Here is a 72,089-nt window from a genome sequence, read left to right on the forward strand (position 1 = left end):
ACTCCAGGAATTTGACTTTGAGATAAAAGATAAGAAAGGAGTAGAGAACGTAGTGGCTGATCACCTTTCCAAATTGGGTTAGATGATTCCACTGAGGAGATGCATATCCAGGACACTTTCCCTGATGAACAATTATTTGCAATCTTCAAATTGCCTTGGTATGCGGATATAGTGAACTATCTTGTGACGAGAAAAATGCCATATCATTAGAAGTGACAAGATAGGAAGTATTTTGAAACCGAGGTTAGGAACTTCTTCTGGAATAACTCATATTTATATAAATATGGGATTGATCAAATTTTTAAACGTTGTGTCCCTGAGAATGAAGTTTAGAGTGTTATTTCCTTTTGCCACAAGGAAGCATGTGGCGGCCATTTTTCTGCTAAGAAAACCACTACAAAAATCTTGTAGTGTGGTTTCTACCGGCCCACCATGTTTAAAGACACCCATGCTTTCTGTATTGCTTATGATAGATGTCAAATATTAGGAAGAGTGTCTCAGCGCAACATGATGCCTTTATCCCCTATTTTACCATTAGAGATTTTTGATTATTGGGGTAATGATTTTATGGGCCCATTTCCATCTTCTTTTGAATTTCTTTATATATTGGTTGGTGTGGATTATGTTTCCAAGTGGATTGATGCAGTTCCAATTAGGACAAATGACAACAAAGTGGAAATGAGCCCTCAGAAGGAAATATTTTCCTTGAGCCAGAATATTCGGATTGATGCTCCTAGTTTGACAAAGCATTTGTGTAGGATTTGTATAATATTTATTTTTTTAGTGTTAGAATTTTAATTTTTTTTAATTCATGGTAGGTACTATCCATCCTTTCTTTTATTTTTATTATTCTCATATTTTCTGCATTACATGTATCATTACATTGGGGACAATGTAGATTTTAGGTTGGGGTGTGAATGTCATCCATGTGAGTTTATATTTTAGGAATAGTAGAGTCTTTGATTTTTTATTTTTTATTTAGGTTTATTCTTTGATTTTTTTAGGTTTATGGAAAAAATTTTCAAAAATTTTAATTTTTTTTAAAAATATACAAGAATGTGAACATGATATTATACGAATTCTAAAGGCAAAGTTAATATTTAGTCTAGGTTGATAGTAGTCAGAATTCTGATGACTAAAAATTATAGACTTAAGTTCAATTATTTAATCACTAATTTAGAGCGAGTTATAATTTGATGTATTGAATTCACAATACACCCTTGCTAACTAAGTGATGAATATGATATGTGCACTAGAATAACAAATTTTGATTCAAACAAGCTTGAATGAACTAGTACCATTGACATATGCTTAAACAGAGAATATTAAAAAAAAAAAGTGAAAAAAAGTGCTGGAAAAGGAAAATTTTATTATAGAACACGAATTTAATGACCATAACAATTGTGTCAATAATCTAGAGTAAGGATACCTAAGTATCCAGTGTTGTTACCATTACAATTACGATACCTTAGGTTATGAAGCAAAGCTAGTAGGAATTTTCATCTAAGGGTGGTCTATAATAATGAGGATATCATGATAAAAGAAGAAAGGGCATGAAGGAAATGAGATAATTAGAGATTTCATATTCTTGGGATGACTGAAAGGAGTTAGGATAGGAAACATGCATATTTTTCAAAGTTAGAGTACTAGTGTCATCGAGCACCTAAGTACATTGGATCATAACTATTTTAAATTTTGATTAGGTCTCTGAACTCAAGGATGTAATGGATTAGGAAATTGAGATTCTACCTAACTTCAGACTTAGGATAAGTGTTGCTTTGTTTTGGAATTCATATGATGAATGGAGGCATAATTGTATAAATTTTTGAATTTTGAACTATTTTTCATGTTTTCAATGTTTGTGGGTAACATTTCTGGAAACCCTCACAAGACTATAACTCGTCCGCTAGGGGAAACCTAGGGATTTAAAGGCTTGTTGCATATGCTAAATGCAATCGAGATTAACTGCGAAAGTGGTGTAGTTAGAATTTTTGTTTTCATTTTAATTTTATTTCTAGGATTAGTTTTTATTCTTATTTTATTTGAAAATTTTCTTTCCTTATTTTGCTCAGGACTAGCAAAACGCTGGTTGGGGGGGGGGGGGGGGGGTATTTAGACTCAAATATTGCATATTTTCTCCCATTTATATCTTGATTTTATAAACATGATATGACTAAATGTTATGTTTTATGCATGTATGTTTTATTTCCAAACCGTTCATCTGTGTGGGACCCACACGTGATGCATGTCTTATATCCACACCGTCCAGTGGTCTGGACGGTGGGGACCACCATGATATATGTGTTTATATTCAGGCCATCCGTCCAGGGGCTTGGACAACAGCCTGATCATGAGGCATGTGTTAAATCCATACCGTCCGTCCATTTTGCTGGTGGATCACATATGTGCACCCCACCATGAGGTATGGGTTTTATCCAAGCTGTCCCATTGTAGGACTCCACCGTGATGTATCTGTTGTATCGGAACCATCCATCTGTGGACTTATCATGAGGTATGTGTTATATCCCACTGTCCATCTATGTGGACCTAGCATCATAGCTGCTGTAATGCCGTCAGCAAGTTCTGTGGGCCTAATCCTGAGGCATGTGTTATATCCAGACCGTCCATATGTACGGACGTCAGCAAGTTCTATGGGTCTGATCCTGAGGTGTGTGTTATATCCCAACCATCCATCCTCTTTACAAGCTTGTCGTAAGGGTCGAGGAGAAAAATAAGACAGATCTGCCTGTCAGGTGGACCACACAGCAAAAATCAGTGGAGGATTGAACATGCACCATTGAAACCGTTTGGGGTCACAGAAGTTCTGGATCAATATGATTTTTTTTTTCACTTAACTCAAGCCTTTGTGACCTTATGAACAGATTGAATGGAAAATAAATGTTATGGTGGCCCTGTGAATTGCTAACGGTGAAATCATTATCTCCACTACTATTTGTGGTATGGTCTAGATGAACTTTCGATATGATTCATTTTTGGGTAATGCTCTATAATAATCTCTAAAAATAGATGTATGGTGTAGATATAATAAAATGAAAATATAATGTGTGGGTCCCACCTTGATGTGATGTATATTGGGTCCAGATATGAGGCCCATTGTGATGTGTTTGAGGCCCATGGGTTGTGGCCCATTGTGATGTATTCGAGCCCCATGGGATGTGGCCCATTGTGATATATTTGAGGCCCATGGGATGTGGCCTAATGCGATGTATATGAGGCCCTTGTATAAGGCCCAATGTGATGCATGTGAGGTCCATGAGTGAGGCCCAAAGTGATGTATATGAGGACCGATGTGATGTGTGATTCCACCATGATGTATGTAATGATGTTTATGATGGGCCATGCCTTGGGGGCAATGATGGTTTGATGTATACATTGTAAGAGCAACGATGGTTAAATGTCCACATTGTAACTCTCCCTAGGGCCCATTGTTAGGCTCATTCTCACCTCCCCTTAGTGGGTTAACCCAAATCGTTGGGCCCCCATGAACGTTAAGCCCATTCTTGATATGAGTAGGCCATCTAGGCCCATCCTTGATATGAGGAGAGTACACCATCATCATATAACATGCTTAGTATAGCCTAACAATCAATGCCCATGTGCATTATATATATGCTTGATATGAGGAGTGATTGATTATAGCACATGCCATTGGGCGGATTGTTATGGGACGCGCAGTATGCATAAGATTATTGCGTGACTGGATAATATGATTTCTATACGCCCTAGCGATATTAGGGCCATAGCCTCCACAAGTATATCGTAGATGGCAGGATTGGACACCGAAAATATTGTTACTAGCATCAGGGCGCCATAGATGTCCCTGGGTGAAAATCTCGAAACCCGATGGTACCAGAGGATGACTTCAATGTCGAGACCGAGTGGATACATGAGTGCAAGAGGGTTGTATACCAGTAGGCTACGTCTCCCACTATGTCATGGTTGGTTGGAAGGGGGTGTGGCCTTTTCCACCGAGGGTAGGAAACATAACTAGGCTGAGTTTGACCAGCTCATAAATGGGTCCACTATTGACGTGCCGGGCCGATATTGGTAGGCGGATAGTGAGGTCTCTTCCACTTGCATAGTTACGCATCGAGTCGGCGGTGATATGGTGTATAGTGTACTATATCTCGGTGATATATATTCTAAAATTGAGCTATATTGATATGTCAATTTAGATGAGGATTGATATGCTTGAGTTGCATCTCGCATATGACATTAGCTACGTAGGACTCACATCGCATGGGCTTAGTATGGGCGATAGCATTCATGCCTTGCATCGCATAACCTTAGTATGCCTGATGGCATTTATGGACTTACCAACATTTCTGTATTACTCTGATATTGCATACTTGCATTTTTACTATGCATACACACTTATGCGACCCTCTAAGCTTTCTATAAGCTTATGCACGATCGATGCGTGCAGGTGACGTTAGGCTGTAGCTGAGCAGGAACAGGAGCATACTACAGAGCTTTTAGAGCTTTGTCATTATTATTATTATTGTATTTCCCTTTATGCATATTGTACTCAAGTTTTGATCATAGTGGATTTTGGTGATGGTTTTCATGTTATTGTTCTTGAGTTATGCTTATAGTTATGCTTATTATGAAACAAACTCATGTTCAAAATCCTCATAAGATCCCAGGATCGAAACCTGGTATATGGGTGCCGAGAGCCGAGAATGGGGTACTACGGAGGCTGTCAGCGCTGGATTTGGTGATTGAGAATTTTGTGAGCCCAGTTTCCGAGTTTGGGGCGTGACAGAAGTTGGTATTAGAGCATAACTTTAGAGTAACTTAGGACAACATCATATATCTTCTATGACTTTAGGACAATTAGGTCCCGAGTGCGTAACCTTCTGATTTAGTTCCCTAACATCCATGTCTTCGAGAGTTCTTAAGGTTGATAAGCGCCTTTGTTCGTCCTTATAGGACATGCCACCCAGGAGAGCGACCTAAGCGACTCTTGCTCTACCACTTGCGACTCCCACTCCACCACAAGAGATCTCTGCTCCCCAGCCTGAGGATGTCTCTCCTCTACCTGAGATCGGTGTGGATCCGACCGTACCTGTGAGTGCCACCCAGCTACAGCAGATGTTGCAGGTAGTAATAGCCGCCCTCTAGGGGCAGGGCAGGCACCCCGCTGTTACGATAGCCCAGGCAAAGTAGGAGCGTTCGAGCTCCCTTCTTCGAGACTTTCGTTAGCTCAATTCCCCGTGCTTCCAGGGCGAGCCAAACCCTACAGTAGCTGAGAGATGGCTCTCTGAGGTGGAGAAGATTTTTGATACGATGGTATGTACGACCTAACAGTGAGTCCGGTTACCTGTATTTCTTCTCTAGGGTGAGGCCGAGCACTGGTGGACCTCCGTTACCCATGCTGCAGGGCCTAATTTCTTCTGGACATGGTAGGATTTTATAGACCGATTTGACCAGCAGTATTTTCCTGACCACATTTGACAACAGCATGCGCGAGAGTTTGAGACTTTGATGCAGGGGGATATGAAGGTGGCTCAGTGTGCGACTCGGTTTGTAGCGCTGTCAAGGTTCATGCCGTATTTGGTTGATGATGAGGGGTGGAAGGCCCGCCGTTTTAAGAAAAACTTGCATTACGGTCTTCGAGGCTGCGGTGTTGGTCATGAGCTCTAACTTTCGAGGAGGTAGTACGGAGGGACCAGATTTATGAGGCTGAGTTGGCCGGTGTGCAGAGTGATCGTGATCAAAGGAGAGTTTGGAAGAGGCAGGCCCCCTCCGGTAGCTCCCACCAGCATCGACAGTTACAGAGGCACAGGAGCTACCCATCCACCAGAGCAGTAGCAGCACTAGCGACACCTCCAGTGCCACCCCATAGGCCATTTATAGGGACCTAATTTGGATGTGGTGGGATAGGGCACTGTAGGCATGAGTGCCCCTGCCCCCACCAGCAGTAGCCGAGAGCACCTCAGCAGCCTTCATTGCAGCAGCAGCAACCGTTGCCACCTCCCCCGTAGAGGCCCCAGCTACAGCCAAGACAATAGTATAGGCCGCTGCAGCGACAGCAGCAACAACAAGGACCGTAGAGGGGACAAACACCTCCCAATCGACTCATGCTAGGTTCTATGCGGCTCATCAGGACTCTCAGTCCTCCGGAGGAGTCGTTGAGGGTATACTTCTAGTCTCTACATGCATCGCCTGAGTTTTGTCTGATTCTGATGCTTCACACTCGTTCATGTCTGAGGATTTGTGTCATTCGACTGGATTGCCAATAGAGTCTACTAATGAGGGGTCGATTATATTGACGCCCTTGGAGAAGACTACAGTGTTAGGCTGCTTCTATTCATCTTGCTCCATGTTAATGGGAGAGATTTTCTTACTTATCGACTTGTTTGTACTACCGATGTCAAATTTCAACGTTATCCTAGGCATGGATTAGCTTACTGAGTACCACGCCATCTTGGACTGCTCCGTGAGGATAGTTACGTTCTGTATACCCGGCTTGCCTCAGTTTTAGTTCATTACTGAGCCTAGAGGAGAGCTGCTGTCTTGTTTGATGTCATGTGCAGTAGAGGCACCCGTAACAGTGAGCATTGATCAATTGCCAATTGTTTGTGATTTCCTTGACATATTTCAGGAGATTCCAAGGTTGCCGCCACGCAGACATTGAGTTTTAGATTGATCTTGTGCTCGGTACCGCGCCTATCTCAAAGACCACATATCGTATGGCACTGTTGAAGTTGCAAAAGCTGCAGCGGCAGTTGGATGAGTTGCATGAGTTAGGTTTCATTCATTTGAACAGTTCACCGTGGGGAGCGCCGGTACTATTCGTTAGGAAGAAGGATGGCTCGTTGAGGCTTTGCGTAGATTGTTGCGAGCTCAACCGGGTCACGATCAAGAACAACTATCTGCTCCTGAGGATAAATGATTTATTTGATCAGCTGCAGGGTACACAGTTCTTTTCGAAGATTGACCTGTGGTCCGGTTACCATCAGATTCGAGTATGAGAGGAGGACATCCTGAAAACAACTTTTAGGATGCTATATGGTCACTTTGAGTTTCAGGTCATGTCCTTCGGACTGACTAATGTGCCTGCGGTCTTCATGCAGTTAATAAATGAGGTTTTTCGGCCCTATCTTGATCAGTTTGTTGTGGTCTTCATCGACAACATTCTGATCTATTCGAGGACTCGCGAGGATCATGAGCAGCATCTATAGATTGCATTGCAGACCTTCCGTGTCCACCAGCTGTATGCGAAGCTGGAGAAGTGTGAGTTTTGGTAAGAGGAGGTGAAGTTCCTCGGTCACATGGTGACGAGGGAGGGTGTCGCAGTGGATCCTTCGAAGGTTGATATAGTGTATCATTGGGGCTAGCCCATGAATGCGTCTGAGATCTGCAGTTTTCTTAGTTTGGCGGGATATTATCGACGCTTTATCAAGGGATTCTCTCGTATCGAAGCACCGTTGACCAGGTTGACCCAGAACGACATAAAGTTTGTCTGGAGTGACACTTGTGAGAGAGCATTTTTGGAGCTGGAGGATCGTCTCATGTCCGCTCCTGTCCCCACTCTTCCCTGTGGGAGTGAAGGATTTGTTGTATTTACTGATGCTTCACATATGGGTTTGGGTGTTGTCTTGATGCAGCATGGGAAGTCGGTAGCTTATATATCTCGCTAGCTTAAGGTCCATGAGTTGAACTACCCCACGGATGATTTGGAGCTGGTAGCAGTTGTCTTCACACTGAAGGTGTGGAAGCACTATCTTTATGGGGTTAGGTTCGATCTCTTGTCCGACCACAAGAGCTTGAAGTATCTATTATCTCAGTCTGAGCTGAACATGAGGCAGAGACTTTGGATGGAGCTCCTGAAAGACTATGATTTTGATCTTCAATACCACCCAGACAATGTGAATGTGGTGGCAGATGCCCTTATCCGTCAATCACGGGGCCTAGTGGTGCATATAATGATTCAAGAGTGGAAGATGCTTGAGGATGTTGAAGCATATGACTTCGAGATCGGTCTGTAGTCTTTTATCGTACAGTTATCAAGCCTGACGATTCAACCCTCTCTTGTTACAAGGGTGATTGAGGCTCAGTAGACAGATGAGTCATTACGGAGTTATAGAGCAGAGGTGGCATCTTAATTTAGTCAGATTGACAAATTGGTTCTGATGGTGGACTTCGCTTCAGAGGCTGGTTATGTGTCACGGATATTCTAGAGTTGCGCAGAGATCTTATGATCGAGACACATCGATTGAGGTTTTCTATCCGCCCTGACTAGACGAAGATTTACCATGATATGAGGCGACAGTATTTTTGGTCGGGGATAAAGCGCCAGATCGCCAGTTTTGTGGCCAAGTGTGAACATGCCAGCGTGTCAAGGTTGATCATCAGAGACCTCTTGGTCCATTGTAGCTGCTGAGCATCCCGACATGGAAGTGGGAACACGTGTCAACAGATTTTGTTATGGGCTTATCCAGACTCAGCGCAGTCGTGACGCCATCTGGGTTGTCATGGAACGTCTGAAGAAGTCGACACATTTTCTCGCGATTCGTTGCACTTGGCCCTTAGATCGGTTTACTAGGATATTCATTGAGGAGATTGTGAGACTGCATGGCTTCTAGTTTCTGTCATTTCTGACCGAGACCCGAGGTTCACGTCTAAGTTTTGGAAGAGCTTTCAGAGAGCGATGGGGTCTGTTTTGCAGCTTAGCACCATGTATCATCCGCAGACCAATGGGCAGACCGAGAGGGTCAATCAGATCCTTGAGGATATGCTTCGGGCTTGCGTGATTGACTTCGGGGGTAGCTGGGATGAGCATTTATGATTAGCTGAATTAGCATACAGCAACAGCTATCAGGTAACCATTGGCATGTCTCCTTTTGAGGCACTATATGACAGGCTATGTAAATCCCCCAGTTGTTGGGCTGAGGTTGGAGTGCAGCGTCTCCTAGGTCCCCAGCTTATGCAGAAGACATCTGAGGTCATCAATATCATCAGGCAGAGGATGCACACAGCCTAGAGTCGGCAAAAGTGTTTAGTTGATCGTTGGTGTCGTCCCTTGGAGTTTGTAATAGGGGACAGTGTATCTCAAAGTCTTGCCCATGAAGGGCGTAGTTCGATTTGGTGTGAAGGGCAAGCTCGCCCAGATATTCATTGGACCTTTCGAAATCACTGGGCATGTTGGCACCATGGCCTATCGGCTTGCCTTGCCATTTCAGTTGTCTGGTGTCCACAACATTTTTCATGTTTCTATGTTAAGGAAGCGTGGGTCAGACATCATTTCTATTATTGATTGGCAGCTGCTAGAGCTTCGTGAGGACGCTTCTTACATTGAACGGCTAGTTCGTATCCTTGATTAGAAGGAGTAGGTCTTCCGAACCAAGGTCATTCCCTTGGTGAAGGTCTAGTAGGGTGACTATTCTGTTGATGAGGCATCTTGGGAATGCTACGCCGAGATTCGAGAGCGTTATCTCCATCTCTTTGATGATTGATTATATGTTATATCTTGTATGTTGTTTTCGATTTTATGTGATGATGTTATGTTTTCTCTTTTCTTATGAGTCATGTTTAGTTGCGATGATTGTGTAAATTTTAGGAATGAATTTTTTATTAGGGGGAAGCTGTAAGGCCTGTAACCTAGTCTGTACCATTCCTTAGGATCTCGCGGTCCTCCTAGCCAAATTTTGGTGACCCGAGATGCGTATATAGCATTTACGCACGACCCTAAGTCGCATCCTGTCAACTCGAGTCGACTTGACTCGAAACTTTTGCCCTAGCGACCGTGTCGTCACCGCGGTTCAAATGCGCGACTTGTACACTAATGCGATACCCATGCCAGGAGTTGTGGGCCCGTATATATTTCAAAGAAATACCGTGTATTTATAAATTTTGAGAGAATTTCTACCACCCATCACATCAATCCATCATGCACAAGTTAAGTACACATCCCATCACAACCCATACCCTACTCATCCCTCTCTCACCCAAAAGTTAACAACACCCATACCTTTCCATCCATCTCTTACATAACACCACTCCACCCATCACTCACACATCACTCACTCATCCCTTTTCATCCCATCACCTCTCTCTCTCTCTCTCTCTCTCTCTCATTCTCTACCCATTCCCCAAGCAATCCCAAGAGTGTGGACATCCAAGCTTTCTAAGGAGAGAAAATAGAGAACCCCAAGTGTGGCTCACTCCCTACCACCCAATCTCTCATCCTAGCCATCCATAATCATCCTCTATCAAAATCAAATCCAAGGAGTTAAGGAAGCCAAGGGATCAAGAAGGAGTGCAATCAGTGGGTGATCTAGGATTTCTACCATGGATTTGAGGACTTGAGGGCCCACATTCGGTGGGACCCATTTGATTTATGCATTGTACGAAAAGGAGGGCTCATAGTGACGGAGTCCCTCCCCTCCACATGTCTCTCTCTCTCTCTCTCTCTCTCTCTTGTTTGTGGCCCACCCTGATGCAAGTATTTTATCTACGTTGCCACTCGTGGGGCCCCCATTACTGACCGTCCGGATGGCCCACCTAGCTGTCCGTCTGGATAGGCCTGGTTGAAGGGAAATCATAAATATCAGCTTTATCCCGAAGCTATGGTGGGCCACATGTGTGGACCCACCAATGATGCATGTGTTTCATCCATGTTGGTGGGGCCCTACCATGAGATGTGTGTTATATCTAGGCCATCTATCTGCTGGATAGCTGCTGTATTGACATTAACAAGTTTTGTGGGCCCTGATCATGAGGTATGTTTTATATCCAAACCGTTCATCCGCGTGGGACCCACATATGATGCATATGTCTTATATCTACATCATCCAGTGGTCTGGATGGTGGGGACCACCATGATATATGTGTTTTATATCTATGCCATCCGTCCAGGGGCCTGGACAACAGCCTAATCATGAGGCATGTGTTAAATCCATACCGTCCGTCCATTTTGCTGGTGGGCCACACGTGTCGACTCCACCTGAGGTATGGGTTTTATCCAAGTAGTCCCACTGCGGGACTCCACCGTGATGTACATGTTGTATCCAAACCGTCCATCTGTGGACTGATCATGAGGTATGTGTTATATCCCACCATCCATCTATGTGGACCTAGCATCATAGCTACTGTAATGCCGTCAGCAAGTTCTGTGGGCCTGATCCTGGGGCATATGATATATCCAGACCGTTTATATGTACGGACGTCAGTAAGTTCTATGGGTCTGATCCTGAGGTGTGTGTTATATCCCAACTGTCTATCGTCTTTGTAAGCTCGTCTTAAGGGTTGAGAAGAAAAATAAGACAAGTTTGCCTATCAGGTGGACCACACTACAAAAACCAATGGAGGATTGAACATCCACCATTGAAACCGTTTGGGGTCACAGAAGTTCTTGATCAATATAAAATTTATTTTTCCTCTTAACTCAGGCTTTTGTGACCTTATGAACAGATTGGATGGAAAATAAACGTTATGGTGGCCCTGTGAATTGCTAACGGTGAAATTATCTCCACTACAATTTGTGGTATGGTCCAGATGAACTTTTGATATGATTCATTTTTGGATAATGCTCTATAATAATCTCTAAAAATAGATGTATGGTGTAGATAGAATAAAATGAAAATATAGTGTATGGGTCCCACCTTTATGTGATGTATATTGGGCCCAAATATGAGGCCCATTGTGATGTGATTGAGGCGCATGGGTTGTGGCCCATTGTGATGTATTCGAGGCCTATGTGACATGGCCCATTGTGATATATTTGAGGCCCATGGGATGTGGCCCAATGCGATGTATATGAGGCCCTTGTATGAGGCCCAATGTGATGCATGTGAGGTCCTTGAGTGAGGCCCGAAGTGATGTATATGAGGACCGATGTGATGTGTGATTCTATCATGATGTATGTAATGATGTTTATGATGGGCCATGCCTTGGGGGCAATAATGGTTTGATGTCCACAATGTAAAAGCAATGATGGTTAAATGTCCACATTGTAACTCTCCCTAGGGCCCATTATTAGGCCCATTCTCACTTCACCTTAGTGGGCTAACCCAAACCGTTGGGCCCCCATGATCGTTAGGCCCATTCTTGATATAAGTAGGTTGTCTAGGCCCATCCTTGTATGAGGAGAGTACACCCTTATCATATAACATGCTTAGTATAGCTTCACAATATATGTCCATGCACATCATATATATGCTTGATATGAGGAGTGATTGATCATAGCACATGCGATTGGGCAGATTATTATGGGACTCTCTGATAGGAGGAGTTGTTCACATGAGTGTGCGGTACGCGTAGGATTGTTGCATGACTGGATAGTATGATTCATGCATATTGTATTTGTGTGATATGATTTCTGTACGCCCTAGCGACATCAGGGTTATAGCCTCCACAAGCATATGATGGATAGCAGGGTTGGACATTGGAAATATTGCTACTAGCATCGGGGTGCCATAGATGTCCTTGGGTGAAAATTTCTAAATTCGATGGTACCAGAGGATGACTCCAACGTCGAGACCGAGTGGATACATGAGCGCAAGAGGGTTGTATACCGGTAGGCTGTGTCTCCCACTGTGTCGTGGTCAGTTGGAAGGGTGTGTGACCTTACTCGCCGGAGGGTAGGGGGTATAACTAAGCTAAGTTTGACCAGCTCATAAATAGGTCTGCTATCGACATGCCGGGACGATATTGGTAGGCGGATAGTGAGGTCTCTTCCTCTTGCATGGTTACGCGTCCAGTGGGTGATAATCTGTATATAGTATACTAGACCTCGATGATATATATTTCAGAATTGAGCTGTATTGATATGTGCATTCAGATGAGGATTGGTATGCTTGAGTTGCATCTCGCATATGACATCGGCCATATAAGCCTCGCATCGCATGGCCTTGGTATGACCGATAGCATTTATGCCTTACATCGCATAACTTGGTACGGTTGATGGCATTCATGGACTTACCACCATTTTTGCATTACTCTGATATTGCATACTTACATTTCTACCATGTGCACATACTTACACCACCCTCTAAACTATCTATAAGCTTATGCACGATTGATGCGTGCAGGTGACATTAGGCTGTAGTTGAGCAGGAGCAGGAGCGTGCCGCAGAGCTTCTGAAAATTTGTCATTATTATCATTGTGTTTCCCTTTATGCGTATTGTACTCAAGTTTTACTAATAGTGAATTTTTGTGATGGTGTTCTCGTTATTGTTTATGGGTTATGCTTATAGTTATGCTTATTACGAATCAAATTCATGTTCAAAATCTTCCTTGTAAGATCTCAGGATCGAAACCTAGTATATGGTCACTGAGAGCTGAGAATGGGGTACTATGGAGGCTGTCGGCGCTGGATTCGGTGATCGAAAATTTTGTGAGCCTGGTTTTCGAGTTTGCGACATGACACTGCACCTAAAATTTCAGATTTCAGTGCCACCAAACCAATTTCGGTGCCGCCGAAATCGTGCAAAGCGTAACGCGGTGTTTATGAGAATTGTGTAAATAGAGTCGGTTTTGTAGAAGTTGGAGAGCTTTCTAGTTTTTTAAAGAAAAGTTTCAAGTTTATAGTTATACTTTTTGTTTTTCTTTACAAGTTTTTTTTAGATCTTTATTTGTTTATGTACTTTCTTTTTATTTTCTTTGTATTTCTATATTTAATTATGTCTTTCTAGTTCTCTCTATCCCAAGATAGAAGGGAAGCACATGGGTTAATGATTCTTAGGTTATGATTGATTTATTTGTTTTTAATGATGAGATGAATGATGTATGCATGTAATCAATGATCTATCTAGGTTTAAGTTTTTGATCCATCATGTAAGATCCATATGGTGGATGCTTAGGCTTAATCAAGATCATTAGATTTCTTAGATGAGAGATATTTTGAACCTGTTACATTGTTTGATTCATTACCTCATGAATATTGAATGCTTATAATCATTGGCGCTTGAGAATATATATTAATGGTGCAAATCCATGATTCTCTAATCTCTTATGTCATTTATTAAAAGATTTGAACTAATTTATTTTCCAATTAGGCCGACCATAGTGCTTGGATCTTAATTGTGTTATTAAAATCATAATCACTTATGGATTATTAACTTATGTGTGGAACTTTTAAAAGTGGGTGTTGCTTTTAAATTCTATTTAAAAACAAAATGTTCAAAATCATTGCATCCATTAATTATAATTCTTATAGGTCACTTTCCCTTACTTAGTTTTGTATTTGATTTGTCATTCTCCTAAACCAACTCCCTGTGGGATCGAACCTGTATTCACAGGATACTACTTATGAACCTTTGCACTTGGAGGCAAGCAATCACAAAGCTTCCTGTAACTATGAATGATGAAGAGTGAGAAGAACTTGATCAGAGGGGGATTACCTTAATTTAATTACACTTGTTCGACAATGTCTTTTATAATATCCTTGATCAGATGACCACCGTAGGGCTTTGGACGGAATTGGAAAGTTTGTACATGATGAAATATCTAAGTAATCATTTATATATGAAGAAACAATTATATAAGCTGAAGATGGCGGAAGAGTTGGATCTTAGTGCACACATTAGAATGTTCAATTAATTACTTTACAAGTTGACAAGTGTGGAGCTAAAGGTGAGGGAGGAAAATAAAGCCCTATTCCTGTTGACATCTCTCCCGAAATCTTACGAGTATCTGGTGGATACTTTGTATAATGGTAAGGAAACCTTGGACATCGAGAACGTTATCTCAATCTTTCATTCGAAGCAGTTGATAAAGAAAAGTGGTGGTGAATGATCTTTTATAGATGCATTATTTGTCCTGGGCGAGCATTCTAACCACGAGAAGGAGATGCCTCGATCTAAATCTAAGTCGAAGGGTAAATGGAAGTGTTGGAATTGTTGAAAGTTGGGACATATAAAGGATTGTTAGAACTCCTTTAGAAGGGATAGATAAACTAGATGATTCGCTGAGGGATACCAACATAATAGAATCCAGAGGAGGCGGGTGGTTGTGACGTATTGACCACATCTAAATCTGGGTATCTTAGTAATGAGTAGATTTTGGATTTGGGGGTTTCATATGACATGACCTCTTATTGGAGTTGGTTCATTAGTTATAATGAGTACAAATGTGGCCGTGTGTTTATGGGCAATGACTTTTCCTTTAAGGTTGTTAGTATTGGATCAGTGACTAGCAAGATGTCTGATGGAATGTAACGTATCCTGACAAATGTGAGATAGTTCTTGATCTAAGGAAGAATCTGATATATCTAGGAGCTCTCAAGGCACTTGGGTACAAGTCCACTGTATTTGATCGTGTCCTAAAAGTTTCAAAGGGGACACTCATAGTTATGAAAGCACAACAGAGTAGTAACCTCTATAAGTTGATTGAAAATATCATACCGAGTGGAGCTACGACATCTGTAGCAAAATCGCATACATGCCTAGGCCACATGAGTGAGCACAGTATGAAGTTACTTTCTTATCGTTGTCTATTTTCTATATTTAAAAGTGTTGATTTTAATATATGTGAGCATTGCATATATGGTAAGCAATCACGGTTGTCTTTTAATTCTGGAAAACATGTAAGTAAATGTGTGCTTGATTATGTGCATTTGAGTATATGGGGGCCCTTTCCTATGGTTTTTGAGAGAGGATCGCCATTCTTTGTCACATTCATTGACGAATTCTCCAAAAAGGTGTATGTTAATTTTCTAAAATATAAGTCTGATGTTTATGCCACCTTCAAGATGTGGAAGGCGATGATAGAAAAACATTCAAGGCGGAAGTTGAAAGTGTTAAGGACAAATAACGGTGGGGAATTCACTTCTAGGGAATTCTATTAGTTTTGCAAAAATGAGGGGATAGAGATGCACAATATAGTAAGGCATATACTAAAGCCGAGTAGAACGTATAAACCAGACTCTCCTGGAAAGAGCCTAAAGTATGTTGAGTTATGCTGCATTAGGTAAGGAACTGTGGACTGAGGCTATCAATACAACTTATTATTTAGTGAATTTATCCCCATTTATGACCATGGATTGTAAAATTCTAGAAGAAGTGTGGAATAGTCATAATGTAGATCACTCAGGGTTGTGATGCTTACTCTCATGTACCTTCAGTTAAGAGAGATAAGCTAAACCAAATGGTGAAAGAGTGTACTTTTGTGGACTATGATGATGGTGTGAAGGGATATAGACAGTATGGTGAGACATAAGTAGAAGACGAGCCATAAGAAGAGGTACACGAATAAGTGGAGTAAACACATGTGAGGAGAAATTCACCAAGAGATTGCAAATTACCAGCGAGATATAGAGATGACTTGAATATTGTATTTTTTCCTCATTACGGATGAGAGAGATTCGTCTACCTTTTAGGAAGCATTAAAAGATATAGATGTTAAGAAGTTAATGGTGACAATGCTAGATGAGATGGATTCTTTATATAAGAATGAGATGTGAAAGTTGATGGAGCTTTTCGTTGAGTGTAAAGTGATCAGATGCAAGTGGATCTATTTAAAGAAATAAGATAGATACAAGGCCAGACTGATAGCGAAGGGTTATGTGCAGAAGGAGGGTGTCAACTTCAGCGAGATTTTCGCACTTATAGTTAAGTAGGTATGTATCAGATTTGTGTTGGCGCTAGTTACCTAATACAATATAAAACTGGAACAAATAGATGCGAAGATTGCTTTCCTATATAGAAAATTGGAGGAATAGATTTAAATGAAAAAACCGAAGGGGCTCGAGGTACATGGACTAGAGAATAAGGTTTGTATGTTGAGGATATTGTTGGACAACCTGAAATAGTCACCTAGGCAGTGGTATAAGAAATTTGATTCTTTCATCGTAAATCAATGATTTACTAGGAGTAAATTTGATTATGGTGTCTACTTGAGATTACTAAGTGGTGGGGAATTCATCATATTGGTATTGTATGTTGATAATATGCTTATTGCCAGTAATAACATGTCTGAGATAAACATATTGAAGGCTCAATTATTTAGGACATTCAAGATGAAAGATTTAGGGGTTGCATATAGGATTCTCGACATTAATATACACAGAGATATGGAGAGGAGCAAGCTACAATTGTCTCAGAAAAAGTATCTTGAGATAGATAAGGCTAAACTAGTTAGCACACCTCATGCGGCTCACTTTCAGCTTTCTTCAGAGAAATGTCCTACTATAGATGAAGAAAAATAGTTTATGTCTTGTGTGCCCTACTTGAGTGTAATTGGCAATTTGATGTATAATATGGTCTTTACGAGATTGGATATTTCACATGTAGTGGGTGTTGTGAGCAGATATATGTTAAACCCCAGTAAAGAACATTAAGAGATAATGAAATGGGCACTTTAGTAACTATGGGATACAAGAGACTATGTCTTGACATTCAAAAAATCAGATGATAAACTTGTAAGCTATGTGGATTTTGATTATATCAGAAACATGGATAATAGAAGGTTGACTTCTGGTTACTTGTTCGTGCTAGCGGGTGAAGTGATCAATTAGATGTCGAAGCTTCAATTTGTGGTTGGTCTTTCCACAACCGAAGCTGACTATATGGCAGTGATAGAGGCATTCAAAGAAAGCGTTTGGTTTAGAGGAATGATGAATGAGTTGTATCTTCAGTAGGAGGTTGTGCTTGTGAATTGTGACAGTGAAAACGCTATAAATTTAGTGAAGAACTCGGTTTACCATTCTAAAACTAAAAAAATTGATGTTCGTCATTATTTTATGTGACATGTGCTTGAGGAAGGTGGTGTTACTCTTTAGAAGATCCACATGAGCATGAATCCGATAAATATGCTTAAGAAGGTGGTTCTTACAAAGAAGTTCAGATTTTATTATACTTCTTTAGAATTGACAAAGGTTTAATGAAGACAGAGTGTGCACAAAAAGCAATGATAGTGTTGATACTATGGTGGGGAAGATTAGAGCGGTGGTAGCAGCATGAAGATTAAAACCATGGTAGAGATTGTTGAAATTGGTGTCCTAATATATGTTGGAATAGGAGATTTCGATCAGTCGATAATACCCCGATTATATGAATTTGCTCATTAGACAATTTTTAGTAGTTTCAATTGATGGACCATTTAGGTTCGATCGATCAGAAAAATTTGAAAAATTCAATATAATTCTCTCAACACTTTTGAGCATGTTCGATTGATCGAAAATAGAGGCTTGATTGATTAGGGTTGCTCAATCAATGTTAATCAATCAAAGCTTATATTGACGATGCACATGATTTTGCATAATTGCGCGATTTGTTTCCTATTCCACGTATAACACCATATATGTAAGGCCCGTATCCTAATCTGTACCGTTCCTTAGACTTTCATGATCCTCCTAGTCGAATTTTGGTGACCCGCGACTTGTAATCTATGTTTGCACGTGACCCTAAGTCGCATTCCGTATATTTGAGTTGACTCGACTTGAGACTTGTACCCTAGCGACCATGCCGTTACCATGGTTCTAACGCCGCGTCTTGCGCATCGATGCGATGCCCAGGCCATGAGTTGTGGGCCCGCATTTATTTTGAGGAAAACGCCACGCATTGTAAATTTCAAGAGAATCTCTACCATCCATCACATCAATCAATCAAAGTACAACCTATATCTAGCACATCCCTCTCTCACCAACAAGGCATGGCAACCCATACGTCTCTCATCCAAAGTCAACTCTCTCTCTCTCTCTCTCTCTCTCTCTCTCTCTTCACCCATCCCTTCCTTACACCCATCACCCATCACCTCTCTCTTACAACACCTTTCTCTCATTTCTCAATTCATTTCCCAAGCAACCCAAAGAAGGTAACAAAGATTTTTAAGAGAGAAAAAGAGAGAACTCCAAGTGTGACCCACTCCCTACCACCCAATTTCCCATCTTAGCCATCCATACTTCATCATACTCCATCAAAATCAAAGCCAAGGAGCTAAGGAAGCTAAGGGATTGATCAAGGAGTGCAATAAATGGGTGATTTTAGGATATCCACCATTGATTTTCATTTGAGGGGCCCACTTGTGATGGGACCCATTTTGATGTATGTGTTGTAAACAAAGAGGGGCCCATAGTGGTGGGGTCCCTCCAGTACACCGTCTCTCTCTCTCTCTCTCTCTCTCTCTCTCTCTCTCTCTCTCTCTCGCTCCTGTTTGTAGCCCACCCTGATGCAAGTATTTTATCTACACCGATAGCTTGTGGGGCCCGCCTTACTGACCGTCCAGACAGCCCACCTGGCTATCTGTCTGGATAGGCCTGGTTGAAGGGAAATCATAAATATCAGCTTTATCCCAAAGCTGTGGTGGGCCACACGTGTGGACCCACCAATGATGCATGCGTTTCATCCATGCTGGTGGGGCCCTACCATGCGATGTGTGTTATATCTAGGCCGTCCATCTGTCCAGCAGCTGGACAACTGCTATACTGACGTTAACAAGTTTTGTGGGCCTTGATCATGAGGTATGTTTTATATCCAAACCGTTCATCCGTGTGGGACCCACACATGATGCATATGCCTTATATCTACACCGTCCAGTGGTTTGGACGGTGGGGACCACCATGATATATGTGTTTTATATCCAGGCTGTCCATCCAGGGGCTTGGACAACAGCCTGATCATGAGGCATGTGTTAAATCCATACCGTCTGTCCATTTTGCTGGTGAGCCACACATGTGGACCCCACCATGAGGTATGGGTTTTATCTAAGCCGTCCTACTGCGGGACTCCACCGTGATGTACCTATTGTATCCAAACCGTCCATCTGTGGATTGATTATGAGGTATGTGTTACATCCCACTGTCCATCTATGGGGACCCCAACATCTATATAGCTGATGGATTAACGCCAGCAAGCTTTGAGGATCCCATATGAGGTATGTGTTTTATCCCAACCGTCCATCAGCTATACAGCTACTGGATTAATGCTAGCAAGTTCAGTGGGTCCTACAGGATACATGTATTTTATCAACCCGTCCATCTGTTTTACATTTAGGCCGTCCATCTACTGGATGAGCAGCCTATGGCTGCTGTATTGTCGTCAGCAGTTCTGTGGGCCCTGACCATGAGGTTTGTGTCTTAATCCAGACCGTTCATCTCCCAGCTATATAGCTACTGGATTGAACGTCTATCAGGTGGACCACACTGCAAAAATCAGTGGAGGATTGAACGTCCACCATTGAAATCGTTTGGGGTCATAGAAGTTCTAAATCAATATGAAATTTGTTTTTCCTCTTAATTCAGGCCTTTGTGACCTTATGAACAGATTGGATGGAAAATAAACGTTATGGTGGGCCCTGTGAATTTTAAATAGTGAAAATCATTATCTCTACTGCTAATTGTGGTATCGTCAAGATGATCTTTCAATCATTATCTTCACTGCTATTTATGATGAGGCCCATGAGTGAGGCCCAATGTGATGGATGTGAGGCCCAGATGGTGAGGCTCGATGTGATGTATGAGAGGCCCATGGATGTGGCCCATTGTGATGTATTCGAGGCCCATGGGACGTGGCCTATTGTGATATATTTGAGGCCTATGGGATGTGGCCCAATGTGATGTATATGAGGCCCTTATATGAGGCCCAATGTGATGCATGTGAGGCCCATGAGTGAGGCCCGAAGTGATGTATACAAGGACTGATGTGATGTGTGATTCCACCATGATGTATGTAAAAATGTTTATGATGGGCCATGCCTTGGGAGTAATGATGGTTTGATGTTCACATTGTAAGAGCAATGATGGTTAAATGTCCACATTGTAAATCTCCCTAGGGTCCATTGTTAGGCCCATTCTCACCTCCCCTTAGTGGGCTAACCAAAACTGTTGGGCCCCCATGATCGTTAGGCCTATCCTTGATATGATGAGAGTACATCATCATCATATAACATACTTAGTATAGCTTCACGATCCATGCCCATGCGCATTATATGCATGCTTGATATGAGGAGTGATTGATCATAACGCATGCCATTAGGCGGATTATTATGAGACTCTCTGATAGGATGAGTTGCCCACATGAGCGTACGGTACCCACAAGATTTAGGATTTCCGTACGCCCTAGCAACATCAGGGCCATAACCTCCATAAGCATATCGTGGATGGCAGGATTGGACACCGAAAATACTATTACTAGCATTGAGGCGTCGTAGATGTCCTTGGGTGAAAATTTCTAAACCCGATGGTACTAGAGGATGACTCTAACATCGAGACCAAGTGGATATATGAGCGCACGAGGGTCATATACCAGTAGGCCGTGTCTCCCACTATGTCATGGTCGGTTGGAAGGGAGTGTGGCCTTATCCGCCCGAGAGTATGGAGCAATGCTAGGCTGAGTTTGACCAGCTCGTAAATGGGTCCGCTATCAACGGGCCGGGCCGATATTGGTAAGCGGATAGTGAGGTCTCTTCTAGTTACATGGTTGCGCGTTCAGTGGGCGACAATCTGGTGTAGAGTGTACTAGACCCCGGTGATTATGTAGAAAAAACTGTACTGATATATGATGTGGATTGGAATGCTTGAGCTGCATCTTACTCATGGCATTGGCTATGTAGGCCTTGCATTATATAGCCTTAGTATGGCCGATAGCATTCATGCCTCGCATCGCTTGGCCTTGGTATGGCCGATAGCATTCATGCCTTGCATCGCATAGCCTTGGTACTGCTGATGGGATTCATGGACTTACCAACATTTCTGCATTACTCTGATATTGCATACTTGCATTTCCACGGTACGCACAAACTTTCATTACCCTCTAAGCTTTATATAAGCTTATACACGATTAATGCATGCAAGTGACGTTAGGCCGTAGCTGAGCAGGAGTAGGAGTGTGCTGCAAAGCTTCTGGAGTTTTGTTATTATTATCATAGTATTTCCCTTTATGCGCATTGTACTTAAAGTTTTTTATCATACTGGATTTTATGATATCATTCTGGTTATTGTTCGTGGGTTATGCTTATAGTTATGCTTATTACGAATCAAATTCATGTTCAAAATCCTCATTGTAGGATCTCAGGATTGAAACCTATTATATGGGTGCCAGGAGCCGAGAATGGGGAACTACGGAGGTTGTTGGCGCCGGATTCGGCGATCGAGAATTTTGTGAGCCTGGTTTTCGAGTTTGGGGCGTGACAATATACATGTGTGTAATGTGAGTTAAGGTAATCTTTAGTGATTGAGGACTTGTTCTAAAGGAGAGATAGGGTTTCGAAAAGGGTTTTCATGTCTGAAAGTTTATTATATCTCTTGTAATTCGTTTTCATATTAGATTACTTATCACCTTGTGCCCTAGTTTTTTCTGGTCAGAATGTTTCCATGTAAAATTACATGTTCTCTATGATTGATTGCTTTGTTTGTGTTTATTTTCCATTTGTATGATTCAAATTTAGAATTGGCTTTTGCAGCTCTCAACAAAATCATATAAGTTGATTCGCGGAAGAGTCTAGTAAGAGTCTAATAAGAGTAGAAACCATATTTAGGATTCCCAAATGAAAGGGGAATTGGGTCATCCACGGAAAGGTCCATCATATGCTCCACTTATTGCAACTGACAAATGGAGGAGAATCTGCTCATGGCTATGATTGGATCTTCCCACTAATATCTTTCTTTAATTAAAAAATAAAATAAAAGATAATGGCAGTGTGTTAGTAGATAGAAGCACATGATAAAAGACAAATGCCATAAAAAATAGGAGCAACTCAAAAGTTTAGTGGCTAGCAAGAATAATTAATACAGTTGAAGAGCAGGTAAGCAGCTGCACTGCCATTGGGACCCCTCTCTCCGACAAGTAGGGCTGGAGTTGTTGGCCACCCACCAACCCACATCACAAAGTAAGCTAACCCATCATCTACTTACTACCTTTGGTCTTTCCCACCTCGTAGATATGATTCCCACCGTTCCTTTCACGCCAAATACATCGAAAAAAATAATCCACAGTACATCGCATTACCTTTAGAAATTGACTACGAATAGAAGAAAAGAAAACTCCATTTGGAAATTCTTGGCAGTATCACTTCTAAAACTGGAGAAAAATTACCGGGGACCCAAACTCAAGGTAGCTGAAGCCCCCAACATTTTGTATATCTGGCCCATGGTTTGACGATCCAGATCATTGATCGGATGAGCCCCACTACTCTTATGGGATGCACACTCTTCCACTATGGACCGGACAGGACTCACTGTTTTGAAGGTCCCGATCACTCATTTGAAGGTTCTGATCACCTCCCAGCTGCCACGTCGGACACGGATTGGCTGATAAGCCTTTTGCAGGAACTAATGGGAGGGGAAGCTAGGTGGGGCCTCTGTGATGTTTGTGAGAAATCCACCCGGTTCATCCGTTTTACCAGATCATGTTAGGAAATAGGCCTAAAAACGAGGCTGATCCAAAACTCATGTGAGCTGAACGTCCACAGTTTAAACATTCGTGGGGCCAAAGAAGTTTTGGATCAGGCTAATATTTTAGCTTTTCAGTTCATCACGGTAGTAATGAACTTACGAACGGTATGGATGGCATACAAATGTTATGATGGACTCCAGGGAGGTTTCAACAGTAGGCATTTAGCTACCTACTTTTTCCTCCCATGCGGCTCACTTTGAGCTTTGGATCTTACTAATTTTTGAGCCCCTCTCATAACATGATATGAAAAAACAGATCGTCGGGGTGGATTTATCAAAAACATCACGATGGCCCCATCTAGCTTCCTGTCATGGGAAGTTCCCGGCTTTTACAGGCAATCCGCGTAGAAAAATGCTCACATGCAACAACTTGGACAATAAGTTACCGTACACCCACTAGATGACTTAAAATTTACTATGTACGTACGAAATCCAATCCGTCTAATAGTTTGGACCCACTTTGAGAATCACCTTTCAAAAATATCAGCGCCATCCATTAATCTGGTTGCTACACCATATAAAATAATATATAGCCGTTGATAAGTAACGAAATAATAACATGGCCTTCTTAATGAGCAGATGAAGCTGATTTTTTTTTTTTTTTTTAAAATAAAGGTAATTTCAATGATAGGTTAGTCTATTGGACATGGATTTATCAAGTGGGTGGACGGTAACTTATCATCCAACCAGTTGGATGTGAGAATATTCAAATAGCTAGTGCACCCCAATACTACCTTAATAATATTAATTAATTATAATAATAGTAGTAATAGTTGTAGAATAGGCGTGAATTACTGCAGAATAATCCTCTGATACTTGGTTGTAGGAGGAGAGCTATCTGTACCATGGCAGTTGAACAGGGACCTCTTGCTGTTGTGGTTGTGGTTGTTGTTGTTGTTGTTGTTATCATAATCAATATTGATTGAGAGCTGCTGAAGATTGTTGGTGGTGTTGTCTTTGTTGGTGTTGGTGGTGTTGAGTGCTGTGCCAGGGATTGTAACGGGAGGGATTTCAAGGGTGTCGAGTGGAGGTGGAGGGTGGCGCCACTGAGGCAAGGGACCTGCAAGGAGAAGCGTTTGAAGGAGTGGGCCAGCCTTCATCACTGCCTGTAGCAGCTTCCCCTTCTCTGGCAGAGGAAGTAACCCTGCCGTAGTCGCTGTAGCTTCTGAATCTAAGATGCTGAAAGGCTGTATCAATGACGGCTCGGAGACAATGCTTTCTTCGCACTCGGACGATGATATACCCGCATTCGAATCTCCTCTTGGGACTTGTCCATCATCTTGCTGATGCTGCTGCAGCTGTTGCTGCTGCTGCTGCTGCTGCTGCTGCTGTTGAAGTCGGAGGAGGAGGGTTTGGTACTTGTCATTGGCTTCGTCTTTCTCTCTAGTGGCTGTCACCAACAGATCCTTGAGTTGCTTCAGCTCATCATCCTTTCTTCTTATTTCTTCCTTGGCTGCAAGTCGCGTAGTTTCCAATTCCAGTGTCGTGCATAAGAGAGAATGCCTCAATTCTTCAATGCTCTTGAAAACCAACACCAACATCACCATTAAAATGAGAAAAGAAAATGAGAAAAAGAGGAGGGGGAGAATCACCAGAACAAGAACAAGAAAGAGGAATGTAGTTTTCAGAGAGAGAGCGGGGGAGAATTACCTTTCCTTGGTAATAATAAGCTAAGTTGAGAGGTGGAATCCTGTGATTCTCCATGGCAGAGGATTTTTTGTGTACTGAGAGAGAGAGAGAGAAGGGGATTTGGGATGAAAGGAAAGTTGGGACAGAGGGTTTTCACTTTCTGACGATTATTGTTTTTCTTGCTTTCTTTCGTCTCTTTCTTACTTTATTTGGTTGGACGAGGAGCAAAAGACAAAGCAAAGACCCAGACTCCACCTCCACGGGCTAGACTTTTTTTTTTTTTTTTTTCGTTTCTTCGCTGCAAGTGGTTAATGAACCGTAGACGTAGGAAATATGTTCTTCGATCTACACCGCCCAGATCGTGGGCCTCGTTGTCTCGAATCAATTAGTAGAGGTTTTTTTTTTTTTTTTTTTTATTTTATAATACTCTGGCAGCGTGATGGTTGATGGACAAGCACGCGGAAATTTTACACTGCATATGTTACCGAGGATTCGTACGATGACGCATTTTCTGAAGGGGAGGTATTTCATACTGGGGGATGGTCTAAATCCAATCACCTGTATATGGCGTCCGCAGTTTCTCAGTAATTTTTAGGGATTCTTGCAACAAGATTCTTCTGGAATTCAGCTTTTACCAAATGCGGTTCCTTTCAGATGAAAATTACATTACTGCCCTTATGTTTTCTCTTTGCAAAGTGCGGACTTCAGAATCGGGGGGCTCATGTGGCAGGAAGCGGATTGCCCAGTAACTCAGTACGCTTAAACTCTGTGGGGTCCGCCCTTATTTATATATTTTATCCTCTCCTTCCATCCATTTTGGTAGATAATTTTAGAGCTTGATCTCAAAAATGAAGCATATCCAAATATTAGATGGACCACACCACTGGAAACAGTGTGAATTGAACATTTACCGTTGAAAATTTCTCGAGGGCCAATAAAGTTTTGGATCAAGATTATATTTGTGTTTTCCATTCATCCATGTTTTTGTGATCTTATGAACAGGTTAGATGATAAATAAACATCACTGTGGGGCCTAGCATGGTTTCAACAGTGAAATCATTATTCCCCACTGTTTTCTGTTGTATGGTCCACTTGAGCTTTTTACATGATTCAATTTTGGTCTCAAGTCCTTGAACCAGATGGAAAAACAGATGGACAGCGTGGATTAACCATATACATTCACTGTGGGCCCAACAAAATTTACTCAGTAGGATAAAAGCTTACTGAGTTACTCAGTACGCAGTCCGATTTCCATGTGGCCTGGGTTTGACATCCCACTTATGCACACCAACATAATTATTAGGCCCGCAAAAAACATAAAAAAGAATTAAAAAAAATAAAAAAATAAAAAAAATAAGAAAGCTCATCTAATCATAAAGTAGGCCAATCCACAAAAAACATAATATAACACCACTCAACGTATTCAAATTCAAGTGTAGTCCATTTGAGCATTTTAGCAGCCTGATTTTTGGTTGGTACGATGTGATCACTATGGTGGGGCCCATATGTTGGATGGATTGAATGTTAGTGAACCCCAGTAAGTTTCAACTTAAAAGAAAAAGATATAAGAGGTTATTTTTGTAATTTCATTCCTAAAAAATCACCTCCCTCTCCGTTCTAATAATCCCTAAAATAATCACGTCCCTCTCATTTCTGAAGTTTCAATCACACTCCGCCAGAGTATCAAAGTATTTATCTTTGTTGAATTGTTTGGTTGGATATTTGGTCCTTCTCAATTGTTAAATTTTTTTTTTATGTCCATCAATCGTACAAAACTTTTGATTCATGATTATCCATCTAAATTGGGTCCCATAATTTGGATGATTTAATTTTAGAATGTGAAATGAGTTAGACTGGCCGCTGTGGTGTTTCAGGATCTAGTGTGCATACCCCACCCACTGGGGCCCACATGATGAGATGGTCCGATTAGTTGAATGGTGGGATTGTATTGTCACTACCATAAATAGGCTATTGTACCGTAATAACCCTTAATTTTTTAATGTAGAGCGGGTTGTGGATAATTTCATGGCCAAGATGGATTATAAAAGACCCGGTCAGATTCAGAGATAATCCAGTCTGTCAGAACTTAAAATGGATGTATCTCGCAAATTGGAATGAGTTATCAAACCTAAAATATTTGATTTTGGGGTAGGACGAGCCACTTTTGCCACCCAACCCTGATACGCCAAGTTATGTAAGCCAAATTTGTGAAATACCATCATATCGACTACTGTTTCCCTGTTTTAATTCTATTTTTACTATAAATAGTAAGTTTTAGTTTGATTATAACTCTTCATCAAATGGGCTTTAGGAGCTATGCGCAACATGAAAAGTGCGTACAATAATTAGAAGATAACGTGTGAAGCCAAATAGGACACTATTTTTGGTCAAAAACCCTGCGCACTAGTAGACATCATAATTGATATAAATTGTAAGTTTTCTATTTACAGTAAGTCGCGATTTCTAAGAGAGAGAGAGAGAGAGAGAGAGAGAGAGAGAGAGAGAGAGAGAGAGAGAGAGAGAGAGAGAGAGAGAGAGAGAGAGAGAGAGAGGAGAGAGAGAGAGAGAGAGAGAGAGAGAGAGAGAGAGAGAGAGAGAGAGAGAGAGAGAGATTGTGGAGCTCGGGCGCAAGAGAGAAAGAGAGAGGAGCACGATGAGTTGGGTAATGTAACGACCTTGGAAATTTTTGTGCTAATCTTTCCTTAGTAGTTGTTTTTGGGGTAATTAGCGCTATACTCGATTGCTTGTGAAATTCGCATCAATCACTTTAAATTGTATCTGCATGACTCAAAACTTGTAGATTAGTTAGCGCTACGTTACTCTGAAATCTGGGATCCATCGGTAAATCCAGTTGTTCTAGAAAATTTTTGGAAGATTTGGATCGGACCTGAACCGCGCGTTGAAAGTCCGATAGCGGTGGTCTTAGGTTGTTGCAGTCACCATGTTAGGCTTGACCATCACCTCGAAAATCAAGTCCATGTGATGTTCTGGGTCGATTTGATTGAGTTCGGAGTGAAGAGTGTGAGAACGGTTGGATATTTATTAAGTTTTTATGAAATCTGAGTCGTGTCGCTTGCGCGACGATTTTAAGCATTCTGACCGTTGGATTCTGTCCCAATTTCACTCTCTGATTAGGGAAGGTGGCCCAGGCATATCCTAGTGCTTGTGGACCTAATCGAGATTCCGTGACCGTTGAAAGAGCCGGTCGGTACGAAAACTCAGCCTGACCTAGATCCATGGTCAATGAGCTTAAGTCCGACCTTTCGTGGTTATAGGCCCACCAGAAGTGCTTTGTTGGATCGCGACAGTCGGGTTTTGGCTCTACTTTAAGTATACCTTGACCCTAGGGTTATTTTCATCAATTTGAGGCCTATTTATAGTCCTTAAACCCTAGCTCTCTTTTCCATACGAATTTTCTCTAACCCTAGCTTGGAAAGAGAGTGGAAAAGAGAGAGAAAGTGAGAGAGATAAGTTGGTGAATCATCTTGGATTCTTCTTTGTTCTCCTTCATCCTTGAACCTTTACTTTGAATCGTTATTCTGACGGTTCTGAGTTCATTTTGGGGTAAGTTAACCTAACCCTAACCTGTGTTAGAGCTTAGATTAGTCTTGGTGTTGTTGTATCTCATTTCTATCATTGTTTTAGGGTATTCTATCACCGTTGACGAAGACAACTCGTCTAAATCAGTTCGGTGTTTCTTTCCTTGCTTAAGGTGCATACTTTAAGTGTATAGGTTATGGTTTTCAAGGCTTTCAATGCCAGTTAGTGATTTATTCTTGTTATGGATGAGATTTCACATGCCAAATGTTGTGTTTACGTTGCTTTCCTGATATGCATGCGTTATATTGGAATTTGTGTATTCTATGTGTATGTGTAAAGTACCGTATACATATAAAATATGCAACTGTGTTTGCCATGATTATTTGTCATGTATGTATGCTAGATGTATGTATGACAACTCCTTGGTAAAAGGAATTGTCTAAATGCATGTATTTCAACATACGTCATGTATGTTGTTCCATGCGTGTAACTTATTACACTAATTGCGGGCGTTGAGAAGTGATTCTCAACACTCCTATTGATGTGCATGATTTCCTTTATGCAAGTTACATTCCATGTTATTTAAATTATGCTTACATTTATGTTAAGTTGATATTCTTCAAATGTGCATGTACCATGATTTGAGTTGTTGTTCCTTTACTGTTTTACATTCAATATGAACATCTGTAGTAGTGTAATGTGTTTGGGACTATGCATTAGTCTAGGAAATCGGTAATCGACCCTATGTTCGTGGTTGAGATTGCTTTCGCCACGTAGGACGCATGAGACGAACCCGAGTCGTATTAGAGTTGTCGGCAGTGGTTTGGCCACGCGGAGTGTTTGCGCACTCTATGTCGTTCTACTCAACGTGCGCTCGCGCTAGTCAAGTTCGTCAAGTAACCCGATTGTCCGTTGTATGTTCACCATGTATGGACGCTACTGCTTGAATCTAGGGTACCGAACTTACCACTGAAATCCTAATAACCATGGTACCTTGATCCGCTAAGACTCATGAGCCGGACATGGTGGTATGGGACACCATGGTCGAGCTGTTGGACTACGCTGGGGTGACAAGCCTCCCCGTAGTGACCAGTGAGCAACTAACTCGTGAGTCGATTATGGTGGTATGGGACACTATATTCGTGCTGTCGGCCTACATTGATTGGTGACGAGCCCTTTGTAGTGACCTCGAGCATACCTGGATACCGCAATAAGGTGACGAGTTGAACTGTGGTAGTAAAGGTATGAAAGGCGTGCATTGATTGGTGATGCGCCCTTTGCTACGACCTCAAACATATGATCGTATGAGATGTCTAGGATTGACGACCCTAGTATGGATCACTGTGTGGATGGTGATATGAGGAAGGTATCTTAGCTTCCCAATCCTGCTGTATGTAAAAGGACTAATAACAACTTGGTAATCATATCCATGCACCGCATTTGCATATGCTTTGTAGATGTGGCGCACTTTGAGACGATGTCATGCGTAACGTAAGATGAAGACGCTGAGGGTGTACGCGTGAGGGCACGCATCATTTTGCATACATCCCTGCATTAACAAGAGTACTTAGGATTTATTTAATTTTTCTGCTTTATCATTACTGTTTGATTGAACTGATAACATGTTAACCAGTGCCTTATTGTTCCACTGATTTGATCACTCACTCCCACGTTCTGGGGCGGGGTTAAACACCCACCAGACTCTATCTTAGGTTCTGATGTTGCAGATGTTGATGCGACTTCTGAGGCAGAGTGGGAGATGGATGACGATGAGGCTGCCTTCTCTTATATGCAGTTTTCAGATGGGTTCTAGCGACCCTTGGTCTGATGTGCGGGATGCTAGGATTATTTTTGGGAACTTAAATGATATAACTTGATACTTATAATTTTGTTAAATAACACGTTCATACGACCTGGCTTGTATATGTACTTCAGGGATTTACACTTGTACACATATTTTTCTATAAGTCTTCCGCTTGCTTTATTCACTTATCCCTGAATCATATCTGTGTTTTGGCTTAATCTATTCCATGTTTTATGCACTAATACAGTCAACATACATCTATCATGAAATATGTTGCATAAGTGATGTTTTGGAACTCGGGAGCTGAGTTATGCTCGACCCCCGAATTTCAGGGCGTTACAAGTTGGTATCAGAGCTTGATCTGGATTAAACCGGACCTGGGTTATGGTCACACACTGCACGTTGTCGCCACTTTAGTGTATTTGGGTGCGCGTCTATCATCGATTTGGTGTTTGTGCTCCGTAGCTTCTATCGGCGAAAGTTTCTTGAAGAACGTTCGCCGAGATCGAGTCTGTACTCTTACCTGATCACACACAGTGATCCGAAACCTTTCCTAGACCATCTATTAATAAGTTTAGATGGTCTATCTTCCCTCTTTCACCTTTAAACCTTCAAGAAATGTCTATTTGAATCAGATTTCTGCTAGAATGGCCCGATAGGCGTTAAATCATGCAAGGGGCCAATTGGGGCATTTTCTGTGGGGCCCAGGGGGGAACCACATCATTCAGACCATGGGGGACAAGGAGGGCCTCACCAAAACGGCGAGGCATCGTCGAAATGTCCAGAGACCGGTGATGCCATCGCCAGTTCGATGAGGGATCGTCGGCCAGCGGGCTAGGCCGGGCGGGCCGGTGCGGGCCGACGCATCCTAGGCCTAGTGTGGCCCACCCCTCCACGATTTTCCCTTTAAACCCTTTTCTTTTACTTATTTTCTTCACAAATACCTCTCCCAAGCTTTCCCTTTCTTGAAAACCCTCTCTAAATCCTTCCAAATCTCTCCCAAATCTTCTTCTTCTTCCATTTTTCGTGCAAACCCATCACCCCATCTCCAAATCCTCCCTCCCATTGCTGATTTCTCTTTCTTTCCTTCTCATTTGAGCTATTGTATCCCCTTTTTGGCTATTAGGTGTGTGGAATCTTCATCATCTTCCTATTTCTCTCTTTTTGTCATTTCTCATGGCCCTCTTTGAGATTGTGACGGCCATCTTTTCCATTTCTTCCCTTCTTTCCTTGATGGGGAAGAAGAGAGTGCCCGTGGATGAAGCCGGGCCGAGCCGCCCAACCCGTTCACGGAGGCCGAGAGGAGCCGCCGCGAGCACGTCCGCCACTCGTGAATTCAAGACGAAGCGGGACCTTGATCCTCGAGCTCCCGTTAGTAGGACCTTATTGGTGGAATTGTCGCATGGAGCCTATAAAGGCCGTAGAGTCCTTTTTGAGGCTCATGTTGATCCGCGGCTCTTTAGTGAGTTTATGTTGTTGGAGCGCCTAGAAGGGGCTGGTTGGGGTCCCTTGTTCGAAGGCGAGTATCGCGCGAATGCTAGCACTGTTCGAGCCTTTTATGCCAACATTCTGGATCCTTCGCTGGAGCCTTTGCAGTTTAAGATTCCTTGTGGTAGCGGTCGTGTGGGTATCGTTGATGTTGCTTTGATATCCCGCCTCCTGAAGGTGCCACTTGGTGAAGTGCATGCCAGTGAGAAGAATGTGAATAGTGTGGGCGAGAGGGATCGTCGCACCCGATCCTTGTGTGGTCGTCTGGTTGAATGGCAGCCGAATAGGAGTCTTCTGGCTACCTACATGACGGACGACTTTCGTTTGCTTCACCACATCTTTACGTTCAATGTATATCCAAGGTGGAGCAACCGCAGTGAGTGTACGCGCCTGATGGTGGATTTCCTATATCAGGTGGGGCAGGAAACGAAGTTGTGTGTGCCGACGTATGTCCTGCGCCAGATTATTCTCATCGATCGTTCGAGTAGGAGGACCGAGTCGCTTCCATTTGGCAGCCTCATTTGCAAGCTTGCTCATGAGTTTGGCTATAGGCTTGGAGCTGAGAAGCCGGTTCCTGTTCGTCATATCAATTTGAGGACTCTTAAGCTGATGGAGGTTGGTTCTGGTCGGCATGCCTCAGAGAGTGAGGCTGAGTCTGAGAGCGGTGATGAAGAGAGTTATGTTGAAGGTGGTGCGGAGATTGAGGAAGAATCAAAGCAGGACGAGGAAGGAGATGAGGCACAGGATTCGAGTGATAGCTCTCCTCCTGTGGCGCCAAAGCAGGGCGCAGAGCAGACTACCAGAGATGCCCGTTTTATACGGCTTGAAGAAGGGCAGGCTGTTTTATGCTAGGATCTTGTTGATCTTCGAGGCCTTGTTAAACATAAGTTTAAGAAGGTGACTCGAACTCTGAAGTCTATCCTGTGTTGCTTGCAGGATAAGGGTGCTCCGCCTCCATCTCCTGATTCCGACGAGTAGCTGTCGTTGTAGCCATCTTTTGCTTTGTTTGTTATTTTCTTTCTCTGTGTAGCCGTTGTTGGCTTGTAGTTAGGTTGTTGTAGTTGTTGGAGTTGTCTGTAGTTGTTTGTGGTTGTTGTAGTTGCTGTGGTTGTTTGAAGTGTTAGATGTTGTTGTTTTCATCCTTTCCTAGTCGTGATTCATGTATTGCTACACTACTTGTATTGCGATGATTTTGATTAATGGAATGCATGTTGGTTGCCTTTGGAGTTATGCTGTGTTGTTGTGTGGATGGATTATGTGACGTAGAATCTGACATGTTGCATCCTCTATTGAATGTAGGGATGCCTCCTAAGGGTTCGAAGACTTCGGCCAGTCTCTCTTTGATTGAGTCGCTTGCTGGGGTTCCTCCCTTGAGCGATAGCCAGTCAGATCCACAGGCGGGTCCATCTCGAGCCGGTGTTGGGTCGACACCTATGGCTCCTCCAGTCACACCCTCGGTTCCTGAGCCCAGCCGTGCACATTCGTCTGCTTCACCTGTGGATAGGTTTGAGCAGATGATGCTGTTGATGCAGCAGCAGCAGATTCAGTAGCAGCAGCACCAGCAGCAGCAGCACCACCAGCAGTAGGAGTTCCTCTCTTCCATGGCTGGCATCTTTGCTCAGTCAGTGGGGGCGACTCCACCTGTTTCACCTATGCCTCCATCTGGGAGCGCCAGTGCCAGCGGCACTTTCGAGCGATTCCAGCGCTTGCGACCTCCTACTTTTGCGGGTTCTCATAGACCTGAGGAGGTCGAGTATTGGATAGACCGTATCTCTAAGATGCTGAGACCGCTGCACTGCTTTGAGGTTGAGCAGGTTGAGCTTGCCACCTTCATGTTTGAGAAGGAGGCCAGTCTGTGGTGGGACAGTGTTCTTCGCACTGTCGAGGAAGGCTTTGAGTGGTCGTGACAGGCATTTGAGGCGCGCTTCCACGAGAAGTATTTCCCGGTTACGTACCGACATGAGAAGGAGAGTGAGTTCCTTCACCTCCGCCAGGGAGGGTTGTCGGTGACGGAGTATGAGAACCGGTTTACTGAGTTGGGGCGGTATGTTCCTCTGATCCTGGGTGATCAGCCGATGAGGATGCGGCGTTTCTCTCAGGGATTGAGACATGAGATCCGATCGAAGATTTGCTGTGCTAGCATTTCTTCGTATGCGGAGCTGGTGAACATGTCCTTGCGAGCAGAGCAGGACGGAGATAGAGCGTCCTGCATACGAGCACCGATGGTTCCTAGGCCGTGACTGGACTTTCAGGGTGCATCTTTCCTCAGTAAGAGGTCGCGAGTAGATTCTCCTCCGAGGCGTTCAGCGCCGCCCGCTCAGCAGATGAGAGTTGATCTTCGATGTTTCTACTGTGGGAAGATAGGGCACTTGGACCGTTTTTGCTTCTCCCGTATGCGAGCCGGTGGTTTTACTCCACCGCAGAGGGTTAGCCGTCCGATGTCTCAGGTTATTTGTCCTCCACCTCTTCGATCAGCGCCAGCTCATCCATCCTTTAGACTTGCAGTTCCTAGCTTCAGGCCACCTCAGCGGCCCATGGTTCCTCCACCGAATCGTCAGCAGCAGGCTCAAGTTCATGCGCTTTCAGTTGAAGCGCCTATGTCTGACTTAGTGCCGAGGTCCTTCGAGGTGACAACGCACATTGAAGGTATTCCAGTTTCTGTGTTAGTGGATACAGGGTCCACTACTTCTCTTATATCTTATACGGCAGTTAGGCGTTTGGGTTTGAGATCTGTTCCTATGCAAGGAGTGACGCTTACTACTGCTACGGGGATTTCCTCTGCTTTGGGCAAGCGTTGTATGGAATGTTTGGTCGATCTGAGAAGTGGATCGATCCATGTTGATTTGCTAATCGCACCGCTTTATCGCTAGGATGTTATTATTGGTATGGATTGGCTCACGAGGATGTGAGATGAGATTGATTGTGAAGCTAGATCAGTGACGATCCATGGACCTGAGGGCGAAACTTTTACTTTCCCAGTTCAGGTCAGTTATCCTCTTCGTATTGATTTTTATTCTTCTCTGTTGGAGAGTTCGGCCGAATCGGCGTTAGTTAGTACGCCGGTAGTTCGGGAATTTGAAGACGTGTTTGAGTCAATTCCTAGATTACCTCCTCGGCGTGAGATTGATTTTGCTATTGATCTTATGCCTGGTGGGGCGCCCATTTCTTTACCCACCTATCGTATGCCTCCGAGTGAAATGGAGGAGTTGAGGAAGCAGATAGATGGCTTGTTGGAATTGGATTTTATTCGGCCTAGTGTGTCTCCTTGGGGAGCACCTGTTTTGTTTGTGAAGAAGAAGGATGGTTCCTTGCGATTTTGTATTGATTATCACAGGTTGAATTTGGTAACTGTGAAGAATAAGTACCCATTGCCCAGGATTGATGATCTGTTTGATCAGTTGAAGGGGGCACGATACTTTTTGAAGGTTGATCTGCAGTCAGGGTATCATCAGTTGCGCGTCAAGGATGGAGACGTGCAGAAGACCGCTTTCAGGACTAGCTTCGGTCATTATGAGTTCCTTGTGATGTTGTTCGGTCTGACGAACGTACCGGCCGTGTTCATGGATCTGATGAACAGGGTGTTTCGGCCATTCCTGTTCCGATTCGTCATTGTCTTCATCGATGACATCTTGATTTATTCGGCGAGCCGGGCAGAGCACGAGGAGCACTTAAGAGCGGTTTTGGATACTCTTAGGAAGAATCAGCTTTTCGCATAGTTCAAGAAGTGTAATTTCTGGAAAGAGGAAGTCAAGTTCCTGGGACATGTGATGTCCAAGGAAGGAATAGCTGTCGACCTTGCCAAGGTAGCTGCAGTGCAGGACTGGAAGTTGCCTGGTTCATTTACTGAGGTGAAGAGTTTTCTGGGTCTTGCAGGCTATTATCGACGCTTTGTTCAGGACTTCTCGAAATTTGCCAGACCGTTGTCGCAGTTGACACGGAAAGATTTGAAGTTTGCTTGGAGTGAGCAGGCGGAGTTAGCTTTTCAGGAGCTGAAGGACAAGTTGACGTCCGCCCCCGTACTAGTATTGCCAGAGCAAGGGGTTAAGTATATTATATATACTGACGCCTCTCGCGTTGGCCTGGGTTGTGTCCTTATGCAGAAGGACAGGGTGATTGCTTATGCTTCGCGTCAGTTGAGGAAACACGAAGAGAATTACCCTACGCACGACCTGGAATTAGCAGCTGTCATCTTCGCATTAAAGCTTTGGAGACATTACCTCTATGGTGAGGAGTTCGAGCTCTTTTGCAACCACAAGAGCCTTAAGTATATTTTCATGCAGCGTGATTTGAATATGAGGCAGCGCAGATGGATGGAAACATTGAAGGACTTCAAGTTCGATATTTCTTACCATCTGGGCAAGGCGAACCTTGTGGCAGACGCATTGAGTCACAAGAAGGCTATTGAGTTTGCGGCTCCGCTGATGATAACAGAGTGGGATATGTTGGAGTTCGTGCGTGATTTTGAGCAAAAGCTTACGGTGGTTGAGCCGTATGAGGTTATCGCACACATTCGTGTACAACCCCTTATCGATGAGAGGATCGTTGCAGCTCAGGTAGATGATGAGCTTTTGGTGAAGATGAGGCAGCGGGTTGATACAGATGAGAACTCCGACTGGAGTGTTAGTTCTGATGGGGGCCTACGTTTTCGTGGCCGGTTATGTGTTCCTGACATCCCTGACTTGAGACGGGAGGTTTTCGAGTTAGCCCATAGTTCTAAACTTGTGATGCATCCAAGTAGCACGAAGATGTATCAGGATATGAAGAGGTCTTATTGGTGGGACAATATGAAGGTCCAGATTGCTGAATTTGTTTTTCGTTGTCTCACATGCCAGCAGGTCAAGGCAGAGCATCGCCGACCTCCTGGGTTGTTGCAGCCCATGCCCATAGCTGAATGGAAGTGGGATTTCATCTCTATGGATTTCATTTCTGGGTTGCCGAGGATGAGGAAGGGATATGACTCTATCTGGGTGATCGTCGACCGATTAACGAAGTCGGCGCATTTCTTACCATCAGAGTCACTTACTCTGCAGACGAGTTGGCTAGGTTGTATATCAAGGAGATAGTGCGTCTGCATGGAGTTCCCTTGGAGATTGTGTCTGATAGAGACACGCATTTTACCTCTATCTTCTGGACTCGTATCCAGGAAGCAATGGGTGTGAAACTGAAGTTCAGCACCACGTTTCATCCGCAAACAGATGGGCAGACGGAGCGCGTGAATCAAGTCTTAGAAGATATGTTGCGAGCTTGTGTTTTGGATTTCAAGGACAGTTGGGATGATTGTCTTCAGTATGTAGAGTTCGCGTATAATAATAGTTTCCAGGCAAGTATCGGCATGGCTCCCTATGAGGCGTTGTATGGTCGCCCGTGCAGAGCACCACATTGCTGGGCAGAGATTGGTGAGCGTAGTTTGCTTTGCCCGGAGTTGGTGCAGGTGACTTCAGAGAAGGTTGACATCATTCGACGTCGACTTTTGACAGCGCAGAGCAGGTAGAAGAGTTATGCTGATACGAGTCGTCGACCGCTTGAGTTTGAGGTAGGAGACTATGTTTTTCTGAAGGTCTCTCCTATGAAGGGCATTCTGCGGTTCGGTAAGAAGGGAAAGCTGACGCCGAGATTTATTGGTCCATTTCAAGTTCTAGATCGAGTGGGAGTGGTAGCATGCCGCCTTACTTTGCCCACACCTCTTGCGGGTGTGCATAATGTATTTCATGTTTCTATGCTAAAGAAGTACGTTCCTGATCCTTCGTATATTATCAGTTGGGAGCAAGTGCAGTTGAGTGAGGATGCCACTTATGTACTGCGACCGACGCGTATTCTCGACAGGAAGGAGCAGGTATTGCGTAGCAAGGTTATCCCTCTTGTGAAGGTGTTATGGACGCATCATGGTGTGGAAGAGGCTACTTGGGAATCTAAAGCTGAGGTCAGAAAGACCTACCCTCTGATGCTTGAGGAATTTATGAAGGTATGAATTTCAAGAACGAAATTTTCTTTAAGGGGGGTAGATTGTAACGGCCTTGGAAATTTTTGTGCTAATCTTTCCTTAGTAGTTGTTTTTGGGGTAATTAGCGCTATACTCGATTGCTTGTGAAATTCGCATCAATCACTTTAAATTGTATTTGCATGGCTCAAAACTTATAGATTAGTTAGCGCTACGTTACTCTGAAATCTGGGATCTATCGCTAAATCCAGTTGTTCTGGAGAATTTTTGGAAGATCTGGATCGGACCTGGACCGCGTCGAAAGTCCGATAGCGGTGATCTTAGGCTGTTGCGGTCACCATGTTGGGCTTGACCATCACCTCGAAAATCAAGTCCATGTGATGTTCTGGGTCGATTTGATTGAGTTCGGAGTGAAGAGTGTGAGAACGGTTGGATATTTATTAAGTTTTTATGAAATCTGAGTTATGTCGCTTGCACGACGATTTTAAGCATTCTGACTGTTGGATTTTGACCAGGGAAGGTGGCCCAGGCATATCCTAGTGCTTGTGGACCTGATCGAGATTCCATGACCGTTGAATTGAGTGTGGTCTGCCACGACTGATCTGAAGAGCCGGTCGGTACGAAAACTCAGCCTGACCTAGATCCATAGTCAATGAGCTTAAGTCCGACCTTTCGTGGTTATAGGCCCACCAGAAGTGCTTCGTTGGATCGTGAGAGTCGGGTTTTGGCTATACTTTAAGTATACCTTGACCCTAGGGTTATTTTCATCAATTTGAGGCCTATTTATAGTCCTTAAACCCTAGCTCTCTTTTCCATACGAATTTTCTCTAACCCTAGCTTGGAAAGAGAGTGGAAAAGAGAGAGAAAGTGAGAGAGATAAGTTGGTGAATCATCTTGGATTCTTCTTTGTTCTCCTTCATCCTTGAACCTTCACTTTGAATCGTTATTCTGACGGTTCTGAGTTCATTTTGGGGTAAGTTAACCTAACCCTAACCTGTGTTAGAGCTTAGATTAGTCTTGGTGTTGTTGTATCTCATTTCTATCCTTGTTTTAGGGTATTCTATCGCCGTTGACGAAGACAACTCGTCTAAATCAGTTCGGTGTTTCTTTCCTTACTTAAGGTGCGGACTTTAAGTGTATAGGTTATGGTTTTTAAGACTTTCAATGCCAGTTAGTGATTTATTCTTGTTATGGATGAGATTTCACATGCCAAATGTTGTGTTTACGTTGCTTTCCTGATATGTATGCGTTATATTGGGATTTGTGTATTTTATGTGTATGTGTAAAGTACCGTATACGTATAAAATATGCAACTGTGTTTGCCATGATTATTTGTCATGTATGTATACTAGATGTATGTATGACAACTCCTTGGTAAAAGGAATTGTCTAAATGCATGTATTTCAACATACGTCATGTATGTTGTTCCATGTATGCTAAGTGTTTGTAGAAATGCATGAATGATCTAAAGTGTAACTTATTACACTAATTGCGGGCGTTGAGAAGTGATTCTCAACACTCCTATTGATGTGCATGATTTCCTTTATGCAAGTTACATTCCATGTTATTTAAATTCAAGCATTTCATATGCTTACATTTATGTTAAGTTGATATTCTTCAAATGTGCATGTACCATGATTTGAGTTGTTGTTCCTTTACTGTTTTATATTCAATATGAACATCTGTAGTAGTGTAATGTGTTTGGGACTATGCATTAGTCCAGGAAATCGGTAATCGACCCTATGTTCGTGGTTGAGATTACTTTCGCCACGTAGGACGTATGAGATGAACCCGAGTCATATTAGAGTTGTCGGCAGTGGTTTGGCCACGCGGAGTGTTTGCGCACTCTATGTCGTTCTACTCAACGTGTGCTTGCGCTAGTCAAGTTCGTCCAGTAGCCCGATTGTCCATTGTATGTTCACCATGTATGGACGCTACTGCTTGAATCTAGGGTACCGAACTTACCACTGAAATCCTAATAACCATGGTACCTTGATCCGCTATGACTCATGAGCCGAACATGGTGGTATGGGATACCGTGGTCGAGCTGTCAGCCTACGCTGGGGTGACAAGCCTCCCCGTAGTGACCAGTGAGCAACTAACTCGTGAGCCGATTATGGTGGTATGGGACACTATATTCGTGCTGTCGGCCTACATTGATTGGTGACGAGCCCTTTGTAGTGACCTTGGGCATACCTGGATACCGTAATGAGGTGACGAGCCGAACTGTGGTAGTAAAAGTATGAAAGGCATGCATTGATTGGTGACGAGCTCTTTGCTACAACCTCAAACATATGATCATATGAGATGTCTAGGATTGACTACCCTAGTATGGATCACTGTGTGGATGGTGATATGAGGATGGTATCTTAGCTTCCCAATCCTGCTGTATGTAAAAGGACTAATAACAACTTGGTAATCATATCCATGCATCGCATTTGCATGTGCTTTATAGATGTGGCGCACTTTAAGGCGATGTCATGCGTAACGTAAGATGAAGACGCTGAGGGTATACGCGTGAGGGCACGCATCATTTTGCATACATCCCTGCATTAACAAGAGTACTTAGGATTTATTTAATTGTTCTGCTTTATCATTACTGTTTGATTGAACTGATCACATGTTAACCAGTGCCTTATTGTTCCACTGAGTTGATCACTCACTCCCACGTTCTGGGGCGGTGTTAAACACCCACCAGACTCTATCTTAGGTTCTGATGTTGCAGATGTTGATGTGACTTCTGAGGCAGAGCGGGAGATGGATGACGATGAGGCTGCCTTCTCTTATATGCAGTTTTCAGACGGGTTCTAGCGAGCCTTGGTCTGATGCGCAGGATGCTAGGATTATTTTTGGGAACTTAAATGATGTAACTTGATACTTATAATTTTGTTAAATAACACGTTCATACGACCTGGCTTGTATATGTACTTCAGGGATTTACACTTGTACACATATTTTTCTATAAGTCTTCCGCTTGCTTTATTCACTTATCCCTGAATCATATCTGTGTTTTGGCTTAATCTATTCAATGTTTTATACACTAATACAGTCAACATACATCCATCATGAAATATGTTGCATAAGTGATGTTTTGGAACTCGGGAGCTGAGTTATGCTCGACCCCCGAATTTCAGGGCATTACAGGTAAGGAAGGAAAAGGATAAGAAAGGGACTGATAGGTAAGGTTGGGTTTAAGTTTTAATATATATATATATATATATATATATATATATATATATAATATTCGAGTCGAGCTCGAGCTCGAGCTTTAAGCCAACCTAAGTTTGAGTCGAGTCGAGTCAAGCTCCACTATTCTCTAGCTCGGCTTATTTTCAAAATGAGTTGGGTCATAAGAAGCTTGTCTCACTTCGAGTCGAGCTAGATCGAGTTAAGAAGAGCGAGCTTTTCAAGCTACCTTGGCTTGTGTACAACCCTACACCCAGTAGGGCATCAAGGCGATTTCTCTGCCTCTTCCTATCTCCCTGATGAGTAGTCTGGATCTGTCTGATACTAATCTATTATCAGATAGATCATGTCCTTCTTCGGGTCCCTTTTGTGTTCTTTTCATTTTAATCGAGGCATGACTTCGAGCCCAATCGGGTTGATGTGTCTATTTCTCCCAATCTAGGTTGGGTTCTCTTGGACATTGGTCCAATCTTCAAATCTTTACAATCTTCTCGAATGTTACAACCACTCTTAAAATCTTTGGGGAGTCTCCTACTTTGAAAGGATATTGAGAGACAGCCTCACCGAGAATTTCATAGCCAATTTTGTAATAGATCTATTTTTTTGGTGGGCCTCTAATAAATGTAATGGGTATGTTGCATCATTAATGTGCATGGTAAACATGACCATGTGGCATGTGCTAATTCGTCTTAAGTAGGTATAAAGGTTCATGCATTTGCATTTATAACTGAATGCATATTACTGAAGGAAGTTGTAACGCCTAGGATTTCAAGGGTCGAGCAAAGCTCAACTCTCGAGATCCAATGCATCACTTATGCAATGTAGATAATGATGTTTAAATGTTGTCCATATTAGTGCATTAAACATGAGCGGGATTACACCAAAACAGCATATCATATTCCAGAGTTAATATAATTAAGCAAGCGAAAGACTGAGATAAATATAGAAAGCATATACGTGTTTTATAACCTCTAGAGTATGAGTATAGTACCGGGCTGAATATAAACATGTATTGTTTCAAAATTTACAAAATCTCAAAATGTACATGTCTGACTAATCCATATAATTCCTGTGATCCTGTCGATCAGCGCATGGTCTGTGTAGACCCACCTGATAGCTGTACATAGGAGAACTCCTCCTCCTCTCCAAAGAAGTCCATCTCAGATGTATAGACTCCGACATCACCTACATCTACAATAGAGTCTAGTTGGTATTTTAAAACACCGTCCCAAAGTGGGAGTGAGTGATCAACTCAATGGTACTATAAGGCAAAGGTTAACATGTTATCAATTCAGTCAAGCAGTAATGATAAAACAGTACAACAGTTATGTCCTAAGTACTCTTGTTAATGCAGGGATGGTATGCTGTAATGATGCATGCACTCGCACGAAGCTCTCTCATAAGTGACTTCGTCAACCATTCGCGCATGACAAACTCCCTATACGTGTCCTTCATCACTAAAGAACATGCAATGCGGTGCATGGTTGTGTTAGCTAAGTACTTAATTAGGCTTATTCATACAATAGATATGGGAAGGTAAGGCACCTCTCTTTATATCACTAACCCCAAACGGAGATCCATCTAGGGTCGTCAATCATAGTTAATCACATACGATAGGCAAGTTGTAGGGCATCATCCCTAATGAAAGCAGTGAATAGGCAAGTTCAAGAGCTTATACTCGAGGTCGCTACGGGGAGGCTCGTCACCTCAGTGTAAGCCAACAGATCGAATACAGTGTCCCATACCACCGTATTCGGATCATGAGTTTGAGTTGCTCACTGGTCACTACGGCTAGGCTCGTCACCCCAGCATAGGTTGACAGCTCAACCACGGTGTCCCATACCACCATGCCCAGCTCATGAGTTTTAGCGGATCATGGTACCATAGTTGAAACAGGTTTTACATTGGTAAGTGGAACCTTAGATTCAGGCAGTAGTGTCCATACATGGTAAACACACAATAGGCCAATCGGGTTATTTGACAAGTTCAATTGGTATGATCGCACGGTGAATTAATCAACATGGAGCATATAAGCACTCCACGTGGCCTAACCACTGTTGACAATCGTCGTACAGCTTGGATTCATCGAACGTATCCAATGTGGCGAGGCTAATTTGGCCACTCAATCGGGAACCATTACCGATTGCCTGGACTACATTGTAGTCCCAATCATACTCAAATGTAGCATGTAGATACATGTGGCAATCATATAAGCATTTAACAGACATTCCTAATACGAATCTCATTCGAGCATTTCATCGAACACATTGCACATATTATCAAATATTTCATTTCATCCATAAACTGCATAATCGGAATTTAGGTTACATGAGGGAAACTATACATATAGATAAGGTAATTGAGAATCATATCTCAATACCCTTAATAATAACAATTCACCAACAATTTTCTCATTCAGACATTTTATCATACACTTAGACTATACATTACCACGTACATAGAGTAAATTAGTTACGGCATATATTATGGCAAATCCTTTCACAAGGAGATTGTCATACACACAACAAACATGATTCTAGGTTAATAGTCAGGGCAAGCACAAATCATAATTTCAAGTTCATTCAAACATTTCAACAAACACATAGAATGCATATTTGTCCAACATAGTTCATATGTGTAAAATATATGAAAAATGTCGTAACTAAGATCATATGGCAGTAATCAAGTCAGACAAATCATTGCTGACATTGAAAGCCTTGAAAACCATAACCTAAATATTTATAGTTCGCACCTTCCATCAGAATCCTCGTTTTGAACGAGGTTTGAATCTTACGTTCCCGTATATAGAACAACGAGTACCTAAATCACGAAATAGGTTAGCTATTTCGTCGATTACTCTATTTGGATTATGAAATAAATATTAGGGTTAGGATTTCTTACCCAAATTGTAGTTGAAATGATTCACGTAGCGATAGTGGGGAGGTGAATCAGCACGTGGAATAGTGGGAGTGAATCCCGGCTACGATCTCCCGAACTCCGTCTCTTCTCCTTACTCTTTTCTCTTCTTTTCTCTCTTCTCTTTCCTAGGGTTAGAGAAATTCGTATGGAATGGGAATGGGGTGGTTTAAGGGCATTATATAGGCCCAGAACTGATGTCAATGGCCCCAGGGCCATGGTATACTTAGGTTATAGCCAAAGGGTGTCTGTTTCGGACAGACGGGACACATCTGGAGGTCCATTACCTGTCTATGTCACAGAGTAAGTTCTCTGAGATGGATCTAGGCCAGGATGCAATTCAGCGCGTTTGGATAGGCCAATCAACCGTGACGGACCTGTATCAGATCAACGATCGTTGTCACTCGATCAGGGCCACAAGTATACTGATATATTCAGAAAAATTTTCCTAATCCATGGGTGCCGTTTAGTCAGAAACTGATGGTCTAAAATCTTTAATTTTGCCTACAAGCCAATGGCCCAATTTACTTAAGTTCTGGTTCATTTTCTAAAGATATTTACATTTTTCACACACTTTGCTCAGGGCTCAAGTTGTGCATTTCTGGATACTATCTGGGCTTGATTCCCATGATGGTTGTCAAACCCAATAAGACAGCCATAACCCTATAGTTTCGCGGTCATCGGACTTTCGACGTGCGGTCCAGGTCTGATTCGGAGTTTCAATGTGCTCCCAAGAGCAATCGGCTTTTGGAATTTCTCCTAGGTTTTTAAGTAGTGTTGAGTTAGTGATTTTAGCATGTTTGGGTCTTGCCATTCGTATAAATTGTGGTTCAAGCTAATCCACCAATTAATTCAGTTTAGTACTTAAATACTTTTCGTCTAATTTCTATAGAATGCGGTCCTTAAGGATTTCTGTCTAAGGTGGTACTCGAGCCTTTGTACAGATTTTTTCGAGATGTTACAGAAGCTTAAATAACAATACTCTCGAATGAGAGTAGGTTTTGTGCCAGTTGTGGTCACGAGATGTCAACATGTGGTGGCCTTTGATTGGTCCATGTCAAGGCACAAAAAATGGGTGCCCCCTGCATCCCTTTATATTAAGGGATGTGATGGGACATTTGACATTCAAGTTTCGGTGGCTGTTTCGACTGTGACACATGACAACACAGGGTTTTTGCTTGACCATCACGCAGTTTGATGTAGACACTGGATCTCACTTGGTATGATTGCCAACTTCTATTACGAACCTGAATCACAATGTTTCATTATGCTTATATACAATTATGTTTCCATCACAATCGGTACTCTTTGGTCCTTCAATCGTCAACATCTTTTCTTTCCTCCAATTTTCTTGTGTCATGACCTCTTCTTCATGAGCCTATTCTTCATTACCTTGTGGACTCCTTTTGCCCGGACACTCTAACTCCTTATGGTTTCTTATCTGCCATAGGCCTCATGCTTGGCCGTTCTTTTGCTTACACTAATGACCTTAAACCCATCTTTATTTCTTCCCTCTATACCCTAAGGAACAACTCTTGCTCCTGGGTTGTTCTTCATCATGGAGTTAGTGGCCAACTACCGGTTCAAAATTTTGACTTGGCTCTACCCGACTCTAGATTGGATAGTTTGGTTGGAAAGGGTCCAAGTTGCATTCGATCATCCTTGGTAGCAAATCGGGATCTTTGATTATATCCACCTTGCTCACTTTCCATACAATCCCCTTAGTTGGCTGCAAATTTTTTATTTTATTTTTGGGGTCAGTCAACCAACACCTTTCACTTTCCATGTGGGTTTATGAGCTTGACTACTCTTGATATTTGTGCCCTTACTGGACTACCTACCAAAGGTAAGTATGTTGAATCATCTAGTTCTTAGTCTTCTAGTGAGTTCAACAATTAGAACACTGGCAGGACTCCATACATCACATTTATTTAGCCTAAACTGGGTGAGGGCCCAATTACCCATTAGGAGCACTGCTCTTTTCTCATCTTGTGGCTTTGTCATTTCGTCTTTTATGTGAAGGCTAGGAAAATGACCAAGTAGTATAGTGTCTTGGCTGAAGCATTAGCTCTTGGCTATTAACTCACGCTTGCTCCGTATGTACTCTCCCATTTATACCGATCTCTTCTCTTGCTTGCCAATGAGAACCTTCACGGCTATAGAGAGCCATTGTGGCTCCTTCAAATGTGGTTATGTAAGTATTTTCACTTTATCCTTCCTGTCATTGTCGAAACTCCTCCAACTCATTTTCCTACTTGCGATTACCATCGATTAGCACATTTCCACATCGTAGAGCATACTTTTCATGAATGTCTGGAGTTCTTTCTTGTCGAGTTGCGTGCATTTCCTGATGGGTGTTTCTTCCTATTCCTTGAGATGTCTCATTGGCTAACTTGGTTTCGTCATACACGACATGGTCTTATTAAGAATGAGGGTGTTCATCTTGTGTATGACTTGTGGTCCCATCTCCCAATCACTTGGGATCTTCTAAATAGTGGTGCCTTCCTAGTTCATGGCCTAAATACGAAGTTCGGAGTGGAGTTTTATCTGTCCTTCTTATGCGCTCAACAATTTGGACTTGTTAAGTCTTCCGCTTCCTCCATGTATTTTCTCAAATAACATATCCCCACTATTGCAGATGAAATTTCATTCTGCTGAGGAGATGGAGCTTATTCAGGCTAACTTTGAGAACACAATTCTTTACATTTCTTTTTGTTTTGGTCTTTATTTTTTGCTTGCACACTATCTCTCAGTTTCGAAATTGGTGGAGAGCATACTATAAGAGATATCCTTAATCAATCATGGTTGAGTTCAACTACTTGTTTCCCCCAATTCCTCATTCATTGAGACCAGCCGCTTCCTCTACTCGGTGTTCCATTCCTCAGTTGGTTGTCCGAGGACATAGTTCATCTGTCATGATAGTTTAAAGTTCTGCCTCATGCAAGCTTCTATGGATTCGGGGGTAGGTCGACCGTCTCAAACCTCTTCATCAGTTTCTCAGGGCCCAATCGGCCAAGGCGTCCATTCTCCAAGCAGTGTGGCTCCCCAGATGACTCCTGGTCTACCAAAGTAAACTGATAAGTTGAAACAACCAATTAGGATGCCTTCTTCTTGTCCTGGTAAGGGTACTAGGATGTCTTCTTCTTGTCCTGGTAAAGGTACTACTAGAGTAGTCTGTCCTCCAATTGGTTTTTCTATCGGACGATGACCAACTATTTATGATGCCAGTCAAGAACTCATCAAGCAACCACTCCCTCCTTTCACACTATCATGAGGTGATGTTGCTAATCCTTTGCCCAATAAAGGTAATTTTATCACCAATTCCCCTTCCTTGAATTCCACATTTATTGTTTCATTGCTCTTCTGCCTTTGTTTTTAAACAAGGTGAAGAACAATGGGTGGATAAGAAGGGATTCCTCTGGCAAAACAGCAACATGCCTCTCCATTTGAGCTACCATCATTCAACATGTCTTCTCGGTTGTTGGGTTGAACAAATCCTTGGAACATTATCCAATTCTTTGGAAGAGTATCACATCATGATTGGTAAGTAATTCTCTTATCTTTTCGGCGGTCTCTTCCGAAGAGGATGGAACTCTGAGAAAGATGTCCATGGGCTCAAAGGTTACTGCTACTCCTCCCTCTGAGTTGGTTCATGCTTCTGGGGATGCTAAAAAATGTCCCATTGGAATCCTACTAGCTTGGTTAGTTTGACTCCAAGCTTTAGTGAAGCGACGACTACTTTACCTATTGAGAATTTTGGTGACAAGCGTGAACCGTTAACTCTTTCCCCTAGCCAATAAATTTTATCAGAGCCCATGTTGAATTCTAAGACTACATCTCTAGGACTAGTCATGAGGGTTGTCTTGCTGATGCTTTTATAACGACCCCACAGCCTCCCGGGGCCCCTCGGAAGTGGATGTAGGTGAGCCTCTATATCCACATCATGTCCCTGATGGTAGTGTCTCTGCTCTCATTGATGCTAGCTTTAATTTCCAGGATTTAGGACACGATATGAATAACTCCTTCATAACATGTTTGGAGACGGCCGCTAGGACTGTTGGAGAAATATACTCGTCTCCAGGCATTGAAATCTTCGATCATTTGGAAGAGGTAATTCTATCCAGGTGGATCCTTGTCAATATTGAGGATGTTTTAAGTTGGATTTTTTGGACCATTTTCTTAAACTTGACCTTCCCGAGTAGCTTCATTTACTTGCAGACATCCTCAAGGAACTCTAAGAGCAGGTTAACACTGAGGATGAGTAGGCACCTCAACTAGGGCATGCCCAAGCGATTGTTTCGAGGGTCTTGGATTATCGTGCTGCCCAGGAATCATATACAAAAAGGGGTCTCTCATTTTCACAAGCAGAAGGAATCAACAATTGCTTCCTTATAGCTAAGGGAGGACTTTAAGGCTGAGAGGCAACTCCATGATAGGCTAATTGCCAAAATTATGAAGACCTATAGCCAGATTCCCCTTATGAATACCAAGATCGAATAGTTATTACGAAAAATCGCAGTCATGAACACTGAGGTTATGAGCATTGGGAGACGTCATGATAAGGCTGAAGAAGAGTGGGGGGAGTGTGAGCATAGGCAAGCCCAAATGTTAAAGAATGCGTTAGCCGCAATACAACATCTGGATGAGATCAAGCGGCATGTTCTGAAGTGTGAAGCACAAATGAGAGAAGCTTTAGCCAAGATAAGAGAAGCTCGGTGGTGCTTCACCAATCACAAAGAAGTCGGCTTTAAACTTTGACCAGACCGTTCTTTTTTCATACTTATAAATTTTGGGCTATGTATTAAATAGAGGTAGACTTAGTCATGTGTAACGGCTATTTTCCTTTTGCAGGGTCGTCCTAATCATCAACCACTTTGTTGTATGAGTGTTTGAACACCTTTATTTATTAAAAGAAATTTAAAAAGTTGCAACCCGACTGTTCCTAGTCTGTCATACATTATTATATTGGAAATAAAGCCTAAAATATGAGATGCCCTATAGTTAGGCTTTCGGGCCATCCTGTTGGCCTCTTTTGCTCTTAAATTCTAACTAAATCCTTAGGTAGTTTCCACAGTCGGTGTCTTCAACCTTTCCTGTTTCTAGCTAGACTTCTACACAGGGCTTCTTGTAACACCCTGTACTTTTCAGTACCCGGGTGTTTCCATAAAAATCTAAATCATTTTACATGTGTGTGTGGGAATACACGTAACTTACCTTACATGTCATCATCCAATGACTCTCAATCTGTCCATATCAATCATCTAGTACAACCTTCATTCGTATAGTAAGCCATCCATTTGATTGATTTTTTAAGATAGAACCCACATTAACAGGGAAACCAAATTACATATTTTCATCTCTCGATAGATAAATCTAATCATTCATCTTAGATTTAAAAGTCTAAACCACGAGATTCACCATTCATCAGATTCACAACATCTTGTCAATTGCTCTAACATTTGATTTTACCTAATCCAACCACCAAGTTATAAAATCAACCCTTAGGTTGCACCCAGACAATCCTAGAAACCATTAAAACTATCCAGTATGGACTAGGGAAGGCCACAACCTTAAATCATCTAAAATTTGGATTAAATTCTCCAGATCCACCGTTAATAAGCCTACAACACTCAAGTTCGTAGCTCATTGATTAATCATCCTTTTCCTAGCTTCTGGTAACTATATATACCGCTGAAACCCACTCAAATAGGCCTTAGAACTCTTTTAACCGTTGATATTCAAAGATAGAGTGATCTGACCATAAGTAAAGACAAAACAAGAAGTATGGCCCACCTAAGTTATGGATCTACTTCATCCTAGGCTAGGGACCAAACTTGAGATGCGGAACCTATTAGTCGGGGTGGATCAAGCTTGGGAATCCATCAGAATGACGGACTAGTAGGAATCACTAAATTGATTATGAAATCACTTGGAATGGCCCATCTGAGTTATGGATCTGCCTCATCTATGGATTGTCCCCTAACTTAGATGGTTGAACCTGGTGATAAGTATAGATTCCACAAAATAAATCTATGGACCCCATTGATCATGTAGAAGATCTGACCCGTCCTTTAGGTCCATATCATATCATTGGTCGATATCACACCAAGTGACCACCTAATTCAGAAATCCCTAAAACCATTGATAATCGAAATTAAAAGAATCTGGCTGTCAGGTTGATGTAAACCAACACTTAAAGACTATAATTCCCTCGATATGGCCCACTCGAGTCATGGATTGGCCTCATCTGTGATCTGGGGTTGTAATGGGACCCTGTAAAGTGTATGGACGGAGTATATTACACATCTTATTGATATGGACCCCACCTCGAGCTGCATGTGCATTCAGTGGGAAAACACCCCCGGTGCGCCATATTGCACAACCAGTCAAAACGGGTTTGACCCAAAGATTTCTCGCGAGAGGAGGAATCTCTCCTTCCTTTCGTTTTCAGCCAGCGACGCATGATGTCCAATTACAACGTAGGTGGCCCACCATCTTAGATTAGATAGGAGATCTGAACTGTCCATTTTGTTCAGAGCAATGGGCTAACGAAACCACAACAATGCTCCTGTATTGGGACACCCATGCACATGCACAATCTCAGGCGCAATCCTACCTGCGTGTGACTGTTTTGGCAAAAACGGAAAGGTTCCATTTCTAGGTGTCATATTGACAACCCATGTGAGCGATGCTAGGCTAATCCTAACCCTCCAATCAAGCGAATCTCAACCATCTGATGCCTTTCACATGAATTAGGGCTTCCCATAGAAAACCGACGATAAGGCCTGGTTTTCGTTGGTTGTTTTCTAGAAAACCAGATACTGAGATTAGATCCCAGCCTTTTAGTCTCATCCGATGGCTTTAGGCGAATTAGGGATTGATATAGAGAAGAATGGGAGCAAACGTAGCGCTTCCTCCTCCCATTCTTGCGGCTGCGCTTGGAAGCTAGCCAACTCCTTCAAGCTTCAAAACCACCGATGAAATGACATTGAAGCTTCGATTTATGGAGTCCACAAGCTCCTATGGACCAATACCAAGTGTCTAGCAGAAGCGGAATGGAGAAAGACTCATTAGTTGGTAATTTGCCATTGGAGCATGATCTCCTTCCCCGTCATCACTTGTAGCCGTGACGCATTGGGTTGTAGTCTACGTGGGTTTGATTTCTATTTAATCAGAGGAAGTTAACTAGAGAAAGAGAAAGAAGAAAGAAAAGGAGAAGGAGAGAGTGACTGAGAGGAGGGAAAGATGAGAGAGAGAGAGAGAGAGAGAGAGAGAGAGAGAGAGATGGGTTGCGGCCAAGTCAAGTCGAGGTGGAGTCCATTGCTGGATGTCCTAGCATACGAAGAGAAAGGAAAGGGGAGATGTAGGAAGAGAAGAACGAGAGAGAGGGAGAGGGAGAGAGAGAGAGAGAGAGAGAGAGAGAGAGAGAGAGAGAGAGTAGCAGAGAGAAAAATGAAAAGGAGCGAAGCTGTGAGGGGCCTGCTGCTATTCGGTTGAGACCGAGTCGAGTCAGTTGAAATCGAGTCTTACTAGGTTGAGTATGGTTTGAGTCTGGTCTAAGCCATGTTGAGGTTCCGGTTAGAGAAGAAGAAGGGGAAAGGAAAAGAAAGAAGAAGGGGAAAGGAAAAGATGGAAGAAGGAAAATGAAAGGAAGGGTGAGGATTCGAGTAGTGGTGCCGCACCACGTTGAGTCAGACTGAGCTAACCCATTTGAAACTCACTAAGGTGCTGCTCCTTGTTACCTCAACTCACTGTCGAGTCAGGGCGAGTCATGGTTGAGCTGGGAAGAAGAAAGAAAAGAAAAGAGGGAAAGAAAAGGGAGAATGTGGAGGGAGAAGAAGAAGATAGAGGAAGGACCGAGTCAAATCGGTTGGGATCAAGTCCAACTGGGTTGGGTAATGCTTGGGCCTGGTCCAGGCCTTGCTAAGGTCGAGTTGGGTCAACTCAGTTGAGTCGAGTCAGGTTGAGTCGCGGAGCGAGTCGACAGTTCGAATGGAGGTCGAGTTTAACTACCGAGTCAGCCAAGAGTTTGACCCTATGGGCGCACTCACCTTCTAGCGATGACGTAAGCAGTTCAAAACATAAGGTAATGACTTTTCCCCTTAAGCTTTCCATTTCTGAATTATTTTAAGTAATAGTCTTTATTAGAATCACAGATGTTATCTCATAGCATGCGATCTTTTATCAATTTTTGATGCATGGCTTAAACTTGAATTATATTGACAGTTGTGCACTATGATTTCATACAATAACTACTTACATGATGGTTTTCATTTGAACTTCAATTGATAGTTCTTTTCTTGACTTATTACGATTATTATGAATCAACTTATGTCTGGCATGCCATAATTATATGCTTTATCATACATTGTTGTGAGTCGCTTATGGATCTCTATTCACTACACTTAATGGTGGGTGATCCCCCTTATGTATGTGAACCCATGCGTAGGATGTCACAAGATAGAGTGTGCTAAAGAATGGACCCTCGATTGGAGGTTATATAGGACACGAAACATTTATGTGGGATTTACCATCCATAGGTCATACGGCTTTTTTTTTTTTTGGGTTAGCTTGTTAGTACACACCCATGTCAGTACACACACTCCATGTTAGCCACACCCGCTAGGGATTGAGTAACTTGAAAATGATCGCTTTAACTGCTCTGATTTAACTTTACCTGACCCCTTTGCCACCTTGATTTAATATTTTGAGCATCCTTTTACTGTTGCGATTTAATACCACTCTCATGTTTTAATGGTTGTCTTGTATAGCTTCGATGGCCTATGACCATATGATAATAATCCTTAATTATCGAATTTGATTGGCCACTGGTCAATGGGCATCCATTAAGCATCCTAAGATGGAAAAATCTCATGAGCCAGGGATGGTCGTCATAAGACACTATGCTCGAGCTGTCAGCCTATGCTGGGTGATGAGCCCCCCGTAGTGACTATTGAGTTACTTAAATTGGTTGATTATAATTAGAATAATAATGGTTTGGCTAATCATGCATTCATATTATATTGGTGATGACGGGTGGCTAATTTTGGATGATGCAGCATATGCCCTTAGGCTTAGTAGGGTATCATTTTGCTAGCTCCTAGACCATCGACTATTAGCCTATTTTGATGACTTGACACCATGCTGTATGAGGTATGCTACGCTGGTGACCAGTCTTATACATGGGTGACAAGCCCAAGTCCGACTGGATGAACATTCGTGATTGCATGAGTGACGAGCTGAAGTTTGACTGGATGAGCATCCCCATGTCGATGTGTATTCACGCATCCATGCATTTAAAAAGACTGCATCATGTATTATTTTGATTTCTTTGTTGTTTTTAACTATGCTTAGCTAAGGCGGCGGTATATAATCTTGAGGAAAATTCACACTGAGTTAGCCGCTCATCCATCAAATATATAACCGTACAGGTAGTATAGGTAGCTTAAGAAATTTTCAGGTTCAGACTGATGAGGAGTCGGGTACAAGCGCCAGGGAGGCACGACTGTATTATTACGAGAAGCTGCGCGGTCTTGCGACTCAAATTTACATACATTCTATTACTTCTCATGTATTAAATCATGTAAATCCTGTATTTGTTAATTTCAGAGACATTGGTTTGTATAAATCATTATGGGCAGCCTCTTGTATATGCTAAATGTAATTGCAAATTTTTCTTTATGTTGATTTGTCCATTCTACGCAAAACTGCTAACTTTGAAAGATAAAGAATATATATATATATATATATATATATATATATATATATGGAATTTGGCTCTCCATAGGTTAACACTTGGGTTATTGGGAAATGAGTTATATACTTGGGTCCTGAAAACACAGGGCGTTACACTTCTTTAATGGACTCTATCTTAAGCCCCCCTAAGGCAATGCTCTGGGGGTAATACCCTCTTTGCAAGTTTACCGGTCATGAGATAAAGGTAGAAATTTGCTAGTGAGATTGCTTTGCCTTATAGTTCCTCTTGGAAGTCCTCTTTCTTTGAAGGTGTCTCTTTTTAGTATTGGACAACTCCTTTGTTGGTTGTTCATCTTGGTTCATTCCTTAGAAGCTACTTGTTTGGTCAGGGTTGATGATGTCTAGAATGTGTCGAACACATTGAAGTTATTCTTAGTCTTGACAGACCCATATTGGGTTATTTCGCAGCTTCCCTTTGGTTAACCATGAACTGATACCACCATTAAACTTTGATCTGACTAGATAACCTTCAATTGGTCATTGTTGGGGCCTGAGTGCCAGCAGCTCATCTGTCATGCCCCAAACTTGGAAACCGGGCTCACAAAATTTCTGATCGCCGAATTCGGTGCCGACAGCCTCCGTAGTATCCTATTCTCGGCTCCCAGCGTCCATACGCCAGATTCCGATCCTAGGATTCTACAAGGAGGATTTTTCAACGTACTTTTATCTCATAATAAGTATAACCACAAGTTTACCCAAATCACAAAAGCAACATCATCATCACATATCCACTAATATAAGAAATTGAATACAATGCTGAAAGGGAAATACATATATCGAAATCAAAGCTCCAGAAGTTAGCTACATGTACCAAAATCCACGCTGTTGCAACCTAATGCCACTTACACGCATCTATCATGCATAAGCTTATAGAAAGCTTAGAGGGTGGTGAAAGTGTGTGCGCAAGATAAGTGCCAAGCACACAAATATAACGCCATAATAATATAATGTCAGAAATATTGGCAAGATCATCAAATCATAAGATATTAGAGTAAGCGAAAACATACTAGTAAGTCCGAGAGTACCATCAGCTATACCAATGCTATGCGATGCAAGGCATGAATGCTAATAGCCATATCAATGCAGAAACATGGCAACCCAAAATGCTAAATGCTGTGGATGCAATGCAATATGTGGTGCGAATGAAATGACCAAGCTAGAGTGAAGTTGAGATGATAGTACATAGTATCACAGGCTATGGGGTCCATTACAATAGACTTATATTTAAACCAGTCCCATACTTAAATTTGGATAGCCAGATTCAATGTAGTAGACTCCTGATCACAGGTTAGTCGCGCGCCCCACCGAAATCCTTGCCATTACGAAGGTACACAATAATTAGTTGCGCACCACTAGCCCAAGTAGATAGTGAACGAATGGTTAAAATGTTAAGTATGCAACTCCTTCTCAATAAGTCTACATATCAATACTGTACATCTCTGGGATCATCACCGGGATCTAGTACACTCCAAGCTAGCTACCGCCCCAGTCGGCCACGCAGCCTAGCGAGTGGAAAAGAGCTCATTACCCTCCTGCCAGTAGTATACCAATGCCTACCCGGCTTGTTGATAGCAGATCCATTTAGGAGTTGGTCAAACTCAGCCTAGCGTATAGCCCCCTCACTCAGGGGGATAAGGTCACACCCCCTCCCAACCGACCACGACACATGGGAGACGCTGCTTACTAGTATTCTGCACTTGAGCGCTCATGTATCCACTCAGTTTAGACGTTGGGGTGTCTCCTGGCTACGGAGGTTGAGGGACTTTCACTCATGGATAGCCAAAGTGCCCAGATACTCGAACTAAACATTTTTGGTGTCCCATCTAGCCATCCACGACATGCCTGTGGACGCTACGGCCCTGATGTCACTAGGGCGTATAATAGTCGCAATATACAATGCAAGATACATGAGTCATACAAACCATTCATACATCAATCCTGCGCATATCGTGCACTCATGTGAGACAACTTCCGCCTATCAGGGAGTCTTATAACAACCTGCCCAATGACATATGCAATGGTCAACCATATCTCATAATAAACATGTAGATGATGCATATGGGCATATACATGATGTTATGCTGTCACATACTCATAATTGGTATGACAATCAGCACCGATAATCGGTATCGATAATCAGTCTATACAATCGGCCTGTTAATCGGTCTCGGCAATCAGAATCGGCCTCAACAATCGAAATCGGTCTCGATAATTAGAATTGGCCTCGATAATCAGAATCTGCCTCAACAATTGGAATCGACCTCAATGATTGAAATCGGTAATTGGCCTAACAAAGGGCCTAAGGGAAGGTCACAATGTGGACATTTAAGCATCATTGCTCCCAAGGAGTGGCCCACATAGAGCCAAACGTATCGCGGGCCCATGGCCTCATACAAAGGCTTAATATACATCGTGATGAGCCTCATTACATCACAATAGGCTTAATCATATGGGCCAAAAATATATTGCAATGGGCCATGACATATGGGCTGGAAATACATCACAATGGGCCACGACCTATGGGCTTCAAATACGCAACAGATTGGCCCCATCACATGGGCCATAAATACATTACATCAGGCCTTGCCCATGGGCCTCGAATACGTCACGATGGGCCATAACCCATTGGCTTCAAATACACAATAGGTGGGCCCTACACATGGGCCTCAATACATCATAAGTGGGCCTCAAATATACATCACATGTGGGATTTCCATGTGAACGGTATGGATATACACACAACTCAAGGTGGGCCCCACTTGTCCGGCATATGGATGGAGTGAATATAGAATAGATACATCAAGGTGGGCCTGCATGAAACACATACATCACGGTGGGCCTGCAGATAAACGGCCTGCATGAAACACATACATCACGGTGGGCCTACATGACAGCACCGTCTAAACATCGTCCATGTAAATCAGCATTGTCCAAATGTTGGACATGCAAATCAGCACCGTCCAAACATCGTCCATGTAAATCAGCACTGTCCAAACATTGGACATGCAAATCAGCACCATCCAAACATTGCCAGCACCGTCCAAACATTTTCTACCACCGTCCAGACAGTCTGGACGGTGTGGATGAAACAAATACATCATTGTGGGGTGTCCACCGTCCAAATAATGGACGGTGTGGGATATCACATATATCATGGTGGCATCCACAGGACTTGTTGACGTCCCACATCAGATGTATAGCTGGTATGAAATACACTAGCCAATCTACTTCTTAGCAGTGGGTCCCCACGTGGGGCCCACTAGATATTATGAATATTATTATTATTATTATTATTATTATGAAGGGCTCCATCCAGCATCCAGGAAGGGATGGACGGCTAGGAGAATGGGTCCCACTGACCTGGACGATGGATAAAACCTGTACATTATGGTTGGTCCACACGTCATACGTGTGGATGACTTGGATATAGCATATACCGCAACGGTGGGTCCCACACAGATGGACCATGTGTATATAAAACATACATCATGGTGATCCCATGCTGGCAAAATAGGTGGACAGTTTGGGATATACCCACATACATCACGGTGCGTGCTTCACAGCACTGTCCAGAATGGATGGTGTGGAGACTTGATACATTCATCAAGGTGGGTCCCACCCCCACACATGCCACACGTGTGGGGTGGGCCCCACACCATATGAAAAATGGATGAACGGTTTTGATATAACAAATATCTCATGATCAGCACACCGTCCTGGACAGATGGACGGTGGGGATTAAAAACATCAAGGTGGACCTCACGCTAAGGATTGTATGGCGTGAGCTCAAAGCACACACATCATGTTGGCCCCACAGAACTTGCTGATGTCGGTCAGCAGTGGGACCCACTGTCCCTACTCCAACGGATGGTGTGATTCCAAAACATTCATCATGTGAGCTCCACCGTCCCTTGCTGGATGGTGGACAACAGGGATGGAGTGCATACATCAGGGTGGTTTCCACCTGAGATTTGAATCTACTTCATTAGATGGACGATGTGGATACACACGTCCATCAGGTGGGTCCACGTTAGTGTGGATCTAGTGGGCCACGCCCATCACAAGAGAGAGAGAGATAGTTCAGAAGGGGAGGGACCCCACCACTATGGCCCCACCCTATACAATGCATACATCAGGATGGGTCCCACCATAAGTGGGTCCTTAAATCAAAAAATCAAAATATAAAATCACCCACCTTTGATCTCCTCTTCCTTCTTCCGCCTATAGCCTCTAGAGCTCCAAGGGAACAATTTCAACGGTCGAGATGATCTTTGGATGGTGGAGATGGGAGGTGGGAAGGTGGGCCACACAAGCTTCTCTCATAGAAGCTTGGATGTGGGTTACTTGGAGAATGAGGGAGAGAGAGAGATGAGAGAGAGAGAGAGGTTGTAAGAGAGAGAGATGGGTGAGTGATGGGTGAGTGATGGGTGTACTTGGTTGTAAGAGAGAGAGTTGACTTTGGGGAGGCTGGTTATACTTGGGGATGGGTGTTGTACTTTGACTAGTGATATAATTGATTTGACAAGTTACTCCTGGGTTTGCAAATGTACGACGTTTTCCTCAAACTAAATGCGGGCCCACATCTCCTGGCCCGAGTATTACCTCAACGCACGAGACGCGGCATTAGAACTGCAGTGATGGCATGGTCGCAAGGGTACAAGTCTCAGGTCAAGCTGACTCTAAAATACAAGGTACGACTCAGGGTTGCATGTAAGTGTTATCTACGCGTTGCAGGTCACCGGAATTCGACTGAGAGGACCGCAGAAGCTTATGGAATGGTACGGGCTAGGATATAGGTCTCACATCATCTCTAGTGTACTTAACTAGATGCTTCTGCCATCCTGTCATCTATCGGGGTCAATATGGTCTTAGTCATTGGCAACTGCCCTGTTGGTCATAGAGAGATTGGTGAGCATTCCTCCCTTTCGCTTATTGGGGCTAATCTTGGGGATCATGTTAAAATTGGCATCTTTAGCAATAGGTTGGTTCCATCAGTATGAAGACGTTTATTACTGTCTAGACCTTCCCAGGGTTGAGAAGGTCTTTAGGCTGTGCTACACTAGGTTCCAACCCTGGCTCTGCTACTAGATCATCTTCTTTTGGCATATTAAGCAGATGAAAGTCTGAGGCTCGTTCTCAAATTATTGAGACTTTAAACTCTTAGAGTCTTGACATGGCATGGGGGCCTTTCCTTTGTCTTTCATAGGCCTATCTTTCGTGATGGTCATGCTTTTAGCTGACTCGTCTTTATCGGCCGAAGGTGCGGTCTGGTAACTGACAACTCCTCTGAAGTCCCATCAGTCGAGAATAGAAATTCTTCTGATTCCGACGCCACTAGTTGAGTTTTTGCATGAGGGGTGCCCAGCTTGGGTGAGTATGAGGGTACTGCCATGTCTCTTTTACTTGGTTGATCGTCATGACATTGGTCTAGACAATGTTGGCCACAATTGTTTCAGAGGTGGGTACGACGTCGAATCTCATCACTTGTCCTCCCATCTTTATAAAGGTAAGCAAACCTTTATCTGTATTATCCTGCACTAGTTTCTAAACACAATATAGTTTTTAGTAGAATGTTTCCAATAAATCCCACTTTTGATATCCTCATTCGAAGATTTTTTTTATGTAAGGGAATTTTAATAAACTTTCTTTGAAGCAAGGTGTTAAATATCTCATTAGACTTGAAAATATCGAATGTATGAAACCGAGCAGCCTTGGGGGCACCCTTTTTCAGGTTTTCCATCCCGATGCCTTAAACTAAACCTTTTTCAGGGCTGGACAACCACACATCCATGTTCCAATGATTTCGCCCACAATCACCTCGTAAGAAGTGTCGTTATCCTCACCCAGTCGTGCAGATACTATGTTTATGACAACTAACTTGTAGTTTGGGTCATGATAAAATATGACCTTGGATATGCTCATTCATTGTTGCTCCTTTCGAAGGATTCGCTCATATCTTGTGGCCCCTAGTAAAAAATTCAGAAAGGTCACCAAAGTACATGCCTTCGAACTTCTTGCGAAGCTCAAAACTCATGCCTTCCAAGGCTAACATAGTGAGCTTGGCCTCGGGAAGGATCACTGGGCAGCAATTTCTCAAGCCCTTAAATCAGTCAATGAATTGTTCAACTAATTCCTCTGGCAATTGCATTAGCTTGGATAGGTCAATGATGGAATTGCACATGGAGCTTTTCTTCCATTTTGATCCATGCCTGGATTGAATTAGTCGTTAGGTTAATATTAAAATTGTGTTTTCAATAGCCACTATTTAAAGAGGTATAAAGTAAGACTAAGTCCTAGAGGGGGGTGAATAGGACCTTTTTAAAATTTTCAATTGAAATCACGATCAACCACTTTTAATTACTTAAGCAAAATAATTAATAAAGATATGAATATATCAAATCAACTCAACATTAAAACAAAACTATAGTAAAATATCATATGTGCATTTTATCAAACATATTAGATGCAATAGAGATATGCATCCACAATCATTCAGCAAAATGAAATAACTATAAACAAGAATCATTCAACCCATTGCACAATGATGTATAGTGGTTCGGCTATGTGCATGCTCCACTCCCGATTATCACACTCAACTCGTGAGTGTACCAAATTTCACTAATACAATGGTTTTAAATCAAGTTAACCATAAACATTTACAACCTACACAAGGTCTAAAACACACTTGTCCTACTCAAGAACAAGCGGCATATTCTCTTACCAGAGGCCTACACAATGTCTTACACACAACTCGTCCTACCCAAGAACAAGACACGTACTCTCCCTTTGGAGTTTTCCACAAGGTCTTAGAGTGTAGGTTTGGCTCACAAACTTTGAACCTAGATCTACACAATAATGGGGTTCTCTAATGGACTCTTACACTAGACATGCCTAGTTGGATAAGCCCCGTTGATTGCGTCTTGTTAAAGAGTTTCCTTCTATCATGGACAAGCTTCTTCTTCAGCTCACTTGAATAACAACCTTACTTGAATCTTTAGGTAATTAACCAAGGTTAGGGAGATGGGTTGGGTAAGTCTTCTTATATGATAGGTCTTTAATGGACAAGAAGGGGTTTCACCTAAGATTACATTTGATGCCTTTTATTATCACACCTCAAAATTTAACACCTGAGTACGGAGACTTTGTTCCCTAGCTCCTAGGTATGAGCTTAAGAGAAATGCATGTGTGTTCTCATTCAAGTTTGCATTCATTCATACACAAATAGTCAGAGTAATGTATTTCAACTTAGTGGATCCAAAGCAAGGTAAAGATAACAAAACCTAAAAATATAGAGCTAATAATCAAATTTTAAAATTTCAAAAGTGATGCCCACCTAAATGGGGATTATACAAATCACAGTAAATGTAACATAAATAGAAAATACAACTACTAAGTGGAAAGTAGCTAGAGATCTACTGGGGCATCCCGAGCACACCACTAACTGGTCTTATTTCTAAGTCATCTGCATATATTAAACAGAAGGCATCAAATGCCAACATAGTGAAGAAATATCCCCAAGATTTCACTCGAGATATTTTACTGATAAGCAGGTTCACAACAAATACATATTCCTACATGTAATACTCTTAAGCATGTTACCTCTAACACAAAAATACTTAGCAAGTTACACATGTTATCAACATGGCCAAGCGCAGGTGATGATAACATAACAAAATAAATAGTTTTCTAACCTAGTTGTTAAGTGCATTTATACTATGATGAGATGATGCATGATCCTCACAATTCAACACTCCCTCAACAAGTAACTCCAATACCTTTCGCAACTACCTATCTTATGATATGCATGATTATTAATCCTGGCTCATACAATAGTTTAGCGAAGCTAGGATACCACCATTATATCGCTAGTTATTATCCGGATCATATGGCTCATTATGGCACATAACAGCTCCTCACCAGTATTTCTTGATTCATTTTAGGGTTCATCACTTAAGGATGACTACAAATAATGTAATCGTCGTCACCCAAACATAATTGCGATGAAGTCATAACATCAATTCCATTTATAATATGATAGGTTCATGTCCTTCACTAGTGCTCAATGGTTATTATGGGGAAGCTCATCACCCAATTTTATATCGATAAGGTGGTCTTGTCACCTCATTTTTTTACTAATATGGCAGGCACGTTACCTCAGTATAGGCCAACAACTCGGACATGGTGTCACATACCACCATGCCCAACTCATGAGTCTTTGTAGGATCGTAACATACTAATGGTTATGAGTAGACTTAAATCAATGGCAATAGTGGTATCTCAAATTCTATCAAATGTTATATAATCACCAAGCATAAGAATGATCGAACCCTGCGTTAGACTTATACAAGAAGTTGTCTCTGAATGAGCATGGCCAACACGTTATTATATGACTGGACCAAAGGAGTAAATTGCCTAAATGATCGTACCATACCCATATTTCCATTTTGGTTTGTACTATATGGATTCCATTGAAAGTGTTGTGGTTGCGTTCTTACTTCTGTTGTTATCCCAGTGGGATGTTAGTCAATGCCCCCTGCATAGAGGCTATGAGGTTATGGGTTTTTATTGGACGAGAAGTGGGAATGTCTTTCACTCGGTTCCCATATCTGTTTGACCTTTTCGCAGGCTTAGCTTTCTATGCAGGGGTGGATTGGTGGAGCCAAGGTGCGATTATACCGGATCTGATTCTGGCTTTCACTTGTTCCCGTACATGGATCAATTGAGTGAAATTGGCATATGGGAACAAGATTAGATACCTTGATATGTTTGGGTTGGCTAAATGAATGATCATGAAATTCTTTTTCTTTATCATCGATTGGTGTTTTCATTCTTACAACCATAGATCTTCATCGTCCAACATAGGCAGATAATGACTCATCACTACTGTGCCTGTTGAGCAGCCAGGTCTGCTCTTCTAGGTGTTGCATTTAGGTTATAAGCAAAGCGATCCATGAAGGCCTAGGAAAGTTCTTCCCATGTCCTGATTTTGTGGTAATCTAAAGCCATATACTAGTCAAAGTGCATCCCCTTTAAGTGATTTTTGGAATAGTTGTATTAGGGATCCTTTATCACCTGCAACAGCATCAAGCTTGCCAAAGAAAGCTTTGAGGTACGCAATGAGGCATCCCGCTCCATCATATTTTAAAATTTTGGCACCTCAAAGTTAGCGGGTACCCATGCATCTGGGAATGGACAAAGATCCTTCAATTTAGTGGAAGGGAGTTCCACCCCATGTTGCCATTGTAGTTCATTTCGCATGGCTCTAAGCTGGCCTTCGAAATGTTCGAGGAGTTGGTCTATTTTAAAAGCCTGCTGAGGTGGTGGTCATGCCCCTTGTGGGACTTAGCTTGCCTCCTCTTCATAGTGATCCACCTTTGTGCATTGCCCATACACCGATGTGGGCTGGGTTTGCTAGTAAGTGGATTGGTGAGGAGGTGGGAATGAGGCTTCAACCGAAGGAGATACTACATGTTGGTGGGTGGAAATTGATTCTGACTAGGGTACATGGGTGGCTATTGGTATAGGCCTGACTGTGACCGGATGGACTAGGCTTGCTGAGGTGCAGGTTGATTTTTGTCAAGGTGTGTTGGGATGAAGATTGGAGGTACTGGAAGCGGACCCAATTTTCTTTCGTGGGTGCGATGGGAAACTGGTTGATGGTAGGATAAGAGAGTCCTACGTGCATGCTGAGTGGCTATGCATTGTGAATTGTGGGGGTCGTCCCAGCCTAAAGGAGGCATAATCATGTCCTTAATCCTACTCATGTCCTGTACTAGGTCGGCCAGCGATGGCGTGGCTGGGGACGATGGTGCCTGTCACCTAGGTGATTCTGAAGGAGATTCCTGAACTTCTTCATGTGTTGACATAGTTGCCTAGGCACAAGTGTGTGATGCTTTGGTAAGCTAGTGCTAACTTCAAAGAGCGATGGACTTGCAAAGTGCCTTTGGGCATAATGATGGCTGATTATCTTTCATTTTCTTCCGTCGATTCTCTCCTGTCCCTTGTTTTATCACATAGTAGGAATGTGACTTGACATGTAGTGGTTAGTAAATAAAAGGGGACCAGTGCACATTGGGAGATCAAAAAGTAGGCAAAAAAGTAATGGACAAATGTTGAACTAGAATGTAGAATGCTTATAGAAAAGTAAATGGACTAGTGCGGAACTGCAATGCAGAATGCTCACAGAAAGTAAATAGACTTGTGCATAATTGGAATGCAAAATGCTTGTAAAAATAAATGGACCAGTGTGGAACTTGAATGCAGAATGCTCGTAGAAAAGTAAATGGACCAGTACAAAATTAGAATGCAAAATGCTTGTATAAAAGTAAATGGACCAATATGGAACTGAAAAGTTGGCAAGTTAGTTTAATTAGTATATGACTAGTATACATTGGATGTTAGTGGGTTAGTCAGTTAGTATAAGACCAGAATGCACTGGATGTTAGTGTTGTAAATACCACTATTTCCCTGAAGATTATATGTCCCTTATTTCTAGTCGAACCTTAAAATGGGAAGTACTACCACATCCCCACTGGAGATGTCATTCTGTGAACGCCATTCCCTCGATGCAGGTGTGTGCAGTGCTGGTTATGCGACACACGGTGGAAGAATGCCTTTAACGAGATTATGTTTTCGTTATTGTGTACAGTTGATCTTTTAGGGTTATGATGGCTCTATGTAATAGTTTGTTTAGCTCATCTTAGCTTCCTTCATCATGCAATAGCTTTCTAAGGTGGTGAGAATAATATGTTTGAAATGGTTGGAGTCACTTCTAGCTAATTTAGCAAGATAACAATTCATGGTCGGTTAGAGCCTTAAGATTGCCTAATAAGGCCGAAGAATTAGGAAAATTCTTCAACCTGAACGAATCTTATGATTGGCCTCATATCATGAAAGTCTGGGTAAGGGTCTCGATTATGAGAGAAGAAGGGGTTAGGCACTTTCTCTTATCATATTTGTGTGCGGTCTCTACTTTTAGGGATGTGCAATTTTCAGGAAAATCATATATTTGCAAAAAGGTTAGTCATATGGTCGTGCTACACACAACCCTCTAAGAGGGACAAATAGACAAAAGAAAAGTAAATATATCGTAGCCTTGCTTCACAGAGCTGGAGCCTCGTACAAGCAAACAAAAATAAAATACGCATGAAAAATAAAGGATTCTAGCCTTGCTTCACAGAGTTGAAGCCCTGGGCAGGCGAACAGATATAAACAAAGCAATAGAAAGTAAATGCAATAAAAAAAAAAGAAAAGAAAATGGCATTAGCAAAAAAATGAAATGTGTAGATTGGACTCAATTTTGAGTTTAATTGAGATTTGAGAAAGAGAAAAGGAAAATTAGATAACCTTTTCTTAAATCAGAGAAGGGATAATCATATATTCTTAATCCTAACTCTACTCTTGATATGACAGGGTTGGCTTTGCTAAGTTAGATTATTGAGGAAGAACCTAGGCATAGGTATAACTACTGTCAAGGAGCCTAGGCGGCATGATCTCCTTATTGTTGGGAGTGGAAGCCAAAAAAAAATTGAAAAACTTTTTAAACATTCCTTCTATCATTTCTGCTTCTCATTGGACAAGGGGAGATGCATGTTTATATAATCTTGAAAACTGTCAGTTGATTAGTGCCCGACAAACACTTGGCAAAATTTTTACATGCAGTATCAATGAGAAAATCTCTATGTGTCAAAATTACAGCACCAACTATCCGTCAGTTGTTGAACAATCGATGGTCTACTTAGTCCAAGGTACGGTGTCTACAAGAGGAGAAAGCTCTAAATCTTGAAGGATTAAGACCTCTTAATATGAGAAATTTATAGGGCATTCTCAATCTATAATCTATTATCTTAATTGATGGTTTGTTCATTAAATAATGGGCCCCACAGGTGTAAAGGTTTTTCAATAAAAAACTACATTTTCTTATAAGCAAGACATCATAGTTCATGATAGGTGATCATAGTTCATCAAATGAACTTACAGTCTCACAGAAGAACCCCAATCCTAAATATACAAACCTAGCCTTCGTACTAATGTAGTACATGTGAATTGATCCATAATATTCATCACATGATTCCCAAGTATCCCCCCACAATTTCATATCTCACCTTGATAGGTATAGCTATGACCAAACTGATAAAACCATCAACCAAACTTTCAGGCTAAGGAAAATCCACTATGGGAATTGTGAGTACTCAAGGGTGGATGTCTCCCTCTCTGGGATACTCACGAGGCATCTAATTATTTTTTTGGATTGTTTGATGGTTGCATTAAGTCGGACGATGAGTATATATGATAGAATAATATATATAGGACTAGAATTACTAGGATTTCGGATGTAATAGGATCTAGAGTCCCAGCAAGTCACAGAGTATATGTCCTTCACAACTCTAGAATGTGCATGCATGGGTGCTAAGCTACCACGGACCGTTCAAATAAGACAAGATCTAGAATTCTGGTAAGTCTTATGAAAAGAACGAGCTCCAAGTCCTAGAGGAGGGATGAATAGGATTACGCCAAATAAAAATAAAATGAGGAAAGATAATACGGATAACAGAAATTAAAAGCAACCTCAAATGCACAAGTATTGAGAGGTTGATACAAACGTTGTTCTCATGACAACCTTACACCAAAAACCAATGGCTTATGGTAGGACAACTTGATTTCTAGAACGTCGGTAAGTATCAAAAACTCAAACCGATATAGAGGCAAAAGAAATAAACCTAGCTATTACAACATTCACCTCAAAAGCATAAAATAGATTACAACATTCACACACATAATCAAATACAATCATCCACCACAACTCCAAGAATTATAGTGGTTCGTGTGTACATCAACTGTATGCAAACAGCCACACAACTACTCCACTCCCAATATCTACACCCACGGGATATTGGCTTTCTCTAAGAAAGAATGTTTTTCAAGGTTCACCTTAAAACCTTTATAGATGTGTTTTTCAATGGGCTTACACAATAAAAAACCCCACGCTGAGATTTTCCTAGCTGATCTCAGTCAAAACCACAAATAGGGATTTTCTTAGCTGAATCTCACAAACCAAAAATACAAAAAATTGAAATATAATACTTATCTGAAGTATGTTCTTCGATGTAGCTGGTAGAACTACTTCTTTATAGATGAAGATGTTCAAAGTTCAATCTCACAGAAGAAGGGGTTATAGGTCTAGATGAATTTTAAATTAAATCCAACCTTAGGCTACTTGGATTCAATTTGTTGGATCTAAAAAAGGGTTAAAGAAAAATCTCATTTTTAAATCAGGAGATCAAGAAATTAAATAACCAAAAAGCTATTAAAATAAATTTTAAATACCTCATAATAGCTTCACAATAGTGGAGATTTATCTCTTAGAGTGGTGGCTTGAATTGGCATGGAATAAATGAAATATTATGAGAAATGTCCACTATTTATTAGCTGTAAATCAGTTCACTCGACTGGTCGTGGATTTGGCTCGACTGGTCCTAGCCGAACGAAATTTTAAATTTTCTGGCGTGATCAGATAAAACAGACCCTTGACTGGTCGAGCAGAGCACTTGACTGGTCAAGTGAATAAAAATCACCTTGCTGGAGTTCGAGTCGAGTCACACTCGACTGGTTGAACCAGTCTCCACGACCGGTCGAGAAGGATACTCGACTGGTTGAGGACCTACCAGAAATTTTGAAAATTTGAATTTAAATCTAGATTGGTCACGAAAAATCCTGGACTAGTCAAAGCAAACCTAAAATAAGTACAATGACCCAAATTAAACACGTAATGTTAATGACCTAATCTTAAGGTCTTTCTAGGGTCACGTATACCTTAAATGTGAGTATTGAAATTGAACCATTGGTCATTTTGGTAGATAGGACACTGTGAAGCACATGAAGCTTGACGTTGAATTCTTGAACTTGTCTCGAACTTGTGTCTTGAGAGTTGAGCAAATGTACTTGAGCTTGTTCTTGTGACTTGAGCTTGAAGTAGTGTACTTGAGCTTGAATTTGAGACTTGAACTTGGGCTTTAACATAAGCTTGAACTTTAAGCTTGAAGATTGTAGTAATGATGCACTTGAGCTTGAGTACCTTGACTTAATAATCTTCTACTTGTTGTTGTAGTTGAACCTGCGTACTTGTAGCACATATAACGTTGATATAGATAACACCACGCTCATCTTCGAATGAAGGTGAACTTTCCATCTATCAAAACAAGTCAACCATACTGAAGTATTTTAACACAACAAAATTTGACAACTTAGGGTGCTAGATTAACAATTTAGCACTTACATCTTATTGCTAAGGCCTTCATGAAAAGATTCACGATAGGGGTTAGGAAAGAAATAATGATGAATAAATGTTTCCCGTAACACCTCATGCAGCTTACTCGTATCCTTGGATGTTTAGCCCCAGAGAAGGGTATAATTGATTTAATTAGCTCGGGTTGGTTTCCGTAATTGTACAATACATTTGACAAAATTTATAAAATGGCTCATCTAAGTACTTTATAGAGTCGCCACTAGCCAAAAAAAGGCCTCAGAATCCATAAAATTGCCTAGAGATCAGGAAAATCGTAGTCATGCTGACTCAAGTGACTCTTAATTTGATCTACGCTATAGATTCTGAGTAAGGGTTACACTTACAAAAAAGGAAGGGGTTAGGCACCCTTTTTCGCCCATGTGGAACACAATCTCTACTTTGTTAGTTGAATGCTTTTAAAGGGGATCCAAGAAACTTTCAGTAAAATACTAAGATTTATATGTACGACAATAGCCTACAAACCTCAAATAGATTGAACCCAAAATGGAAATGAAAGAAAGTAAAGTTTTTTAACAAAAGTATCGAAAGAAAGAATATTGAATTTTCGATTACTCCTTTAAGTCACATTTTCTAATAGAAAATATCCTTATGAGAGACAACTGTAGAGCATACTTTAGTGAGTCTAAGTATAGGTGTTTTGCCCTAGGTGATTCCCTATAAGATTAACACACATGGGTGCTCTGCCTTAGGTTCTTCCCTAAATGATTACCATTGGTTCTTTATTGTGGATCATTCCTTAAAAGGATCATCAATGGTATTTTGCCATGGGTCATTCCCTAAAAGAATTAGCACAAGTGATCTGCCTTGGGTTATCCCCTAAAAGGATCAACATACACTCATGCTCTACCCTGGATTACTCTAAAAAGATTATGAAGAACTCTTATAAATGACTATGTTATTTATGAATTCTCATTTTATTTCTTGCTTTTGGATTTTACTTAATATAATGAGCTTGTGTTTGGTGCTAACATGAAAATTTCAACTTGGGAATGATGTGATCCTACTGAGTTGTTATACTCATCCTACTTAAACATTTCATGTATTTGGCTGGATTATTTTGAAGATGCTAGAAATTTCTATTGAGATAATTGTACTGAAAAGTAGGTAATTAGTCCTTAAAGATTTAGGTTAGTTTATTTTTATTTAAGGTTAATGTAAGGATAATGAAATTATTAGAATACATTTCTCTTCTTTCTTATCTAATTATTTAGATTTAAATATTGATGAAATACGAATTTATGTGAATTGATTTGTGCTAAAAATGAAGTTAATTTGTTAAAATGATAATCTTAGAATGTTTTGAATGGAAATGGTTGTGTAGAATAGCATTCATATATATTTTTTTAATCTCACGGGCTTGTGATTTGGGTCATGAGTAACCCTACTCGCGTACCCAAATTTTGAGGTGTGATACTTCCTCTCTTGTACTCTTTTTCTCTCCTTAGTGGATGAATAGGCTTAAGTGAAGGATGGAAGGTGAAAGGTGAGAGATGGGTGATGAGGGATGATTTAAAAATGAGAAGGGGATGGGTATTTATAGGTTCCTTATTTAGTGTTTTGGTAATTCATGGGAAGTCTAATGGTTAAAGAAGGCTCTAAGTGTCAGGATTGGCTATTGGAATGGATGTAACACGAAGCGTAATGTTGATAGTTGGATCGGGCAGTAAGAGGTGTAATTTCAAGCGAAAATGGGGGTAGAGAAGTCATTTCACCCCGAACGAGTTGCCTAAGGAGGGTTTGGCTTTGTCATCTAACTCATAATATAAAAAAAAAATGTGAGAATCCATGTGGATGGGCCCCTTTTTTTACAAAGGCCCCATGTGGGTAGTATTTCGCCTCTAGTCCACTCACTTTTCCTTTATTATGGTCCTAAAGGCTAATGGGCTTGGGCTTAAGCTTGAATTGGGCTTGGGCTTAGGTTCGGGTGTTTTATGAAACACCTATAGTACTCTAATCAGCGTGTCATCCCTGGGTGAGGTGTCTATACATTCTAGACAAATACTGATCATAATATAAAAGGGTCGCAATTTATTACCCACAATGTCGTAGAAAGTGTAGGGAGAATCACAACATTTTCTCCAGCCCTTGTGATATATGTGAGTTATCTTTATACCAGATGATCAGCTGATGCCGAAATTGAGGTAGAAATAAGTCCAAGTTACGATAAAGCCCAGACTAGAATGGTGGGGTGTTTATCACTTTGGTGTTTAGTTGGAAGAAATCTCTTCCAAAGAAGGGCATCTATAGAAACCCCGCCCCAACACGATGCACATTTTTTTAGATCATGTAAGACGTCGTATGAGCTTAGAAAACCCTTGGGAATGTAGCCTAGCCAGCCATGACCCCCTAAAACCATAATACTAACTAGTAGGCCAATCAAGACGGTGAATTCCATGAGAAATTTCAAGTGTAAACCATAATGGAGGTGACCCACATTGCCCCCAAGACACTCAGCATGAACAACAACCCATCAAGGGCTCATCATGATCAGTCGAGCTTCTTATTGAGCCCATTCCAATAGGCCCACATGAGGGAGGTTACCCATGGCCCATTATGACCAATGTGCAAAAGATGAGAATGGACAACCATGGGATGGTCCCTTGAATCATTATAAATCTGAATAGATCTGAGTATCTCTCCTAAGATCTTCCCAGTTAGTGGTTTGAGAAAATAGATGGTTAGGTGGCCATACGATCCTATCCTTGGGTTAAACAATTATTATAGCTTCCTAAAAGCTAAAATTACTTGTTCTACCACTTATTTAAGTGAATCTATGGTACCACTTGTCTTCCAACCATTCAAATCATGCTATTTGGTAATGTTCGCCCCCAAGTTGCTTGAATTTACCAAATTACCAATGCTAATCTTTATAAATAGAGGCTTACCTTCTCATTTTAATGGGCAAACTTAGGAAAAGGAACTTGGTGCTTAAGGAATTAAGATGAGAACCTTATGTTAGAGAGGTAACCTTGTGTTTGACTCACAACTAGAGAACTTGTGCAAGGGGGGGGGGGGGGGGGGGAAAGAGAGAGAGAGAGAATTGTGGGAGTTCATATGAGACATTAATCCAAGCCTATCATTTCATCCAAGCCATTCAACCTAGTCTATTTGAGTGCCCATGCCATCAAAGCCATCCAAGATCAACGGAGTGGGGTCAGGATCCGAGCTTTGCTGCCATCTCCTCTAAGAAGACTGCCTTGGCTCTCCTTTCCACCTCCCACATCTCCAAGAGCATCGACAATAATTCGGTCATCCATCTTACATTTTTTGTTTATATTTTGTGTATTCCTCTTGTCTTACACCCCTTGCTTAAAGTTAGTTCTTCTTATTGTTGCATTTTTCATAAATTGCATTTTTGCATTTTCTCTTTCTTCGTTGCTACTATCTTTCCCAAATATATCCTAGGTTGAGACAGTGTGATCTCCTTAGTGGTGGTTTGAGGAAGTAGTGGCATGTTAGTTGGTCTCTGACATTTTGGTATCTAGGTAACCCTTCAATATAAGTCCTTCTCAGAGCCTCATAAATATCTAATAAATCCTAAATTATGTAAAGTAGAGACCGTGCACAAGTGTGGCCGGTTGAGGGTGCCTAACCCTTTCCCTCACCATCAGCTAGGTGCTTATCTAGAATCCCCGATCATATACCTTATCCAAGAGTCATCTTAAGTTGGGGAGTCTTTAATTTTCCAACCAAGGCATTTCTACAGGTCTAATCGACCATAGATTCTAGGTTTTTCTTAGCTAGTGGCAACTCCAAGTCTTTTAAATATAGTGTTTTGAGTCCACATCCTACTCGTCCAAAAACCAAGTCATAACATCGATGAGATGCACATCGAAGTGCGTTTTCTTGCCCACAAGACAACATCCACAAGTAGGGATCAATTTTCAGCTAAATCTGATCTCGAATCTATCTAATTTGATCAAAATGGTCTGTTCATTGTCAAGGTGGAACCAATGGATGATCTACGATTTCCCTAGGCAGATCTAGGGATTGCATTATCCAATAAAATCTATCCATTGCAAACCAAACGTCAATATCATCCCTCGGATAAAATTTCATCTCAATATAAGCACGGATCATGAGATATGGTCCACTCAATGGAGGTCATTGCTCAATCACCGGAGAGTCAATCTTGTTCATCCAATAACTTTACAATATGAACTTTGATTA

The 72,089-nt window shown here is 41.9% G+C and overlaps 1 protein-coding gene across 1 annotated transcript; it reads right to left on the reverse strand.

Moving 5' to 3' along the window:
• Positions 1–22,624: 22,624 nt before the first annotated feature.
• Positions 22,625–25,167, reverse strand: LOC131251271 (uncharacterized). Its single transcript, XM_058251896.1, has 3 exons — positions 25,008–25,167; positions 24,202–24,877; positions 22,625–22,861 (listed from the first exon to the last, which is right to left on the reverse strand). The coding sequence occupies exons 1-3, from the start codon at positions 25,059–25,061 to the stop codon at positions 22,806–22,808; spliced, it is 786 nt and encodes a 261-aa protein (XP_058107879.1). The 5' UTR covers positions 25,062–25,167; the 3' UTR covers positions 22,625–22,805.
• Between the last annotated feature and the right edge of the window lie 46,922 nt (positions 25,168–72,089).

Source organism: Magnolia sinica, chromosome 7, assembly GCF_029962835.1.
Source record: "Magnolia sinica isolate HGM2019 chromosome 7, MsV1, whole genome shotgun sequence".
Lineage (NCBI taxonomy): Eukaryota > Viridiplantae > Streptophyta > Magnoliopsida > Magnoliales > Magnoliaceae > Magnolia > Magnolia sinica.

What these genes read in the sequence shown, in the direction of transcription:
- LOC131251271 (XM_058251896.1), bottom strand. Translation starts at nt 25,061, where the DNA reads ATGGAGAATCACAGGATTCCACCTCTCAACTTAGCTTATTATTACCAA. An exon ending in CTTATTATTACCAAGGAAAG is followed by an intron (nt 24,878 to 25,007) that starts GTAATTCTCCCC and finishes TTGGTTTTCAAG; the next exon opens with AGCATTGAAGAATTGAGGCA. An exon ending in GTCCCTGTTCAACTGCCATG is followed by an intron (nt 22,862 to 24,201) that starts GTACAGATAGCT and finishes TTGGCGTGAAAG; the next exon opens with GAACGGTGGGAATCATATCT.